Genomic DNA, 72,089 nt, shown 5'->3' on the forward strand with positions numbered 1-72,089 from the left:
TGTATCTATCTATCACACCAAGATCTGGTGAGTAAATGGTTGATTTGAAGTACTAGAATTATCTATCTATCTATCACACCTAGACATGGCGAGTAAATGGTTGATTTGAAGTACTGGAAGTATATATCTATCACACCTGGACTTGGTGAGTAAATGGTTGATTTGAAGTACTAGAAGTATCTATCTATCACACCAGGACTTGGCGAGTAAATGGTTGATTTGAAGTACTAGAAGTGTCTTTCTATCACACCTAGACTTGGCGAGTAAATGGTTGATTTGAAGTACTAGAAGTATCCATGTATCACACCAGGACTTGGCGAGTAAATGGTTGATTTGAAATAATAAATGTATCTATCTATCACACCAAGATCTGGCGAGTAAATGGTTGATTTGAAGTACTAGAAGTGTCTATCTATCACACCAGGACTTGGCGAGTAAATGATTGATTTGAAGTACTAGAAGTATCTATCTATCACACCAGGACTAGTACTAGAAGTATCTATCTATCACACCTGGACTTGGCGAGTAAATGGTTGATTTAAAGTACTAGAAGTATCCATCTATCACACCAGGACTTGGCGAGTAAATGATTGATTTGAAGTACTAGAAGTGTCTATCTATCACATCAGGACTTGGCGAGTAAATGGTAGATTTGAAGTACTAGAAGTGTCTATCTATCACATCAGGACTTGGCGAGTAAATAGTTGATTCGAAGTACTAGAAGTGTCTTTCTATCACAGCAGGACTTGGCGAGTATCTCATCAGGACTTGGCTAGTAAATGGTTGATTTGAAGTACTAGAAGTATCTATCTATCACACCTGGACTTGGCTAGTAAATGGTTGATTTGAAGTACTAGAAGTATCTATATATCACACCAGGACTTGGCTAGTAAATGGTTGATTTGAAGTACTAGAAGTATCCATCTATCACACCAGGACATGGCGAGTAAATGGTTGACAAGAGCTTGTATCTCCGTGTGTCGTGGTTTGACGTGGAAAAGATAATAAGTTGAACACAGTTTTGAGGCTGAACATCAGGATGCGATTTCAGACTAGCATTCGAGTAACCTCTTTAACAAAATTAAATCTGCAGTCACTATAAAGTCTTAGTTTAGACCACTTTGTTTTCGTTTCTAAGAAATTATTGTTTGTATTTGTTAAACCTTGCTACATCAGCTTTAGAAGCCACAATTTATGTCACGACATCAACGACGTCTCCGTCACTGACAATACGTATAGTGTAGCAGTCGTGTCGACACATTAATGCATCAACAACTAAACTGTCAACACGTACGCACTATTGATAGTTTCCTTAATTGTCAGCTATCTATTCATATTATACATGGTCGTATCTAAATAATATTATCCAAAACGTGACCACACGAAAAAAAAATTGTCACAAAATTTCTGCTTTATCTCATTAAAGTATATGATGTATAATCGATAGTATGGCGTCACATAGTGAGTTGTCCACAAACACATCGATGCAAACAAACAAACGACTCACACCGTTAGCGGCGACTGCAATTCCTGATAACATGTACTAATATAGTGATGGTAAATAATTCCAATGTAATCTGCAGCCTTTCCCCTCCAATTGCAGGCAATCATATGTAAAATTTCCCTTTGCATTGTGGGTTATCATATTTACAATTTAATTGCAGTGTGGGTAATCATAAGGTGAAAGGTTTGAGAAAATGTTTCGATACGACAAATGTAAATTTGAAGAGTAAAATATCAGTGCCCATATTCCAATCGTTATAAAATAATAAATTTCCCAAAACGTGATGTCACTATGATTTTTGAATTTAAATATTGCATTGTGGGTATTATTCAATTCAATATAAACTTTAGATAATAGTCGAACACATTTCTGAACACGTGCAATTAAAATAATAATGGCGACTGAACATCATTACTAAACGCAATACAATGTTTTACCAACAACAAACTTTAATTGTCTACATTTCTCTAGTAACCATACTATGGCTTTGGGGGAAATAATAACAAATATGTGATTTGGCCAATTTTACAATACAGAAATAAAGAAATGTATCATTCCGCATGAGTGAAGAGGCATATAGTTCGAATCTCGTGCATAGAAATAAAACAATACTTTTCAAGTTTGCATTCACCTGGGGACTATACACGCATGGTAACTACATTGAAATATCTGACAAAATGCAGAATGACACATCTCAGAAATAACGTCAGCTGTACATGGGTAATACCCAAAATTTAAAATCACTAAAAGGTCGTTTTCATGACATAGAACCTTGTCTGTTGTTCTGTATAATCTAATATATATGTTACATCAATTCAGAACACTCACTTATCAAGACCTGACACTCCAAAGAAATATACAGTTTCTGGGTTTGCTGCAAAGCCAGTAAATTTATTTTATCATTCGAGAAGAAATCGGGGATAAGTCGAAACGAAGAAACAGTTTGTTCCAGTTATGTATTGAGTCTGTGCGGCGTTAATACAATTCAAACAGAATCAAAGTCAATTTTCTTTTCCCACCAGGCTTTGTGAGAAACAGACAGAGGCGTAAGATAATCATGTGACAAAAGGTCATCGGGCATGTGTACTACTTGGTGTTTCAAAACGTTAATTCAAATATATCTAAATGCTTAATACATTGTTTTTTTACAGTCGGTGGAAGTAACAAAGACGAACGTAAATGTCGCAACGAGAAATTATAATATTTTCTGTCAGAACAGCTGCAAGTCATCGTACAAACAAAGATCGTCTACAAACTGGGAACAGACAAAGAAACATAGCGATCAAAATGGCAGAAGGAATGCGAAAGAATGAATGTGCTTCTGGGTATTCTGTTCACAGTTACTACCCACTGTTCCACCATGTGATTTTTTTATTTGCAACCTCCCATGAATTTCCAACCGCTCCATTTACTGCAACCTGCTGTATTGCCGCCTCGCTTACTGGTTTCCATTTGTCGTTCCTCGGCCACCTTAAATTTCTTCCATATCTCCTGGGCAAGTTCTGTGGCGAACTCTCTCACTTCTCCTTGAAACCAGCCCTGGAATTTGACGACCTCGTCCGACTGGGAAAGCAAGAAAAAAAAACGAAAATAAATACAACTTGATTGATAACATGTTAAAACCAAGCCCATCTGCAATTTTTGAAATTACCTACAATAAATTGTAAATATTTATGTTTTACAAGAAATACAATAAAATATTAAAATGTTTAAAAATGCCCTGTTTGGACAATGGTCTGAACACATAGGAAAATACGACGGTTTAGCATATAAACAGGTAAACATAAAGTGTCAATGCAAAAATAATGTAGAATGTATCGGGTTGGTTATCGTTGTGTCATGTAATACGAATGTAGAATGTATCGGGTTGGTTATCGTTGTGTCATGTCTTGCGAATGTAGAATGTATCGGGTTGGTTATCGCTTTGTCATGTCATACGAATGTAGAATGTGTCGGGTTGGTTATCGCTTTGTCATGTAATACGAATGTGGAATGTATCGGGTTGGTTATCGTTGTGTCATGTAATACGAATGTAGAATGTATCGGGTTGGTTATCGTTGTGTCGTGTAATACGAATGTAGAATGTATCGGGTTGGTTATCGTTGTGTCGTGTAACACGAATGTAGAATGTATCGGGTTGGTTATCGGTGTGTCATGTAATACGAATGTAGAATGTATCGGGTTGGTTATCGGTGTGTCATGTCTTACGAATGTAGAATGTATCGGGTTGGTTATCGATGTGTCATGTCTTACGAATGTAGAATGTATCGGGTTGGTTATCGGTGTGTCATGTCTTACGAATGTAGAATGTATCGGGTTGGTTATCGGTGTGTCATGTCTTACGAATGTAGAATGTATCGGGTTGGTTATCGTTGTGTCGTGTAACACGAATGTAGAATGTATCGGGTTGGTTATCTGTGTATCATGTAATACGAATGTAGAATGTACGAGTTGGTTATCTGTGTGTCATGCAATACGAATGTAGAATCGGTCGGGTTGGTTGTCGGGATGTGTAATACGAATGTAAAATGTATCGGGTTGGTTATCTGTGTGTCATGTAATACGAATGTAGAATGTATAGGGTTGATTATCTGTGTATCATGTAATACGAATGTAGAATGTACGAGTTGGTTATCTGTGTGTCATGCAATACAAATGTAGAATCGGTCGGGTTGGTTGTCGGGATGTGTAATACGAATGTAAAATGTATCGGGTTGGTTATCTGTGTGTCATGTAATACGAATGTAAAATGTATCGGGTTGGTTATCTGTGTGTCATATCTTACGAATGTAGAATGTATCGGGTTGGTTATCGGTGTGTCATGTCTTACGAATGTAGAATGTATCGGGTTGGTTATCGTTGTGTCGTGTAACACGAATGTAGAATGTATCGGGTTGGTTATCGGTGTATCATGTAACACGAATGTAGAATGTGTCGGGTTGGTTATCTGTGTATCATGTAATACGAATGTAGAATGTACGAGTTGGTTATCTGTGTGTCATGCAATACGAATGTAGAATCGGTCGGGTTGGTTGTCGGGATGTGTAATACGAATGTAAAATGTATCGGGTTGGTTATCGGTGTATCATGTAACACGAATGTAGAATGTGTCGGGTTGGTTATCTGTGTATCATGTAATACGAATGTAGAATGTACGAGTTGGTTATCTGTGTGTCATGCAATACGAATGTAGAATCGGTCGGGTTGGTTGTCGGGATGTGTAATACGAATGTAAAATGTATCGGGTTGGTTATCGGTGTATCATGTAACACGAATGTAAAATGTATCGGGTTGGTTATCTGTGTATCATGTAATACGAATGTAGAATGTACGAGTTGGTTATCTGTGTGTCATGCGATACGAATGTAGAATCGGTCGGATTGGTTGTCGGGATGTGTAATACGAATGTAAAATGTATCGGGTTGGTTATCTGTGTGTCATGTAATACGAATGTAGAATGTATTGGCATTGTTACTGTACGTCATGTGATGTTAATACGAACTTGTCACCTAATCTCGTCTAACTAATATCAGGCAAATAAGTCTCAAAATGAAATGAGGTATTTTATAGGACATTTTGAGCCCACGTAATGATGGCATATTAATAGAAGTTTATTTTGTTTTTTCTTCGGTGTACTAGATTCGTATGTGTACGTCTGTTGTTTTTAATCTATGCTGCTTCTTTGACGCGGCATATGATAGGTAATGATGGAGAATATAAACTACACATTAATTGTACTAGATTCAGGCACAATTTTAGAAAAAGTTTATATATTTTCAATTTATTTTCAGATCAAAATATGTTGTCGATTGCAGTTGAATCAATGAATATTAATATTTCAATACTTTTCTTGTATACACCTGTACGCGCAGAATATTGAGTATTCACAGTAAACGCGATTAGACAGCAAAATATTGCTGTGAAATCCAATATAACCATCATGCGTTGTTGAGTAGATTAGTTACCCAGGAAATGCCTCGTAGGTATTTTGATTATATAAGTGGCTTATGACATCAGGTTATGACATCACGTTCGCCTCTTTAACTCATCCTCTTTGGCGACACTAGGTAATACTCGCCTATTTGAATTGACATCCATAATTCCAAGGCGGATACTCGTCACGTATGACCAATCACAGGGCGGATGTTAGTCACGTGTTACCGATATGAAAGGGTCTTGGTGTCTCGCACACGTTTTCCTAATAATTCGAGAGGGTCAAATGGAACATCAACGTTACCATTTTTCAGTAGATCTCATTGACGAAGAAAATGGATGCATGCTGGGAGTGAACATACGAATTAGACGAGAAATAGATGAAACAAACATCACTCAACCATATCTGATTGGAAAATTGCAGGTTGGTTTGTGTGGGATTCGAACGCACGACCTTCAATATGCTACAGTTGTGCAGCGCGTAATTTCATGTAAATAAAAACGAGCTGTGCGTGTCGCATGAGACTCGAAATTAAAGCGGGAGAGTCGTCACCTGCGCACGCGCGGGAATTGAGCCCCAAGCGACGATAACAACACACACCAAAAACGCAAAGGCCCATGGGTAGACGCTTGTTTGTAAACAATGACACGCTATGGCCATCTGACGCAAGCGCAGGTGACGACTCCCTGCGTTAACAGGCAACAGGGACTATGGCCCTTCAAAAACTCTTTTGAAATAGCGAGTGTATTACCAACTGTACTAGCTACTTGCTACGCATATGTACACCGTGTTATGCATTGGCACGTTGTCATGGCAATATCATTCCTTTCATGTATGCATGATTTTAAATGTTAATGAAGAAAGTGTGCTAATATTAGAGTTGCCCGCAATTAGCTTAACTTGTTCGTCATTCCAACTTGAAATACCAAGTTTTTTTCAGCCGAATATAAGCAAATGAGGTATACGTTGCTTCAAGATACTGGTTACACTTGTTTAATCCCTCTGTTCAGAACAACAGAGGATGTGACTTCTGTTAAATTATTTGTCGGTGTATAGAATATAATTCAATCATAATTTTTCTTTGGAGGCCGGAATGCACACGTGTTAGTTTAAAGCAGTGTGTGGAAGATAATAGCATGTGGTCCCACCACGGGGGTCACACCACGGGCGTAAAAATCTACAGTACTGACATGCTGTATGTAGTCTTTGCAGATGCATTTCTACTCTACTGCAAATCGACTCGCGCATCACGAATCATACTTGGACTCGAACGAAAGAAAAGGTTGCACGGCGTATCCACGATGACATCCAGTCAACATCTATTCACGAGGTGTCACACAAAATGCAAAAGGTATGCATGCACTTAAAAACTACAAACGAGTTGTAATCAGTAAGGTGTACGCGCCGTTGTCATAGTAACTGTATAACTGTCGTTAAAAGTCACCTCCTACCATAGAAAACCTATAATTCAGTTAGATCTCCTTGCCGGCTTATCTCTGAAAACACCGTGTGGCATCTGAAAGACATTAATTTCCCACGTAAGAATGCTATTCCATTAGTTAGCATTCCCCGTGATTGATATCAATTTCGGTGACTGAGACTGGCAACCATTGGCCATTATATCTATAGCATGAATGTGTAATTGTCATGATCCATGCAGAATAATTGAAAAAAAAATGTCTCAATCACAAATCAAAATCAAATAACGATATCGGTTAAATAAATAAATAAATAAATAAATAAATAAATAAATAAATAAATAAATAAATAAATAAATAAATAAACAAACAAACAAACAAACAAATAAATGTCACGTGTTAACGAGAATACGGTTCAAGGAATACGTTGAATTAAATAGAAATTACGTCACTTCACCAAAGCCCCGGCGCGTGATGGGTCTGAAGCTGGTTTTATTATAGCTGAGCATTGGAAATTACCCGGATGGATTCGCTTACACGTGACAGCAAACATTAATTACTTAACGTTTGGAACTCGTAACGGTCATGACTAGATTATCTGTCAGAATATTGTTCAGCTTGATTACGTCACCATGAGAAAAATTGCACATGACATACCCTGCATACACGATAAATATTCATGACATTAATTTCGGCACGCCATCGGTCCTGCAAACAGTTTCGCTTTCTTCTCCAGGCTGGTATTAGTGAAATGGTAACTAGTCAAATTACCGATCAAATCAGGGACTTTATTATCCCGTTTACTTCAATTCTCGCATAAAACAGGAATAAATCGATTCCCCTACACCGCCTACAAAGTTCCAAACTTACGGTTTATTACTACCACCATTACTATATTTATGATTTATAATTATGTGAGTTTAAAACACGTCTGCATCGACATTTGGGGCGTTAAGTTATACTTAACTTGAGAAAGAACGGATACGCGATTTCAAATAATAAAATGTTGGCAAAAATAAATACTAAATATGAATTTTATATCAGAACTTGTACTTTTTTATTTTGAAATGATACGTGTTATTACTTTATTTTGAAATGCTGCTTGTGTCTGTAGTTGACCAATTTATTGCAACCGCGTCACAGAACTAATATACAAATAAATGGTATTATTACGAGGTTTAGTTTAGGAGACTATTAAATCAGTACATATCAATGTACTTCACTTTACATGCAGATAAGTATCATCAAACCATATGTTGGATTCCCTGATTTCAAAAGAAGATACGCATACTATCTTATCAGTAAATGAGATTGTAATACACGATTGCATAGTGTGCAGTAACAACAATAATTGCTAAGATAAGGCTACTGTCACATGTAATGATAACTGCTTTCAGGGGCACATCGTCATGTAAGCAGTCAATGAAATATACGTTTTCGCGTGGTATTATGGTCGATTATTTCAGCAATACAGGCTAGGTCGATTACGTCATCATCGCAGGTTACTTCGAAGTTGGCTTACATTCACATACACCAGCTCATGATGCAAGTTCCAAAAACAAACTGAACTTCGCGGTATATGAAATTTAACATTTGCACATGCATGTAGTGATGCAGGGAGTCATTATTGCTAGACACGAACGAGAATGAACATCGGAACAAATTTGACAACGTACTCGAACCAAAATGCCACGTTACAACACCTAAAGTGTTTCACGGGTTGTCGATTGGTCGTCGACAATATGTTCACGCCAACAAATGGACAAACTTGTAATACCCCGGGTACAAGAAACTACTGAGCTATCCGAACCATGGTAAATACAAGCCTCTGTCGCTAACTCGAAAGGAGTCTATATAATGAATGAAAATCTTCTGACCATATTCATATGCGCAATGAACACATCAAAACATTCTGTTCAAAATAGATTTATTATTGTTACAAATTTGGGGCTAGTATATATACACCTGAATGGAGACTAATTATGTTAAAATATACTATATAACAGGAAAATGATATCAGGCGAAGTATATATAGTTAGTAGACAGTGATAATATTGTTCTAAAATCTTAGCCATCTTTAAACTCCCCATAAACAAAAATAGACATTCTCCAAAAATCCAGCCGTTAATTCATGACTTTGTAATAGTATTTACTACTGTATTTTTGCATAGACTTGACGCGTGATTGGCGATGACATTCGGTACAGATGAAAGAACACGATATACCCAAATTTGTGTTCATCAGTCGATGTTCCGATGTGATGTTGTCGACGAGTAGCCACATTGCAATTCAAGTTGCTATGACTACATATGATAAACAACATGTAAACTTTATTCATCCTGAACGCATCATGAACTTGTATTTGAACTTATTTAGTAGCAGATACTGCGTCGACAAGGGCGATTACTTTTATCAGATATGACGCATTTTCGTGTATTCTTTAATTAGAATACATCAAATAACGGAAATCACGAGAGAACGCCGCAAAGAAATGTCGTCGTCTGTGTAATTTATACACTTAAGGTGTAATTTGACTGAGAGACTTGACAGCACGAGTAATTCCCAATCCAATATAATTATATTTGCATGTACTAGATAAAACGATTTCTCCATCAACCTAAAGACCTCGGCATAAGCTGATTTTTAAGAAAACAAAACGCACAACACAACGGAACACAACGCAAACCGTAACGCAACGCTTTAGTACACCGCTTTAAAAAAACATTATTTGTTTTTCCTGCATCTCAAACATGTCTGTATTAACCAACACATGGCAGAAAGGGTGTTCCATGTTCCAACTAACTTTTCTGTACCACCGACGCATCATAATATATATATGCAATTCTTGACAGTGCATGTATGCAAATATGTAAACATACTGTGAGTATGTGTGACATCAGCTAGTTGCATGTTTGATGTAAACATCTAGTCTAGAACACAAACAATTAAACAATCATGTAATATGCGATCGAACAAAGACCCATTCAGAAATGCGCGTGTTTTGTTTTCTAGAATTCGTTGAAATACACAAACTACAAGATATTTCACAAAGTAGGCGTGTGTTAGAATGCAAGAACACGAATATCTCAGTGAATGATTCCGTGACTGATTCATTGTCTATATAGATGGGCACAGCGGCAAGTAGACTCGGTTGAAATGTCTTAGTGAGAAACAAAAAGCACACTGAGAAGATTCCATATCAAAGAGCTATTTAATGGCATTGGAATGTTTTTATCAGTGTTCCACATTGTGAGAGACTCTGAAACTAATTTTAATCGAGACCATATCATATCGCATTGTATCATACAATATATCATATCATATCATTGACAGAGAGATTCTTAACTTAACAATTGTTCCGGCAACAATTCATTCATTGATAGTTTGTATTCGGCGATAATTATCTCAATTAACTTTACACCAAGCAATAATTATCTCAATTAACTTTACACCAAGCAATAATTAGTTTAATAATCCTTACATCTGGCAATAATTCTTTCAATGATCTTCACATTCGGGATTAATTATTCCCATGAGTTTTACACTCAAAAAAATAGTTATTTCAATGAACTTTACATCCTGCAAAAATGTACACAATGAGCTTTACATCCGGCAAACATTTAATCAATGAGCTTTACATCCGGTAATGATGTTTTCTAAGAGCTTTACATCCAAAAGAATATGTCAATGAGTTTAGGTTAATTTCTTTACGAATGAATATCGAAAGTATTCACAACGTCGGCCACTTGCAGTTTCGATTGATTGCAACCATGCCGTGACAGATAATTTAAGCAGTATTCATGGAGTCATAGATATGTCGTCAGTCGTTTTTGTAAAGGCCATTTAATGTGCGCAACCATGGGTGGGGTGCATTAGATCGATGAGCAACAACAGGATGTTCTACAACTCGTTAATTATATCGAATATCAACTTCCACGCAGCCATACTTTAACAAACCCAAAGAAAAATATGTTTTCTTACAAAGTGCGTGACTTCAACTATATCATACGTACATTACAATTGTGCTAGTGTTCTGAGAATAACCATACTGATTCACTGGTTCACTTCTACATTGCTTAAAATGCGACACGGTTATGCATTATACCATGAATGGATGTATGGTTTTAAGCATTAACAGATTAATGCAATTTCACCTAAGATGAGAACACCGCCTTTGAAGGAGAGAGAGTACGGGTGATTAGATATGGCATTCATCCATTACATTCATTCTATCATCCTAATCGGTTAATTACCCGTGATGCAAGACAAACTAGTTGTTCAGCTATTAGTGGAAAAGAATAATCATTTGACAGTTTTAATGACATAATGGTTTGCAAACAAATTACTGTATTCAAGGTTGATGAGTAATTCAGTATCATGTGGTATCTGTGTACAAGTACATCACGCAATATACTGAGTAGTCGTGCAATAAACACAAAAATCGTTTTCAAAAAATATCTATCTATCACACCACTGCATGACGGGTAAATATCTAGTTTGGGACACCGTGAAATTCTGAATTTATTTGTCTGTATGTCTGTAAGAAGCGGTAACTGTGCGCGTCATGAGCCTACAAGTTGATGTGAAAATGAGACAAAAAAGCACGCGCGCCAGAGACCCGCATATGAGTAGATGTGACGCGTAATTCAGCCGAATATTAATATGCACCAATAACGTTAAACGATTATGATCATTTTTACATTCCCTGCATACCATGCTTACTTTACTGATAAAACTAATAAAACAATTTTCAGGTCTATTTATTTATTGTTTTTTTAAGGATGCGAAACTCCTAACTATAATAACGTATTTTACACACGGAGTAATTTACTGTGTAATATACAGTCGTATGTTATCCCGACATTAATAAGTGTTATACATCTTGAGATGAGTGTTGCAAATGACATGGAGTTTCAATTTCATATTTTCTTTGATCGCTGCAAAGCCGATGATTATATACGTGGGCAATTGATGTATGATTTTAGCTTCAATCAACGAAGTGGTTGTATGTTGTTGCATTGCAGTTATCTGTCTAACGATATACGTGGTATATTTGAAAGACGAAAGAGATGAACGTAATTTAGCAAATGCCAAGAGTCAAAGAAATCTTGCCGCACCAATTCCATGGCGTTGTTTGTAATCAGTAGTATAGTTGCTTTACATACGGCAATTGAGTATCTACTTGCAATCGGTATTACGGGTCGAGCTTTGCCAGGATATAACAGATATCGACATAGTTGTGTCGTGCAGACGACCTCAATTGCTTAAATGTTTGTTTTCCTGTAAATAGTTATCCTAACACGAGAAAACCTAAAACTGATATTACCCAACTGTACATACTTAAGGCCAATCCAAGTCACGCAATTTGTAATGTTGATTGCCGAGTTGTTGTTGGGACCGATCCCTTGCAGTGGGTAAACACGTTTAAACCAATGTGTCATCAATTTGTAATGTTGATTGTCGAATAGTTCATGCGACCGGGCCCTTGCAGTGGGTAAACACGTTTAAACCAATGTGTCACCAATTTGTTATGTTGATTGCCGAGTTGTTTATGGGACCGGGCCTTTGCAGTGGGTAAACACGTTTAAACCAATGTGTCATCAATTTGTAATGTTGATTGCCGAGTAGTTTATGCGACCGGGCCCTTGCAGTGGGTAAACACGTTTAAGCCAATGTGTCACCAATTTGTTATGTTGATTGCCGAGTAGTTTATGGGACCGGGCCTTTGCAGTGGGTAAACACGTTTAAGCCAATGTGTCATCAATTTGTAATGTTGATTGCCGAGTTGTTTATGGGACCGGGCCTTTGCAGTGGGTAAACACGTTTAAACCAATGTGTCACCAATTTGTAATGTTGATTGCCGAGTTGTTTATGGGACCGATCCCTTGCAGTGGGTAAACACGTTTAAACCAAATCCATAAGCCACGTCAGAGTAATTGTAAATGACATCGGTACTAAATAGTTGAACAATTGAATGATAGTCTAACAAGGAATAAAAACACACATTTCTACTTGCTGTCTAATAAATACATGCACGTCACATTGAATCAAGTATGATAACACAGAAATATAGTACTGTGTTGATTTTTAATTTGCAAGTCTTATAATTTATATTTCAACTTGATATACGTGTCGCTCTTATTTAGTGTCAAATACATGTTCGTCAACACAAATTGAACTTGCATTTTAATGACTCTCTTTTAAATGAATGAATGAATGAATGAATGGATGAATGAATGAATAATGAATGAATGAATGAATGAATGAATGAATGAATGAATGAATGAATGAATGAATGAATGAATGAATGAATGCATGAATGAATGAATGAATGAATGAATGAATGAATGAATGAATGAATGAATAATGAATGAATGAATGAATGAATTCAATATTCAAGATTAGTGTTACCCAGAGATGGGAATGTAGACATAAAGTAAACCAAAATAATGAATAAAACACATCATTTTCGGAGCAATATTACACATAACGGGGAGCGGGAGAAAACCGCGTGACCTGCGAACATTGTGGTTGGTCCCAACGCAACGTCTGTTTTAATATGACCGTCTTTTGAACACGAATTAATTACTGTTAACGCATGGCTATACTCGCCCACGGTGGAATGAATTGTACATAGCATAATTACATTGTCAAGTTATGGCAATTGCATCCACCTTGTTCTATTGAGCTTACAGGTATATTCTTGTTGAAAATAATGATTGCCATAGCAAGGTGAGGAACGTCGAAGCGAGTGTGCGCTGAATGAACAATACGCTTAATGAGAATTTGCATATCTAGAAGCGTCCCACGCTCGGTAAGCCATCGGGGACGATCTGTTCATAATAAGTTGATTAGAACACAATAAACAACACCTGGGCTGTAGTTTGAATTATACATTATGCCGAATAAAAAATAATCCTCTCCGGAAAGTGAAATGTGTGACTGGAGAGGTGGGAAAAAAAAGAAAGAATCAAATTAAGGGTTTTATCAAAAAGATTTGCCGCTAACATGATTACACTGTGTGGAGTGCAGCTTCTATTTATTCTCATATAAGTAGGGAACGCTCCATTTTTCCAGTGCAAATTTCTTTTTGACGCGTATTCTCAAGTACGCCGATGACATGGAATTGAATTTCAATAAACAGTCATATTCTGAAGCATATGGGGATTCTAGTAACTGCTTGCAGACATACACATTGATTTGATATCCAGTGGGAACAAAGACACAATATTTCATGCCTTGGTGAGTATAACATGGCGGAATATCTCGAGATAAACGCCAAGTTATTGTTAATTATAGAAACATAGGCCATATCGCCGTGTGGGTAAGAAGTGTATTTTTTGTATTCGAATACACGTAGAAATAGTTGACAGACAGAATGAATGAATTAAAACACACTCCATCATGGTGAATATAATAAACGAGTATCCACAGCTCAATATCTCGGACGAAGAGCAATTTGCTTTAATGTCAATTTGTAGTAATTGTGTAAGGAATACGAATTCGGAAGACCGCATAATGACCTGCCTGCTAACAATGACACAGCATAATGACCTGCCAGCTAATAATGACACTGACACTACACGATGAGTTGCTAGCTAACAATCACACAGCATGATGAGCTATGAGCTAGCAATGACACTGCACGATGAGCTATCAGCTATCAATGACACTCACATTGCACGATGAGCTATCAGCTAGCAATGACACTGACACTGCACAATGAGCTATCAACTAGCAATTACATTCACCCTGCACAATGAGCTATCAGCTAGCAATGACACTCACATTGCACGATGAGCTATGAGCTAACAATGACACTCACATTGCACGATGAGCTATCAGCTAACAACGACACTCGCATTGCACGATGAGCTATCAGCTAGCAATGACACTCACATTGCACGATGAGGTATCAGCTAACAATGACACTCACATTGCACGATGAGCTATCAGCTAGCAATGACACTCGGCAATAAGCTATCAGCTAGCAATGACACTCACATTGCACGATGAGCTATCAGCTAGCAATGGCACTGCACGGTGAGCTATCAGCTAGCAATGACACTCCACAATGAGCTATCAGCTAGCAATGACACTCACATTGCACGATGAGCTATCAACTAGCAATGGCACTGCACGATGAGCTATCAGCTAGCAATGACAGTCATATTGTACGATGAGCTATCAGCTAGCAATGGCACTGCACGATGAGCTTACCAGCTAGCAAGGACACTCACAATGTACGATGAGCTACCAGCTAGAAATGGCACTCACACTCACATTGTACGATGAGCTGCTAGCTAACAACGACACTCACCTTGCACGACGTTCTTCAGAAAACTATGACACCCTCAATGCACGATAACACACGTGATACGCACAGATGTTGTACATCTCTGACGTTCAAATCGTCGTGTGCCAAATACTATCGCATTAGACATTGTCAACTGGCGAGCACCATTTTCAATATACTTAATTAGGAAATGACCGCTGAGTTCTCGTTGGGAGCGAGAAAGCCACGAGACTAGATTTTGCCCCGAATAGTAATTAATGCAATGGACGAGATGGAGACAGAGAATGAAACATTATTGGAAAGTCTATTCGCTTTACTCTCGAGATCGCGACTGCCATTTGTGAATAGGGTCTATTTATAGACACCTGTATCTCTACAAACATTCCCACAATTATTTTAGGTAAATTAAATCGCGATAAACATCTGGTGTAATGAACTTGTCTAATACGTCATTGCTTTGGGAATTCTGACCTCAAGCTCCAAAAAAGGGGGCCCAATGTCACAATTTAAACGTCGTGTTTAGTCTTCTAATCGCGACACGTGCATAAGATTAATGTCTTTATGTGAACGAATAAATCTAATAATCAGTGAAATATGTCATTACAATTATTATTTAGCGCACGTCGTAAAAGTGTCCCACGAAACGTGAGATGTTTATCTTCAGTAAATCACGATGATCTAATTAATTACGTCAAGTATAAATAAATATAAATACACAGACTGTGGAACGGCGTTAAATGGCTCTATCTAAAACATTGCGGTTATACATTTTTCAAAACTTTCCAAAAAAATATCGCGCATGACGTCATCGATTTATGTACGTCTCAAGGATGTGTGAGAGTTACTTAGGAAATGCAGTTACTAGAAAAAGAAAAAAAACGAAAAAAAAAAAAAAAAACGGTTTCCTTTTTCAAGCCGCAAGCTAAAAAGGTGGCTTGAAAAACAACATTTCGTTTCCAGTTATTTTGCGAGTTTTGCACATCCTTAATGTTTTCGTCGTTTAAAGTCAAGATCGCCTGACACTAGTTTTGTTCCCCCACCACACATTCCGCAATTTGTAGCTGCGTGTCACATTTATGATCCTACATTCGATTAGGACGTTATGATCCTCGTAACCAGAAAATGTGCTGTACTGGACACTAATTCAGGATATGTAACCAATACACTATCACTTGTAAACATTCAGAAGAGACAACAATGGCACCCAGAAAACCTTTCACCAATGACACCACTAACGCAAATTCATATTCAATAAATGTCGTGTATTAATATTGTCAAATACGCCAAATTTAAAATGTTATTTTAGCAGGTGAGATTTTGAATCTCACTATAATGGCAGAATTATGTATACGATAAAAATTAAACGAAAGCAGGATGTTAATTTGTGTGTGTTCATGTTTAACAAACACCTATTAAATGGCGAAATTTGTATTCTACACATGTTTTCAGGTTGTATTCATATCCGTCACAGCATTTGCCAGGTAATCAGTTCCATTACATATGTGCGGGTGAATTAAACCAACGCGATTATTAATTGAACATAACAGTTCAATTTTCTATATCCAATAATGCAATTACGGAGAATTCAATTCCTATTCGTTGTCATAAACGCCAGGCTAGTGACAGAGACAATTTCCTGACAATATAGTATGACGATGAACGGTTCATCTACGAGTTTTGAAGTAAATTGGAGAAAATTGCTTCCCGTTTGGATGTCAAGTACCCTATGTTGTTAATATTATCGAGCAAATATTGTTTGTGGTGGATCGGGACCTCGTCTCGTCAGCTTGTCCGCATATTAGATACTGCAGACTACATTCACGAATAAAAACATAATATCGAGCAAATATTGTTTGTGGTGGATCGGGACCTCGTCTCGTCAGCTTGTCCGCATATTAGATACTGCAGACTACATTCACGAATAAAAACTACTTTTACCAACACCTTAAAGGGTATTGGGCAAGTTTTATTCTTTGAAAGACATACATAGAGACTTGAATAACATATGGTGTTCATATCATATCATATTTGTCGTTATTTGGTAGCCGGATCTCGTGCCTGCCTTTGCCTGTGCACGACACTTTTGATTGACGACCGTCTGCAACTCAACTTCCGGTTCCTGTGTTTGACAAAAATTACATTTTGTGATTGAATTGTCTAAAGTGAACAAAATCAAATCGCGTTTGCCTAATCCAGATGTATCCAGTCTATCGGTTATTAATGACCGTGATGAATTATGGGTCGCTGGGAAACACATTACTTGACAGGAAGTGACGCATTTTATGGTATTTTTATACTCTTTTCGAAACACCTGACATCACTTCATATATGTGGTCCATATTACTTTCTCTTACTGGTTTTACTGTATTTGATAGTGTACTTGTTAAGTATTTATTTTGTCTTTGTGTATCGTTTTTTTGTTTGTCAGTCATTTGTTTTGAGTTCTTAGACTTGGACGAATTGTGTTCAACGACCTATGGTTGTGTATTTTATTTCCACTTAATACAGAAGTTCAAGACTACGGGTATGCAAAGATGACATATATGCTATCTGTCAGTCAACATTACGCCAAGAATTCATGAAGGGAAACAATATAACAAGAATGACAAATTGAGGTATGAAACTAGGCATAGTGGGCGAGTTTAACGTTATTAGTTACAACGATCTTTAAGAATATATAAGGTATGAATGACAATAACGGAATATGTATTCAATGACATATGTCTGGTCGTACCACGTACTGGGAATGTTGCGTTAATGATTATGCAAAATACTGTATATTTCATTATACTACAAATTACAATGGTGTGTTAATTGATAGTTTTTAAATTGATTAACGAATATTAGAACTTACATTCAAATTTGTGTTGCCATGTCAACAGCTGCTACGTCATCTCACCACTTAATTTAGAAAGGTTGGATGTTATTGCTCGAAGCAAATTGAAATAGGGTAGCGATCCCTTTTATAGAATAAACACTGTTATCGTATATCCATTCAAACTGTATTCTGGCAATACTCACTAGAAAAATTTAAACAATTTTCATTAAGTGCAACTGCCACAGTTTATTTTTCTAAAACACGTTAGTATAATAACTGATATATGAATACATGTAAGTTTAGCCGACTATGCCTGGATTGTATAGTAACTGATATATGAATACATGTAAGTTTAGCCGACTATGCCTGGATTTTGTTCATGCTAAGATTTCACTCACAATATAGGTGCACACTTTTTTTTAGCAACTCTTAATTCCGAGTTATGAATTTTCTACTCCGTGTCTTGTTATTTAGTTGAGTGACATGTGGGCGTTATTAACGCCTAACTCATCGACACGAACACTGCAACTCCAACTAAAACAACGAGTGTTTAAAGTTGAATGCCAGTTAAATAAAAATAATGTACGTGCCTGCTACAAGCATCTATAGTATGCCGTATTTTGTTGGTAGTATATTGTCTGCACACCAAATATTCTAAGAATCCCCGAAACCGTGGCACTGTCACATGCCATAAGTACTGCATCCTTTGTGTTTGCAGTGGCCGCCGTTACATAAGCACTCCAAATATGAAAGGGATTACTTTTTAGACCAGAGTCGCGGATCGCCAAGTGCCTGCCATATATAAAGCGTGAATATGAACTGCTGGAAGTACATTACAAATGGCATAATGGATGACGTGAAAGTCAGCAAAATGTGAATCTTTGAATGCACTGTGTCAAATGTATTTCATCAAAGCTCGGCATTTCGAAATATGCATTTCCTTTTACCTTGTTCCCGTGAGATATTACTTTTACCTTGTTCCCGTGAGATATTAGTTTTACCATGGTCTCGTGAGATATTGGTTTCGAAAGTCAAGGGGAATTATGCCGAAAACAGGCACACCCAAACTAACTTGGAATAAATTTAACATTTTCCTTGAAAACCCGTAAAGTTATAAGTCAAAACAGTTAATGGAAATCTGTCGTGAGAGTAATGTGGTAATGACAAAGCAACACAAGTTATTTTGTCAAAATAACATAAACGACCCTCCACGGTATGGACATGTACATAATGCAATCGGCGAAAAATGAAAAAAAAAATAGTACGTCACGGTGTTGATCCAAGATATTACTAACATTGTTTCGACATTAGTCTAATCACTAATGTGATATCAATGAAAAGAAATTGTGGTTTTGTTGTTGTTATGGTGACATATATTTCAATAACTAAAGAGTACAAGTTTCATAAAATATAATTAATGAAACACATCTGATATTACACGGAAGTTAAGAGCATTTTAAACTACACTCATGTCAACAATCTGAAAGTGCATTGCAGAATGTATAGATTTGTGTTTGCTCATCGAGTATAGATATTTTTGAATACTCTAAATGAGACACAGAATCGATTAATCGATGACAAGAGAGAATCGTGTTGCTATTTGTCATTTAAAAGGTTTTGGCTCAATAACATCCACGTGTTTTATTTATTCTGGGTGGATTTTCTGTCCTGCAGCTATTCACAGACGTGTACTTTGGAATACTTCGATTTTTATCTTGTGTTTGAAGTTGTAAACGAGTATAAAATTACTGTTTTTGTTCTTCGAATTACCCCCACCTTCCTTGGGTAAATTGATTAGAAAACAACTGTTTTATTCTGTTATCACAATCTTTCTTTTATTGATGGCCGCTTTGTTGGTGTAATGAGAGAAAAAATCCCATTGATAAATAAATGCCTTCTAGTTTACCTATTTTACCAAATATTTAGAATTACAAAAAAAAAATGTAAATTTAAACCGAGTAGGAGTGTTATCTAGAAATAGAAGCAATGAATCGAAGTGCTGCACTAATTCACATACAGACAATGATTCGAAGTGCTGCGCTAATTCATATGCAGACAATGATTCGAAGTGCTGCGCTAATTCCCATACAGGCATTGATTCGAAGTGCTGCACTAATTCACATACAGGCAATGATTCGAAGTGCTGCACTAATTCATATGCAGACAATGATTCGAAGTGCTGCGCTAATTCCCATACAGGCATTGATTCGAAGTGCTGCACTAATTCACATACAGGCAATGATTCGAAGTGCTGCGCTAGTTCACATACAGACAATGATTCGAAGTGCTGCACTAATTCACATGCAGGCAATGATTCGAAGTGCTGCACTAATTCACATACAGGCAATGATTCGAAGTACTGCACTAATTCACATGCAGGCAATGATTCGAAGTGCTGCACTAATTCACATGCAGGCAGTGATTCGAAGTGCTGCACTAATTCACATGCAGGCAATGATTCGAAGTGCTGCACTAATTCACATGCAGGCAATGATTCGAAGTGCTGCACTAATTCACATACAGGCAATGATTCGAAGTGCTGCACTAATTCACATGCAGGCAATGAATCGAAGTGCTGCACTAATTCACATGCAGGCAATGATTCGAAGTGCTGCACTAATTCACATACAGGCAATGATTCGAAGTACTGCGCTAATTCACATGCAGGCAATGATTCGAAGTACTGCACTAATTCACATGCAGACAATGATTCGAAGTACTGCACTAATTCACATGCAGGCAATGATTCGAAGTACTGCACTAATTCACATGCAGGCAATGATTCGAAGTACTGCACTAATTCATATGCAGACAATGATTCGAAGTACTGCACTAATTCACATGCAGGCAATGATTCGAATTGCTGCACTAATTCACATGCAGGCAATGATTCGAAGTGCTGCACTGATTCACATGCAGGCAATGATTCGAAGTGCTGCACTAATTCACATGCAGGCAATGATTCGAAGTACTGCACTAATTCACATGCAGGCAATGATTCGAAGTACTGCACTAATTCACATGCAGGCAATGATTCGAAGTGCTGCACTAATTCACATGCAGGCAACTATTCGAAGTGCTGCGCTAGTTCACATACAGACAATGATTCGAAGTGCTGCACTAATTCATATGCAGGCAATGATTTAAAGTACTGCACTAATTCACATGCAGGCAATGATTTGAAGTGCTGCACTAATTCACATGCAGACAATGATTCGAAGTGCTGCACTAATTCATATACAGGCAGTGACCGAAAGTGCTGCGACAAATCATGTACAGTCACCGAGACCCGAAGCGCCGGGCAATTCAGGTACAATGATCATGTTTGTTGTTCAGTTACGATAGTTTGTTCGTAGTTTGTTTTTGACGCACAGTTTCTATAGCACATGTATATCGCCTTAGCAACAAACGACTATAACTCGTCTATGGTTTCGCGGTGTTTCAAAGCAATATGAACCCCCAAGTCGTGATGCAATATATATTATGAGGACTATTTATCTACTAGATTAAATAAGATAAATGTAATGACGTACTAGGACTAAATATCACGTGAGACTGAACCAATAAATGGATAACTCCACATATTGGGATGTTGGATAGCGCTGCTGATAAATAATGCAACATACTAAAAGATGCTATCGAAGAAAACACTTGCTTTGTAAGCTATACCGGTATTCGACGCTGACGTATATATCAAACATAATTTGTTTTCACTCAAATTGAGCAGCCCCGTATTACGCAGCATATGTCAAACCACGTCAACGTTCAAGTGAGACACCGCCAAATAGGTCTTGTTTAATGTAAAGGGGTTACCGTTTGCTGTCAGCGAGCCGAGAATAAAACCTTGTACCTAATGCACCTATAAGTTTTAAAACATTCCATAGGTAAGTTAGAGTAGGAAAATGCTTTTCGTTCTCTTCTTGCTGTCCATTTTCTTGGTGTCGCTTAATTGTATCTGATAGCAGCGCGTGTCTGAAAAAACTATAGCATGCTGGTTAGATTTATTTTAAGGAACATTAATAGGCACAGTATAACGATGTGTTGTCAGTTTCTTATTAGGATGTGAGGGAACGTGGACTGTCATCCAAGCTCTAGACGCTATAATGATCCACGTCATGATTGACATACGTGTGTTTCATATACCAATTAAGAGAATTGTTATTGTAGAAAAAAGACCACCTCAATCTTTCCAGCTGCTAGCACGCATTTTGAGTTAACAAAATACATTGCTAGAAGCCTTTGAGCGAGGTAAAAATGAAACGAAGACGTTAATGATTTCTTGGATTTGCCTCTTTGCTATTTTTTTTCATTTTGTCACGAAGGACATAGAAAGTATCTCACCTGTGGAGGACACAGTGTTAAGACACTCAGTGTACTCAGTCTCAAAGATATATCGTATCAAGAGTGGAATAGGGATTTGTCGCAGATGGGTGCACGTGAAAAGCGTAGTATGTTACAAAGATAGTGCATGTGGTTTTGGTGAGTAATAATTATTGTACTGAATACATTTCCTGGTAAGATGAAATCAAATCATGCACACAATGGAGTGCATTGCATGGAATTACCATCATACCACAATTTAATGAATGATGTAATATTATATTCAGTGACGTCATCCTATCGCCGCATGAACTACCTCGACACATTTGTATGACGAATAACCATTTGTATATGATGCTATTTCTACTTTGTTGTAATGACACACTATATCAGATATATACAATTTATACTTCTCTCCAATATCTAATGTTGCTAGAGCAATTGTGCAGTCAGCACGGTGCCAGGTGGTACGCACCGACATCTCCAATATACTGTTAGATTACTTTTCGGGTAGTTAAGTGAGGAGATAATTCGCCAAATTATTGCTGATATATATATGATCTTTACACCAAAAACAAAATGTATCATCTAGTATACATTATATACATTATATACATTATATATGACTGGGGCCACCTTGAAAAACTGGCGCATGTACGTGAATCAAGGACCAATATTACCCGGATGTTGATTATTGACCATGAAACGACTCCGCGTGCAATATGTATGACGTCATGATGTTGGAGATCGATGATATGTTTTTTTGATACTGACACAACATATTTAATAACACCAAGTTATCCCATTGGACTGTCATTTTATTTATGCAACTGAATTGTTTCATATCAACGTCACTCACACCAACAATCATTTGAAATGAATTATTAGTGTCGTGGGATTGCAATATACATACATCGGTATTACGATTACTATCTGTCTATGTATTTAATATGTATCCGTGTCTTCCATTCAAATCTGTGTCGATGCCAATTGATATTTTTAAAACTATTTTTTCAATTTATTCTGGTTATATATTCATATGCTACAACTAAAGATTAATAATTTCAAAATGAGAAAAAAAGATATTTTGAACACAACAAATATGACGAAAATATAACTCTTCTTAATGACGTGCAATTGGAAATATATTGCAAACTTTAGGATTGACACTCGCGTACAGCTGCACAGTACAATGCATCACGTGACTACACATTCATATAAATATATATATATATATATATATATATATATATATATATATATATATATATATATATATATATATATATATATATATATATATATATATATATATATATATATAACTAGTGTTTTTGTGATTTTCGAATGTAAAAGTCTTGTACCTTTGTACCTATACGTCATAGACACACATGAACTTGTCATAAGTTGTTAGTATATTAACAGTGTTTTGCATAAACATGGTTATAAAACACATGCATGCACGTACGCACATATACCGTATTGTCTATGAAAACTCAGGATGTTCAGATTTCGCTCGACTGCTGACAATAGCGCATGGATACCGTGTTATGCAGGTCTTTTTTTCAATTATAGTATTAATTTAATGGATACTAGAAAATCGTCACTTCACATATGATGACATATCGACCCAGGGAATATACACAAATTTCAATTATATCCATTTAAAACCTTTGCCATATGAAGAAGTATTTACTGTACGTATATTAGGTTATCATTTGTGTTCTCTTTAAACAACAAAAGCAGCTATAAAGCTACAATAAATCACACATCTATGTGATTTATGTATAAAAACGCGGCTCAGTATTGCCTGTAATGCGGCAGTTTTTTTATGAAATCCACTAAACTGAAACGTCCTCTAGATATACACACAGCGTGGTATAGATTTCACTTTCATGATTACGCCATGATATCTAACATTAATTTGAAACTAGACTGATGGAGACACGAATGAAGGAGGATCTAGACAATGAAAGCACACACAAATTACACAATACAATACAATACCGATTTACATGAAATAGAACTAGTTAGGCGTCCGCTGAGTATATGCTCTGGGCTTATGAATGTGTAGTCCATATAATTTTGTGTCGTTTTTTGTGATTAATAATTGTGTTACTGTATAATGATACGGATCATATTACGTATCATATATCGTGTTCGTAATGATTCTGTAATTCATATTCAAACAAAAATCACGAACTAAAATATTTTTCTGCTGTACTCACCTGAGAAATTTGCCGATTACACAAAATACATATCTATGTCTGATTGGTTTTGCCGTAAAATTTCAGAAAACTGTTGTTTTTTGCCGAACTATGTTTACTGGAGTTCAAAACATAAACGTTATATTAAGCTCAAATCTAACAATTTACCCACATTTCCATGCATCCGCCTTTCATATTATATGATTTAATAATTCTATTTATTTATTTTTCACATATAGAAAACATAAATCTTATGGGATATATTTCCCCAGATGTAATCTACTGACAATTCAAACAATATAACTTGTATAACAATGACTTATTCAATGGATATTTCGGAGTCAGTTGCCAACAGAACTATCATCTAGGTGTAATAACCAAACCTGCCTAAATGTTATACTATTATGCCGAATTACGTTTTCTGCATATAAGACACGAGTTTATTTCATGATTGTGTATTTGTACCCATAAAAGAATATAAAATAAATTACCTTACATGAATGTGAATAATATTAACAAAAGTCGACAACACATCCAATGAGTTCACTTGTCAGGCTAACAGTTCAATCCAGAAATACATGAAGCAGAACGGTGAAGTTCGCTCAATACCCAATAATAATCATTATACTTGATTACGTCATACGAATTATTCCGAGATATGTATATAATTCTACCACACAAACCAGGAATGTTTCCTTAATATATCATTCGTTGTTGAGGACAATATGTAGTATAATATTCTAATATCATACCTCGCGATGCGATGTTCTTGTCACATTGCAGTGGAGTTCAATTGATTTTACGGAAAGCAGATTTAAGTATTGTTTTGAATGAATGAATGAATGAATGAATGAATTATTGCTAATGAATGAAGTTATCAGTTCAATTTTTACACGTGTTTCACTGTTGTAAAGTAAAGTAAAGGTCACTGTTACTATATAATATAATCGCCAAGATTCAATGACTTGGAATATTGAACTCTCTTTTGATTAGCCATTACCTTCGTACGTTGATTTGTTTCATGAAACAGAGGTAATCGAGGGCGGGTGATAGACTGAAAAAAAGATAAAAAGTAGCCATCTTATGTACCATTTTACTTATGAAGTGGCCAGAGAAGCTGGATATTAATGCATGGAACGATTGCTCATGAGACGAGTAGTCTGACAGGCCAGCTTTAATTGCTTCTGAAAACATCCATGTCATATAATACTACGATAAGTACGCTAGCAATGATGGATATCATGCTGCAATGTCCGTGATTATATCTGCAGCGTAAATTATCTTGAACGGAGCCCAGCAAGTAATTAGTGTCAGGGAAGAGAGGTGACCTTTATGGTTGGAAATAAGCAAGCGGATCGCCCTGTTCTACTCCGCTAAACATTAATTATTAACGCTCTATTGGGAGAATACAACCCAGAATTATGTCTGATCCATCGTTTTATTTTATTAATTTGGCTATAGGCATAGGCATATAAAGACATTCTCATCAACTGCATTCACTGATCAGGCCTATCCGCCGAATATTAATACCTCATGTTCGAGGGAGCATGACGGTTACTTGACATTTCGTTAGTGGGTGATGATGGGTGGCGGAGTGGAATGTGTGACGTTTTGCATGCCAGGTGGTGTTGTGGAATGGCGTATTCTATTTGAACAATTTCGCTTCTCCCCGGGATGTAACATGCTTTACACTGTGCAAAACAAATATAAATGCGTATATCCATATAATTATAGGAAATATGAATAAAAATGTCTTGACTTTGAATTGCCTACTTAAGAAATGCCAATTCTATATGACAATTTATCTTTTCATTTACACTATATTCTCACGAATATCCTTCCATAACCCGTTTGCTGGTTCCTCGTTCACAACTGCAGACACATACAGTAACTATTATCGGCAAAAATGTATGTTTCATGTTTCGAGCACAACTGGCTGTTTAAAGATAAGAATGCGAAAAGTAAAATGATAATATATAACAAAAACTGTACATTTCTTAGAAAACTATTCAAACGGCCAATGACGATTCAAATCAAGTAGTGTTTGAATGAGTGTATTTGCTGCGTAAATAATTAATAATCCCTCAGACGAAAAGTGGAATGATCGCAAATTAAAATTGTCTTTAAGGTCTATTTTTAAATGAACAAAACATTTTAATCTACATACACTCAGGATCGATTTATTGTATAGTTAATAGTAATTTAAACATATTTTCTGCCACCAAGGCTCGATTTTATAACAACGATCCAGTTTACGTTCTCAAAACGCGTAGCATCGCTTTATGATAGTGCTAAGCATGATTTAACATGAGTGACATGTCATATATATTTAACAACAGTACTGATCACAGTGTATGACGTAATGAAAACACTGTCTTTACATTACATTATCACCAAGGACGTATATCTTCAATATTTCACAGTGTTCATGACAAGGTATTGCGATGCTGATGTAGTTAGAGGCAATCTATCTCGTTCTTGTCAAAAACACTTGTTCTCTTCACCAGAAAGTCGCATGGATTAGACACCTTTGTAGCAGAATAGAGTTAAGGCCGAAACACCGATAACTGTGGTCATTAGAAGTAACAATAACCATACTTTTGTAGAGTTAATTGCTGTACATTTTGTTAATTGCCCGCGAGCCACAATGGGGAACTATACCGCGATTTTAATCACAGCTCCATGAGATCGATTCGACGAAGCTATATCTTGTAATCAAAGACAGTGCGTGCATACATTAGTACTCATATAACGGGCGAACAAGTGCTCCACTCCCTAATGTAAGTGGTAATTCACATTGCTGTAATTTAATATTACATTAATTTAACATGAAAAAACATGTATATTTCATAGTCAGATGAAGCATAGTCTTCTTATTGTTTACGATATGCTCTTAATTGTGAATTTAGTTTAAAGCAAACATGAATGTCGACTTTTGGAGAAAAATATGTTGATGTGTCAGATGTTTTTGATTTTGCAGTAAGCGCAAAATTAGCAAAAAGTTAAATGAAAAAATACAAAAAACAAACAAACAAACAAACAAACAAAAAACATTTTAATAAAAAGAATTTACGGAGTTCCCCACTGGGAGTGTAGCAATTATTTTGCGGTCTGCGTTTAATATGTCTAGATCGGTACAATCAATCAAGTGTTGCCTTAGAATCATTTCCCCACCGCTTTATTATTTGCTTATTATAATTTAGATATCACCGATGTATTTTAGGAACAACTGAAAATTATCCATTGATAAATAAATGGTACGGTTGTCACTCACATATCAAACCCAAATGATACATACCACCACATAGAGGTACTCGTACGCCTTAAGACAGAAAACACACGAGTTATCTAATTTCAGTATCACCAATTGTACATTTCAATGTATATTTTAAATATGCGTCCCGGTAGTTACCGCTCGCCATCTCGAACATGGAACATGGACAACACGGTATATACAATGCATCAAACCAATGATATATATAGTAAATTACAAATCTCTAATAAGTCAATATTCACTGTTGTCACTCACAGTCTATACTAAGTTATAACTGGCGTCTACTATACCAAGCATTGAAACAAATGGATAGTGATGCACTACGTTGCGGCAAACGTTATGAACATTAAAAAGAAAAAAAATAACCGTTATACTTCCCCCAACGATAAGTTCCAATGATTTTTTTGATTGCCGATTTGAGCTATGTGTTCAAAACTAAATATATTTATTAACAAAGTGGTATGGACAATCGTTTTAGGCACATCAGACCTTTTATTCGAGTTTAGAAAACGAATTAATGCGAGTTAAAACTTCACAAGCTTTCCGAAGATAGAAATGACGATTACGCCAGAGAAAATCATATGGTTCATATCGTTCGCATACAGTTATAAGTACTTGACACTTAAAGTGGGAGCAATTTCCGCTAAAAGGAACGGAAAAAAAGATGCAGCTGGTTTGAATTAAATGAGACTTCATCTCGGAAGACAGCAATTCAGTAAACAGCATTGACCACAAAGCGACAGCTTCATACTGTCACTTTTGTCAATACGACAAGAATATACTGCTCGAATGATAAGCTCCGCTAAATTGAATAGTTAATTACTTGAACTCTGTCAAATAATCCAGAACTAGCGTAAACGACTTGTATTTTAATGGAGGACAACATGAAATAACGCATAAAACGTTGATTTCATAATATTTCATAATTTATATAGCAAATGTGAAACAGAACACGCTTAACATTGAATTGTATGGTCGATAATTTACGTCATATACGCAGTATTAACCGTTAACGCCGTTCACTAAACTGGTGGGACAGTATTAGGGATTGCTATCTTGTGCAACCAAAGGATGAAATCAAGGAGGTACTACAACAGGTTGTGGTATTACAACCATGCATATAATAACATGTATTAGGAAGACATCACTAGTTGTATTCAATTGTCTTTAACTCACTAACATAGCTGTCAATGAATGAAACTTAAACTTAGTCCTACCTGTGTTATGTCATTGTCTATGGAATCTTCGGCATCGGGAAGAAGACTTTTACAGTGTGCCAAATATACGCAAACACTGAGTAAAACAAATAGACTCAGAACCCTGCTGTTCATTGTTGTATGACTTCTGTGGCTGATTCACTGTCTTTCTTAATTTGATTTGAATGACCGGTGATAGTTCTCTATAAGTGAAGTTGGTTGGTATGCCTCACACACAATCTTCAATGTTCGCCGTCGTATGCGGTTCTCGGAGCAAGCAGAGCAGATCGTTTTTTATATATCTCTCTCGCAACCACGCATGCATATTTAAATAATGATCATTCAACTTCCGCATCATGCCAATTACACATGCATAAAGGAGTGGCATCAATATGTCGCATGGCAACGGGGACGTCAGCCTAAAACAGATGTATATACTCCATGGCCATTGGCTGTTAGCTATTGTGAGAAATGTAATGCAATGTGGGTGAAATTGAAAACGTAAAACGGAACGTCCACGACAGGAATTTACGTGTAACTCGATACGCACATCATTTGCATGCTATCTTTCTATTCTGAGTCGAAGATTTATAATAGAAAAAAATCATCGTAAGATCCGTTTGTTGATATTTTATTTTACGTTTCAAATATCTATATTCAAAAAGATCTTTACACTTAGAGGAAAGTCTCTCTCTGAGTCCCCGATTTCATCGTATTTCAGTCGCAGGATATAAACTGATGTAATCTTGTAAATTCGATCGCACAATTTGTTTTTTTCGATATGGCTTCGAAAAGGGAAACCAAACATTTTCGCAATCATTCGTTTCGTTTATGTATGGTTTCACACTGTTTGCTTTGCATGGGATATTTCACTCCTACGCTTCTACTTTCCAGGTTTTCCCGTGATAAAATCATTATCGGCGGGCGGCGTTTTTAAGTGAATGTACATCTAAACATCTTATTTGCACTTTTTAATGGGCTCATTAACAAGTATCAATACCCCAAGATATCATCAACCCTCCAGTAACGGCAAAAACAATTGCCGCTACTAATATCAGAAAGGAATGCTACAGCCCGGAGGTTCGATTCTTGCAGGTGTGGGACGTGAAATTATCGGTTAACATCATCATCATCAACAACACAACCACCAAGTGCTTGTATGACTTCGTGCAACTGATCGCATATGCAATAACGATAATTCGTTCACTTCACCGTTTGCTTAAAGATTTATCTCACAGTGCGACAAAGATGCGTTGTGTACGATACGAGTTGTAGGTTATTCCCAGCCTATAATTTCACATATGAAAATATCTCAACCAAGAATTGAGATTGTCTATTAATTATAAATGAAAAAAAAAACATACTAGGGTTGTCGAAAACATTCAGAAAAATGAGGACTCATATTCAGTCGTCATTCTTTGGAGCAGAAGTACTGGTATTAAATTCAACTGAACGCTTTCAATTTCCATCAAAGCCTGGGGACATCTGTTGGAAGAAGTTCCGTTAGTCGAAAAGAATGTTTGCCATGTTTTTCATCTGTTCCGCCAGATTCCCATGAGAGACGTCTGCCCTTATAAGCGTGTCAATGCGAATAAGAAATTGACAGTGCAATCAAACCACCAACCAATTAAGCCAAAATGTCATTAAAGAGTGAAGTGCTTCTCACCGTGTCGCTGACGGACTTTCTTCAAATTGGACCTCCTCTTACGTGATTTTTTGAATCAATCACGATATATGTTCGCGGTTAAGCTAACGTGCATTAGACGTGCAACGAAGATCTACGTACTGTAAATGACAATTGTTGGTACCTTCAACGACTGACCGTAGTGTTAAGTATGGCGCTATGTGGATATATACGACTGGATAGCCTCTAGAGGCTTAGAAGATAAATTATACAATTATACTGAGAAAACCATGGTCTTCAATCCTTACATAATATAGGCCTCCGGAGAGTGAAAAAGAATATTTGCTGTTTGAATATTTGTATTGAGTGATGCTGATGTTATGGTCAACCAGATACAAGAGTGTACTTCTAGTTTTCGCGATTATAATATTAGAAAACAAAACAGACAAGCACATCGTGTACTAATATATCTCTATATAGTAAGTAATTAAATACACGATATGATATGGACTGCAATTGATTATCTAAGAGTAAATCATAAGCGAATAAAACTCAATAAATTAAATGAAGAGCTTTAAAAAGTTTGTATCGCAAATGGCTTAATTACTCGGTATTCCTACTGGCAGAAGTGGTATATGGCCCTGACAATACATAAGACATAGATTTTAAACAGGAACATGGCTAACAATGCTGACGTATTTTACCGCAATATAAATATATATATGATCAAATGCAGTCTGTAAAATACTATTCTATCAAACGTTTTTATCTCCATGATGCCACACTGTTCGTTTTTTCGACATTTACAGCCATTGCTGTCTCTTCTGCCGTTTTCGGTGTTTATGAGCTAATTTTATGTGTACGTGCGAAACAGTCTTCCGAACATAATAACGTGTGTTTGGAAGGCAGGGCAAACTGTACTCTGATTTATATTGCTGATCCAACTCAGAACCGCTCTCATGCGAGGCAAACACGACAACAGCTTTACTATCGCCACGCTGGTCGTTGTGCGCAAAGTGTCTGCTTCAGCAATGTGCATTGCCCTGTATTATACAGCACGTACTACAAGAAAGACTTGTACAGGCAAACACACACGGAAAGATTCTTTTGTCATTAGTTTGCATGTAGACAGGAAGTAGTCCCATTAAAGATGAAGTAGTGAATTAGAAAATGCATAATCACTATAGATATTTTAGGAATATGTAAATTGACGCTCATTTGTACATGGCTCTGGAAACAACAAAAGTATTTTTTATGCCATAGTGAGAATACTGAACAACAGTGATTCTTAATGAGAGAAATTGGAAGCAAATTAAAAAAATGACATTGTAACGTTTCTATCACTATGATACAAATGTTCTTCAAATAGCAATGATCCTTTAGAATACATGGGCATTCACATCACTAATGGGAATGACGAATACTAGAGGGTTATTGTGAAGCCTCAATTATCTTATACAGCTTTATATTAAGAAATCATTGAGGACTAGCAGGTGGTATGTGACCCGGTCACGTATAAAATACGATTAACTCTATATAGTAGTCAACAATTTGAACTAATCGAATGGTTTGGCGCGATACGATGCCTCCACATCTCAACGAATATGAAGGAAATAGAAGACTGAAATATGATTTTCTAAGGATCAGTATTTCTAAATTACAAAAAAGAATGTAAATGTTACTATGATTATGTAGTGTTATGTGATTTCTTATACCGTTAATTTAAACATACGATGACATAAAACCCTAATAATATTATATTGCTCGACAATACAAGTTAGAAAACTATGTCCATGGTATAGCCTAAGACGACTGCGTCATGTCGTTAGATTTTTGATTTACAATATAAGAGCGTGAGAATTGTTTCAATATATGATAGGGTTCGAGTAGAACAAACACATCACCATGTTTTGCGACGCAACTGTAATTTAAGCTGACAGTGATATATACAGTTACCTATCATTGATTTTAGTGTATAGAATCACTCAACAGCATCACACGAACAATTACACATTGGGCGTATCCATTTAAACACATCGCATGACATATACCAGGTGGAAGCAGGAGAAGAATTAAAAATGTTAGGGAGTTATTACGCCCTGAACCATAACTGTCTATTTCAGGATTAATCGTTTCAAGATATTCGATAGACACATATATCAACTATATGTAGAATATGGTCTTGGTAATTACATAATCATTAATATCGTGCACATTAAGTTCATATAGGAAATGCGGCACGAAAAAAGATTGAAGGAATCTGACGTGCCTACTGACACCCCACATGATAACAACGATTAAATAATTTAGCATTTTTTCTCTTTTACAAGTAACGTTTTCTTTACATTACACTAAGTGTATTGTCATATCTACTTAACGAGTTTGTTCGAAATGATGTTGAAATTCAATACAACTTCTATGCGGTAATAGCCATGGTGCACGTGTATATTACGTTCGATCTCGATTGGTTCAGTGATGCTTGTAAACACTAGAAGACAAATTTATAAAAATTTAGTGTACAAATTATTTTATTAATTGTTACACGAATAAATACAAACAGACAAAAATGTTCGTAACAATGACTGTTGGCATAGCGATAAACACAACGTTAAACTTATTACACACCATCATACGACATTAAAAAAACACATTAAAGCTATACACACCATTCCTGATTGACGCTTAACCTCATCAACAACTTCAGATCAATAAAACTAAGGACTCTCTTAGTAAATCTATGTCTGATAAAACAGGTGTTTATAATGTCAACAATACATTTTGTAACGATCGTGTTATTTGCTTTTTGATATAGTGTTGGTCATATCTCCGTCGTTCTAGCTAAATGTTAGTGATTGGCGAAGTTCAAGTTAGCAATCTGTTTCTCCTTCACACCATACACGGAACCCACATAAACGTATGGTGTACAATAAAATGTGGCTATTTTTATTTTTAATTTCGTTTGACCCACGCCTAGTGCCTAATTTCCTGTGCCACAATTCATGCTGTTATGTCAAATACATTTGTTTCGTTTACGAGTACATACTCAGTCACAGTGGGAGAGAATCGTGGATTACACCTAAGGACACTATTCATCAGTCACGGAACTAAGAATTATATCCAGCGCAATGTAATAAAACATCTTTCCTAGCAGGGGACGCCTTCTTTTCCAGTATCATTAGCCTTTGTCATTTTATCTACATAGTGACCTTGTGGTGCGTTCTCGACATAGCAAAAGTACAGTTCTTCATTGGGGCAGTCATTCACTACATCATTACGACGAAGACCGAACGTCGCATGACATTGTCGCAATTGTGAGGCAAATCACATAGGAGAACATTTAAAATAATGGCCGCTCTCGGTATGAAGCCAATTGCGCACGCAAAAAACTCTTCATTTCGGGTGATTGGGTACCTGCCATTCAGAGAATTGAGTTGATTGTCTTGTTGCTTCCACTCAAAACGCCAAAGGGCTTACAGTTGTGTAAAAACCAAAAGATTGTACATTGTGTAGCAATCTATAACGAAAGACGCCAAGCGCATTTAGAATTATTCCCATGAATGTTGTTACTAGACATATAATTTTTTATTCACACGCATTATAATGGTTAAGGAAAATCCTTGAAATCGGACATTCTATTTCACTTGTATTAAAGGAGATATGTTTTGATTTTGCAAAATGTACAACCATCTTAAAAAAAATTGCTCTTTTCAATCATACCATGCAAAAGGCACCATGTGTAAAGTACACAATTTGAAAATTAGTTTCAGAATTGTAGAAAGAATAAAATATACAATTGAGTGAGGTAGATTACATTTAAGCTTATATATAAATCAACTCAATTAAAGTCATGTCCTTGCGCAGAAAACACAAATGAACCTAACTAACATATGTAGTTGGTTCACAACCACAGTAATAAGAGTAAACAAATATTGACAGTAAAGATTGTGTGAATAAACATACATGATATTATGCATATATGTCTTAATGTCCGTATAATAAAACGTATACATTACAGTTTTTGCAAAATAAAACATTTTAGTGTTTGGCTTAGTAACCGAGTTTAATATAAAACTTAAGCATTGTAATGACATATGTTTGTCATGCATGCAAAAACTGAAGTCACTGGTATGAAAAAAATACAAAAATGAATTAATGACAATATTTCATATATCAAAACATATACAAATTTGGAGAGCAATTGTAAAATTATTGATCATCTGTGATACTGAATAAATTCACGTCACTTTGTACTGTGATACATATACGGAAGATGTAAATTACAACATTCAAACATGTTACAATTTATACTGTAATGGATCAAAATATCCATCTGTTTTAGCCATGGTATCTTTATGGGAATGACCTTCCAATGTACCCCCTCTGATCCAAAATTGATCCTAAATGTGCCCTTCTTGTAAACACCTATAGTTATCCAGAGGAGCTTATACAAATTAGGGGACTGGAGGATTAAGGTTAGAGTTAGGATTAGGGGTGGGAGTATATTGGAAAGTCTTTTCCCCTTTCCGAGTAGTTATCACTAACACTTTCCTAGCAATGCTTAACAATCATTGTCTATCAATTATACAAATAAAGCACAGCTGTTGAAATAACTGATATATAAGTCATCGCGGACATGAAAAACCCATATGGAATTGGTAATCAAAATAGCATGCACTATTATTAATGCATTTCATCGAACCGTTGTACATTTTACAGATGTAATTCAATAACAGACATACGCACACGTTATAGTTGAAAATACAATTCAATAACAGACACACATATGACAAACAGTTCATGCATCATTAGTTAGGTTAGAGCTGAATAACAATAATAATTTATAGATGTGCCAAACGTTCTTGAAATTCAGCTTCTACGTAGGGTTAACGCCAATAGCGGACGAATGGGTTGTACAATCGAACGCTACAGTGATTTTGCATTGAGCCCCAAGTACCTTGTCAAAGAAACGGAATGAGTTTTTTGTACGCGTAACTTTTAAAAAACCTTTTTGATTTCTATTTGTGAATAAAACTATGTACCTAAATATAATTTGTTTAAATGTGTATTCATACTTCTATTAGTTTAATCGAGCAGAACACGAAGAATGTGGCTTCAATATTCAATAAATAACAGGAAACAGTGAATCTATAACATGTATCGACGGATTGTTTTCCAACCTTCATCTACTCATTTAAGACATTAACAACATCCTTGTCACGAGATCGTTGTTCCGAGGCTAGTAATAATATATTTGCGGTATTGTACGGGGTAATTTTATCCTACCATACTATGCAAATTCAAAATAAGGAATAAATACGCGCGTAAACGTCCTCTAGCAATAAAAACAAACATGACTGACACCGGGTTTGACTGGTTACTAGTATGTTCAAATTTATTTTTAGTTCGGCATTCCAATTATATTTTCTTGGAAGGAAAAGATGTAAGGTTATCATGAGGATACCTCAAATCAAGCACATAGACAGTACGCCTTTGCATCAAGCTCCGCTGCACGTCGATCGATACACCCGCTGTACTGTCCTCGTACATACTTTGAGGTGTCCTCTTACAATACTAAATAAATAAATAAATAAATAAATAAATAAATAAATAAATAAATAAATCAATCAATCAATCAATCAATCAATCAATCAATCAATCAATCAATCAATCAATTAATCAATCAATCAATCAATCAATACGTGGAATCCATCCAAGGTAATAAAAATCCATGATAGCAAAACATGATTTGCATTACATTAACATTTTTTCAACGTACATGCCATTTAAAAGTTAGTTGTATCAATCATAATATTAAGATGTTGCCCCAGCGTGAGGAATAGATTTTAATAAATATATATCGCAATCAGTTTAATTGTAAAACAAAATTGAGCCATATATCTTATGCTACATACATAACATAACATAAATATCACATACAGAAATAACATGTTTATTCTTAACTTGTGTTATATATCATAAGAGTTCAAAATGCTTTTCTTTGCTGAATTGCCTTTTTCCGGCGATCTCATCAGACAATTCTAATTTATAACACATCCGCATTACATTACGTCATGTCGGTAATTTGATTGAACCTATCACGCAATTTAAGATTTTGACGTCATCATTTGATGATTTGACAAGCTATTTTTGTAATGTGTTCTAAATATGGTAAATCACAATGATTTCACTGTACATCGATCGATGGACTCAGACATTCACCAACAGTTTGTAATTCTAGCCTGGAATTGAAAGGGGACACTGTAAGCGGACATCAGACTTGTCTAAACAAATTGCGATTCTAATATCACATCACAAATACAGTAAACCACACACAATGAATGTTACACTCTAAATACAGTACACCACACACACAATGAATGTTACACTCTAAATACAGTACACCACACACACAATGAATGTTACACTCCAAATACAGTACACCACACACAATGAATGTTACACTCCGAATACAGTACACTACACACAATGAATGTTACACTCCAAATACAGTACACCACACACACAATGAATGTTACACTCCAAATACAGTACGACACACACAATGAATGTTACACTCCAAATACAGTACACCACACACAATGAATGTTACACTCTAAATACAGTACACCACACACACAATGAATGTTACACTTCAAATACAGTACACCACACACAATGAATGTTACACTCCGAATACAGTACACTACACACAATGAATGTTACACTCCAAATACAGTACAACACACAATGCATGTTACACTCCCAATACAGTACACCATACACAATGAGTGTTACACTCCAAATACAGTACACCACACACACAATGAATGTTACACTCCAAATACAGTACAACACACACAATGAATGTTACACTCCAAATACAGTACACCACACACAATGAATGGTACACTCCAAATACAGTACACCACACACAATGAATGTTACACTCCAAATACAGTACACTACACACAATGAATGTTGCACTCCAAATACAGTACACCACACAAGTGAATTTTACACTCCACTTACAGTACACCACACACAATGAATGTTACACTCCAAATACAGTACACCACACACACAATGAATGTTACACTCCAAATACAGTACACCACACACAATGAATGTTACACTCCAAATACAGTACAACACACACAATGAATGTTTCACTCCAAATACAGTACACCACACAAGTGAATTTTACACTCCACATACAGTACACCACACACAATGAATGTTACACTCCAAATACAGTACACCACACACACAATGAATGTTACACTCCAAATACAGTACACCACACACAATGAATGTTACACTCCGAATACAGTACACTACACACAATGAATGTTACACTCCAAATACAGTACACCACACACACAATGAATGTTACACTCCAAATACAGTACGACACACATAATGAATGTTACACTCCAAATACAGTACACTACACACAATGAATGTTACACTCTAAATACAGTACACCACACACACAATGAATGTTACACTTCAAATACAGTACAACACACACAATGAATGTTACACTCCGAATATAGTACACTACACACAATGAATGTTACACTCCAAATACAGTACAACACACAATGCATGTTACACTCCCAATACAGTACACCACACACAATGAGTGTTACACGCCAAATACAGTACACCACACACACAATGAATGTTACACTCCAAATACAGTACAACACACACAATGAATGTTACACTCCAAATACAGTACACCACACACAATGAATGGTACACTCCAAATACAGTACACCACACACAATGAATGTTACACTCCAAATACAGTACACTACACACAATGAATGTTGCACTCCAAATACAGTACAACACACACAATGAATGTTTCACTCCAAATACAGTACACCACACAAGTGAATTTTACACTCCACATACAGTACACCACACACAATGAATGTTACACTCCAAATACAGTACAACACACACAATGAATGGTACACTCCAAATACAGTACACCACACACAATGAATGTTACACTCCAAATACAGTACAACACACACAATGAATGTTACACTCCAAATACAGTACAACACACACAATGAATGTTTCACTTCAAATACAGTACACCACACACAATGAATGTTACACACCAAATACAGTACACCACACACAATGAATGTTACACTCCAAATACAGTACAACACACACAATGAATGTTGCACTCCAAATACAGTACAACACACACAATGAATGTTACACTCCAGATACAGTACACAACACACAAAATGAATGTTACACTCCAAATACAGTACAACACACACAATGAATGTTACACTCCAAATACAGTACACCACACACAATGAATGTTACACTCCAAATACAGTACACCACACACAATGAATGTTACACTCCAAATACAGTACAACACACACAATGAATGGTACACTCCAAATACAGTACACCACACACAATGAATGTTACACTCCAAATACAGTACACTACACACAATGAATGTTGCACTCCAAATACAGTACACCACACAAGTGAATTTTACACTCCACATACAGTACACCACACACAATGAATGTTACACTCCAAATACAGTACACCACACACACAATGAATGTTACACTCCAAATACAGTACGACACACATAATGAATGTTACACTCCAAATACAGTACACTACACACAATGAATGTTACACTCTAAATACAGTACACCACACACACAATGAATGTTACACTTCAAATACAGTACAACACACACAATGAATGTTACACTCCGAATATAGTACACCACACAAGTGAATTTTACACTCCACATACAGTACACCACACACAATGAATGTTGCACTCCAAATACAGTACAACACACACAATGAATGTTTCACTCCAAATACAGTACACCACACAAGTGAATTTTACACTCCACATACAGTACACCACACACAATGAATGTTACACTCCAAATACAGTACACCACACACACAATGAATGTTACACTCCAAATACAGTACACCACACACAATGAATGTTACACTCCGAATACAGTACACTACACACAATGAATGTTACACTCCAAATACAGTACACCACACACACAATGAATGTTACACTCCAAATACAGTACGACACACATAATGAATGTTACACTCCAAATACAGTACACTACACACAATGAATGTTACACTCTAAATACAGTACACCACACACACAATGAATGTTACACTTCAAATACAGTACAACACACACAATGAATGTTACACTCCGAATATAGTACACTACACACAATGAATGTTACACTCCAAATACAGTACAACACACAATGCATGTTACACTCCCAATACAGTACACCACACACAATGAGTGTTACACGCCAAATACAGTACACCACACACACAATGAATGTTACACTCCAAATACAGTACAACACACACAATGAATGTTACACTCCAAATACAGTACACCACACACAATGAATGGTACACTCCAAATACAGTACACCACACACAATGAATGTTACACTCCAAATACAGTACACTACACACAATGAATGTTGCACTCCAAATACAGTACAACACACACAATGAATGTTTCACTCCAAATACAGTACACCACACAAGTGAATTTTACACTCCACATACAGTACACCACACACAATGAATGTTACACTCCAAATACAGTACAACACACACAATGAATGGTACACTCCAAATACAGTACACCACACACAATGAATGTTACACTCCAAATACAGTACAACACACACAATGAATGTTACACTCCAAATACAGTACAACACACACAATGAATGTTTCACTTCAAATACAGTACACCACACACAATGAATGTTACACACCAAATACAGTACACCACACACAATGAATGTTACACTCCAAATACAGTACAACACACACAATGAATGTTGCACTCCAAATACAGTACAACACACACAATGAATGTTACACTCCAGATACAGTACACAACACACAAAATGAATGTTACACTCCAAATACAGTACAACACACACAATGAATGTTACACTCCAAATACAGTACACCACACACAATGAATGTTACACTCCAAATACAGTACACCACACACAATGAATGTTACACTCCAAATACAGTACAACACACACAATGAATGGTACACTCCAAATACAGTACACCACACACAATGAATGTTACACTCCAAATACAGTACACTACACACAATGAATGTTGCACTCCAAATACAGTACACCACACAAGTGAATTTTACACTCCACATACAGTACACCACACACAATGAATGTTACACTCCAAATACAGTACACCACACACACAATGAATGTTACACTCCAAATACAGTACGACACACATAATGAATGTTACACTCCAAATACAGTACACTACACACAATGAATGTTACACTCTAAATACAGTACACCACACACACAATGAATGTTACACTTCAAATACAGTACAACACACACAATGAATGTTACACTCCGAATATAGTACACTACACACAATGAATGTTACACTCCAAATACAGTACAACACACAATGCATGTTACACTCCCAATACAGTACACCACACACAATGAGTGTTACACGCCAAATACAGTACACCACACACACAATGAATGTTACACTCCAAATACAGTACAACACACACAATGAATGTTACACTCCAAATACAGTACACCACACACAATGAATGGTACACTCCAAATACAGTACACCACACACAATGAATGTTACACTCCAAATACAGTACACTACACACAATGAATGTTGCACTCCAAATACAGTACAACACACACAATGAATGTTTCACTCCAAATACAGTACACCACACAAGTGAATTTTACACTCCACATACAGTACACCACACACAATGAATGTTACACTCCAAATACAGTACAACACACACAATGAATGTTACACTCCAAATACAGTACACCACACACAATGAATGTTACACTCCAAATACAGTACAACACACACAATGAATGTTACACTCCAAATACAGTACAACACACACAATGAATGTTTCACTTCAAATACAGTACACCACACACAATGAATGTTACACTCCGAATATAGTACACTACACACAATGAATGTTACACTCCAAATACAGTACAACACACAATGCATGTTACACTCCCAATACAGTACACCACACACAATGAGTGTTACACGCCAAATACAGTACACCACACACACAATGAATGTTACACTCCAAATACAGTACAACACACACAATGAATGTTACACTCCAAATACAGTACACCACACACAATGAATGGTACACTCCAAATACAGTACACCACACACAATGAATGTTACACTCCAAATACAGTACACTACACACAATGAATGTTGCACTCCAAATACAGTACAACACACACAATGAATGTTTCACTCCAAATACAGTACACCACACAAGTGAATTTTACACTCCACATACAGTACACCACACACAATGAATGTTACACTCCAAATACAGTACAACACACACAATGAATGGTACACTCCAAATACAGTACACCACACACAATGAATGTTACACTCCAAATACAGTACAACACACACAATGAATGTTACACTCCAAATACAGTACAACACACACAATGAATGTTTCACTTCAAATACAGTACACCACACACAATGAATGTTACACACCAAATGCAGTACACCACACACAATGAATGTTACACTCCAAATACAGTACAACACACACAATGAATGTTGCACTCCAAATACAGTACAACACACACAATGAATGTTACACTCCAGATACAGTACACAACACACAAAATGAATGTTACACTCCAAATACAGTACAACACACACAATGAATGTTACACTCCAAATACAGTACACCACACACAATGAATGTTACACTCCAAATACAGTACACCACACACAATGAATGTTACACTCCAAATACAGTACAACACACACAATGAATGGTACACTCCAAATACAGTACACCACACACAATGAATGTTACACTCCAAATACAGTACACTACACACAATGAATGTTGCACTCCAAATACAGTACACCACACAAGTGAATTTTACACTCCACATACAGTACACCACACACAATGAATGTTACACTCCAAATACAGTACACCACACACACAATGAATGTTACACTCCAAATACAGTACGACACACATAATGAATGTTACACTCCAAATACAGTACACTACACACAATGAATGTTACACTCTAAATACAGTACACCACACACACAATGAATGTTACACTTCAAATACAGTACAACACACACAATGAATGTTACACTCCGAATATAGTACACCACACAAGTGAATTTTACACTCCACATACAGTACACCACACACAATGAATGTTGCACTCCAAATACAGTACAACACACACAATGAATGTTTCACTCCAAATACAGTACACCACACAAGTGAATTTTACACTCCACATACAGTACACCACACACAATGAATGTTACACTCCAAATACAGTACACCACACACACAATGAATGTTACACTCCAAATACAGTACACCACACACAATGAATGTTACACTCCGAATACAGTACACTACACACAATGAATGTTACACTCCAAATACAGTACACCACACACACAATGAATGTTACACTCCAAATACAGTACGACACACATAATGAATGTTACACTCCAAATACAGTACACTACACACAATGAATGTTACACTCTAAATACAGTACACCACACACACAATGAATGTTACACTTCAAATACAGTACAACACACACAATGAATGTTACACTCCGAATATAGTACACTACACACAATGAATGTTACACTCCAAATACAGTACAACACACAATGCATGTTACACTCCCAATACAGTACACCACACACAATGAGTGTTACACGCCAAATACAGTACACCACACACACAATGAATGTTACACTCCAAATACAGTACAACACACACAATGAATGTTACACTCCAAATACAGTACACCACACACAATGAATGGTACACTCCAAATACAGTACACCACACACAATGAATGTTACACTCCAAATACAGTACACTACACACAATGAATGTTGCACTCCAAATACAGTACAACACACACAATGAATGTTTCACTCCAAATACAGTACACCACACAAGTGAATTTTACACTCCACATACAGTACACCACACACAATGAATGTTACACTCCAAATACAGTACAACACACACAATGAATGGTACACTCCAAATACAGTACACCACACACAATGAATGTTACACTCCAAATACAGTACAACACACACAATGAATGTTACACTCCAAATACAGTACAACACACACAATGAATGTTTCACTTCAAATACAGTACACCACACACAATGAATGTTACACACCAAATACAGTACACCACACACAATGAATGTTACACTCCAAATACAGTACAACACACACAATGAATGTTGCACTCCAAATACAGTACAACACACACAATGAATGTTACACTCCAGATACAGTACACAACACACAAAATGAATGTTACACTCCAAATACAGTACAACACACACAATGAATGTTACACTCCAAATACAGTACACCACACACAATGAATGTTACACTCCAAATACAGTACACCACACACAATGAATGTTACACTCCAAATACAGTACAACACACACAATGAATGGTACACTCCAAATACAGTACACCACACACAATGAATGTTACACTCCAAATACAGTACACTACACACAATGAATGTTGCACTCCAAATACAGTACACCACACAAGTGAATTTTACACTCCACATACAGTACACCACACACAATGAATGTTACACTCCAAATACAGTACACCACACACACAATGAATGTTACACTCCAAATACAGTACGACACACATAATGAATGTTACACTCCAAATACAGTACACTACACACAATGAATGTTACACTCTAAATACAGTACACCACACACACAATGAATGTTACACTTCAAATACAGTACAACACACACAATGAATGTTACACTCCGAATATAGTACACTACACACAATGAATGTTACACTCCAAATACAGTACAACACACAATGCATGTTACACTCCCAATACAGTACACCACACACAATGAGTGTTACACGCCAAATACAGTACACCACACACACAATGAATGTTACACTCCAAATACAGTACAACACACACAATGAATGTTACACTCCAAATACAGTACACCACACACAATGAATGGTACACTCCAAATACAGTACACCACACACAATGAATGTTACACTCCAAATACAGTACACTACACACAATGAATGTTGCACTCCAAATACAGTACAACACACACAATGAATGTTTCACTCCAAATACAGTACACCACACAAGTGAATTTTACACTCCACATACAGTACACCACACACAATGAATGTTACACTCCAAATACAGTACAACACACACAATGAATGGTACACTCCAAATACAGTACACCACACACAATGAATGTTACACTCCAAATACAGTACAACACACACAATGAATGTTACACTCCAAATACAGTACAACACACACAATGAATGTTTCACTTCAAATACAGTACACCACACACAATGAATGTTACACACCAAATACAGTACACCACACACAATGAATGTTACACTCCAAATACAGTACAACACACACAATGAATGTTGCACTCCAAATACAGTACAACACACACAATGAATGTTACACTCCAGATACAGTACACAACACACAAAATGAATGTTACACTCCAAATACAGTACAACACACACAATGAATGTTACACTCCAAATACAGTACACCACACACAATGAATGTTACACTCCAAATACAGTACACCACACACAATGAATGTTACACTCCAAATACAGTACAACACACACAATGAATGGTACACTCCAAATACAGTACACCACATACAATGAATGTTACACTCCAAATACAGTACACTACACACAATGAATGTTGCACTCCAAATACAGTACACCACACAAGTGAATTTTACACTCCACATACAGTACACCACACACAATGAATGTTACACTCCAAATACAGTACACCACACACAATGAATGTTACACTCCAAATACAGTACAATACACACAATGAATGTTTCACTCCAAATACAGTACACCACACAAGTGAATTTTACACTCCACATACAGTACACCACACACAATGAATGTTACACTCCAAATACAGTACAACACACACAATGAATGTTACACTCCAAATACAGTACACCACACACAATGAATGGTACACTCCAAATACAGTACACCACACACAATGAATGTTACACTCCAAATACAGTACACTACACACAATGAATGTTGCACTCCAAATAAAGTACAACACACACAATGAATGTTTCACTCCAAATACAGTACACCACACAAGTGAATTGTACACTCCACATACAGTACACCACACACAATGAATGTTACACTCCAAATACAGTACAACACACACAATGAATGGTACACTCCAAATACAGTACACCACACACAATGAATGTTACACTCCAAATACAGTACAACACACACAATGAATGTTACACTCCAAATACAGTACAACACACACAATGAATGTTGCACTCCAAATACAGTACACCACACAAGTGAATTTTACACTCCACATACAGTACACCACACACAATGAATGTTACACTCCAAATACAGTACACCACACACACAATGAATGTTACACTCCAAATACAGTACACCACACACAATGAATGTTACACTCCAAATACAGTACAACACACACAATGAATGTTTCACTCCAAATACAGTACACCACACAAGTGAATTTTACACTCCACATACAGTACACCACACACAATGAATGTTACACTCCAAATACAGTACAACACACACAATGAATGTTACACTCCAAATACAGTACACCACACACAATGAATGGTACACACCAAATACAGTACACCACACACAATGAATGTTACACTCCAAATACAGTACACTACACACAATGAATGTTGCACTCCAAATACAGTACAACACACACAATGAATGTTTCACTCCAAATACAGTACACCACACAAGTGAATTTTACACTCCACATACAGTACACCACACACAATGAATGTTACACTCCAAATACAGTACAACACCCACAATGAATGGTACTCTCCAAATACAGTACACCACACACAATGAATGTTACACTCCAAATACAGTACAACACACACAATGAATGTTACACTCCAAATACAGTACATCACACAAGTGAATTTTACACTCCAAATACAGTACACTACACACAATGAATGTTACACTCCAAATACAGTACACCACAGACAATGAATGTTACACTCCAAATAGAGTACAACACACACAATGTATGTTACACTCCGAATACAGTACACATCACACAATGGATATAACACTCCAAACACAATACAACACACAATGAATGTTACATTCCAAAGACAGTACACTACACACAATGAATGTTACACTCCAAATACAGTACAACACACACAATGAATGTTACACTCCAAATACAGCACACCACACACACAATGAATGTTACACTCCAAACACAGTACCACAAACACAATGAATGTTACACTCCAAATACAGTACAACACACAAAATGAATGTTACACTCCAAATACAGTACACCACACACACAATGAATGTTACACTCCAAATACAGTACACCACCCACAATGAATGTTACACTCCAAATACAGTACACCACACACACAATGAATGTTACACTCCAAAGACAGTACACTAAACACAATGAATGGTACACTCCAAATACAGTACACCACACACAATGAATGTTACACTCCAAATACAGTACACTACACACAATGAATGTTGCACTCCAAATACAGTACAACACACACAATGAATGTTTCACTCCAAATACAGTACACCACACAAGTGAATTTTACACTCCACATACAGTACACCACACACAATGAATGTTACACTCCAAATACAGTACAACACACAATGAATGGTACACTCCAAATACAGTACACCACACACAATGAATGTTACACTCCAAATACAGTACAACACACACAATGAATGTTACACTCCAAATACAGTACAACACACACAATGAATGTTTCACTTCAAATACAGTACACCACACACAATGAATGTTACACACCAAATACAGTACACCACACACAATGAATGTTACACTCCAAATACAGTACAACACACACAATGAATGTTGCACTCCAAATACAGTACAACATACACAATGAATGTTACACTCCAAATACAGTACAACACACACAATGAATGTTACACTCCAGATACAGTACACAACACACAAAATGAATGTTACACTCCAAATACAGTACAACACACACAATGAATGTTACACTCCAAATACAGTACACCACACACAATGAATGTTACACTCCAAATACAGTACACCACACACAATGAATGTTACACTCCAAATACAGTACAACACACACAATGAATGGTACACTCCAAATACAGTACACCACACACAATGAATGTTACACTCCAAATACAGTACACTACACACAATGAATGTTGCACTCAAAATACAGTACACCACACACAATGAATGTTACACTCCAAATACAGTACACTACACACAATGAATGTTGCACTCCAAATAAAGTACAACACACACAATGAATGTTTCACTCCAAATACAGTACACCACACAAGTGAATTGTACACTCCACATACAGTACACCACACACAATGAATGTTACACTCCAAATACAGTACAACACACACAATGAATGGTACACTCCAAATACAGTACACCACACACAATGAATGTTACACTCCAAATACAGTACAACACACACAATGAATGTTACACTCCAAATACAGTACAACACACACAATGTATGTTGCACTCCAAATACAGTACACCACACAAGTGAATTTTACACTCCACATACAGTACACCACACACAATGAATGTTACACTCCAAATACAGTACACCACACACACAATGAATGTTACACTCCAAATACAGTACACCACACACAATGAATGTTACACTCCAAATACAGTACAACACACACAATGAATGTTTCACTCCAAATACAGTACACCACACAAGTGAATTTTACACTCCACATACAGTACACCAGACACAATGAATGTTACACTCCAAATACAGTACAACACACACAATGAATGTTACACTCCAAATACAGTACACCACACACAATGAATGTTACACACCAAATACAGTACACCACACACAATGAATGTTACACTCCAAATACAGTACAACACACACAATGAATGTTGCACTCCAAATACAGTACAACATACACAATGAATGTTACACTCCAAATACAGTACAACACACACAATGAATGTTACACTCCAGATACAGTACACAACACACAAAATGAATGTTACACTCCAAATACAGTACAACACACACAATGAATGTTACACTCCAAATACAGTACACCACACACAATGAATGTTACACTCCAAATACAGTACACCACACACACAATGAATGTTACACTCCAAATACAGTACACCACACACAATGAATGTTACACTCCAAATACAGTACAACACACACAATGAATGTTTCACTCCAAATACAGTACACCACACAAGTGAATTTTACACTCCACATACAGTACAACACACACAATGAATGTTACACTCCAAATACAGTACAACACACACAATGAATGTTTCACTTCAAATACAGTACACCACACACAATGAATGTTACACACCAAATACAGTACACCACACACAATGAATGTTACACTCCAAATACAGTACAACACACACAATGAATGTTGCACTCCAAATACAGTACAACATACACAATGAATGTTACACTCCAAATACAGTACAACACACACAATGAATGTTACACTCCAGATACAGTACACAACACACAAAATGAATGTTACACTCCAAATACAGTACAACACACACAATGAATGTTACACTCCAAATACAGTACACCACACACAATGAATGTTACACTCCAAATACAGTACACCACACACAATGAATGTTACACTCCAAATACAGTACAACACACACAATGAATGGTACACTCCAAATACAGTACACCACACACAATGAATGTTACACTCCAAATACAGTACACTACACACAATGAATGTTGCACTCCAAATACAGTACACCACACACAATGAATGTTACACTCCAAATACAGTACACTACACACAATGAATGTTGCACTCCAAATAAAGTACAACACACACAATGAATGTTTCACTCCAAATACAGTACACCACACAAGTGAATTGTACACTCCACATACAGTACACCACACACAATGAATGTTACACTCCAAATACAGTACAACACACACAATGAATGGTACACTCCAAATACAGTACACCACACACAAAGAATGTTACACTCCAAATACAGTACAACACACACAATGAATGTTACACTCCAAATACAGTACAACACACACAATGAATGTTGCACTCCAAATACAGTACACCACACAAGTGAATTTTACACTCCACATACAGTACACCACACACAATGAATGTTACACTCCAAATACAGTACACCACACACACAATGAATGTTACACTCCAAAAACAGTACACCACACACAATGAATGTTACACTCCAAATACAGTACAACACACACAATGAATGTTTCACTCCAAATACAGTACACCACACAAGTGAATTTTACACTCCACATACAGTACACCACACACAATGAATGTTACACTCCAAATACAGTACAACACACACAATGAATGTTACACTCCAAATACAGTACACCACACACAATGAATGGTACACTCCAAATACAGTACACCACACACAATGAATGTTACACTCCAAATACAGTACACTACACACAATGAATGTTGCACTCCAAATACAGTACAACACACACAATGAATGTTTCACTCCAAATACAGTACACCACACAAGTGAATTTTACACTCCACATACAGTACACCACACACAATGAATGTTACACTCCAAATACAGTACAACACCCACAATGAATGGTACTCTCCAAATACAGTACACCACACACAATGAATGTTACACTCCAAATACAGTACAACACACACAATGAATGTTACACTCCAAATACAGTACATCACACAAGTGAATTTTACACTCCAAATACAGTACACTACACACAATGAATGTTACACTCCAAATACAGCACACCACACACACAATGAATGTTACACTCCAAATACAGCACACCACACACACAATGAATGTTACACTCCAAACACAGTACCACAAACACAATGAATGTTACACTCCAAATACAGTACAACACACAAAATGAATGTTACACTCCAAATACAGTACACCACACACACAATGAATGTTACACTCCAAATACAGTACACCACCCACAATGAATGTTACACTCCAAATACAGTACACCACACACACAATGAATGTTACACTCCAAAGACAGTACACTAAACACAATGAATGTTACACTCCAAATACAGTACAACACACACAATGAATGTTACACTCCAAATACAGTACACCACACACACAATGAATGTTACACTTCAAATACAGTACAACACACACAATGAATGTTACACTCCGAATATAGTACACTACACACAATGAATGTTACACTCCAAATACAGTACAACACACAATGCATGTTACACTCCCAATACAGTACACCACACACAATGAGTGTTACACTCCAAATACAGTACACCACACACACAATGAATGTTACACTCCAAATACAGTACAACACACACAATGAATGTTACACTCCAAATACAGTACACCACACACAATGAATGGTACACTCCAAATACAGTACACCACACACAATGAATGTTACACTCCAAATACAGTACACTACACACAATGAATGTTGCACTCCAAATACAGTACAACACACACAATGAATGTTTCACTCCAAATACAGTACACCACACAAGTGAATTTTACACTCCACATACAGTACACCACACACAATGAATGTTACACTCCAAATACAGTACAACACACACAATGAATGGTACACTCCAAATACAGTACACCACACACAATGAATGTTACACTCCAAATACAGTACAACACACACAATGAATGTTACACTCCAAATACAGTACAACACACACAATGAATGTTTCACTTCAAATACAGTACACCACACACAATGAATGTTACACACCAAATACAGTACACCACACACAATGAATGTTACACTCCAAATACAGTACAACACACACAATGAATGTTGCACTCCAAATACAGTACACTACACACAATGAATGTTGCACTCCAAATAAAGTACAACACACACAATGAATGTTTCACTCCAAATACAGTACACCACACAAGTGAATTGTACACTCCACATACAGTACACCACACACAATGAATGTTACACTCCAAATACAGTACAACACACACAATGAATGGTACACTCCAAATACAGTACACCACACACAATGAATGTTACACTCCAAATACAGTACAACACACACAATGAATGTTACACTCCAAATACAGTACACCACACACAATGAATGTTACACACCAAATACAGTACACCACACACAATGAATGTTACACTCCAAATACAGTACAACACACACAATGAATGTTGCACTCCAAATACAGTACAACATACACAATGAATGTTACACTCCAAATACAGTACAACACACACAATGAATGTTACACTCCAGATACAGTACACAACACACAAAATGAATGTTACACTCCAAATACAGTACAACACACACAATGAATGTTACACTCCAAATACAGTACACCACACACAATGAATGTTACACTCCAAATACAGTACACCACACACACAATGAATGTTACACTCCAAATACAGTACACCACACACAATGAATGTTACACTCCAAATACAGTACAACACACACAATGAATGTTTCACTCCAAATACAGTACACCACACAAGTGAATTTTACACTCCACATACAGTACAACACACACAATGAATGTTACACTCCAAATACAGTACAACACACACAATGAATGTTTCACTTCAAATACAGTACACCACACACAATGAATGTTACACACCAAATACAGTACACCACACACAATGAATGTTACACTCCAAATACAGTACAACACACACAATGAATGTTGCACTCCAAATACAGTACAACATACACAATGAATGTTACACTCCAAATACAGTACAACACACACAATGAATGTTACACTCCAGATACAGTACACAACACACAAAATGAATGTTACACTCCAAATACAGTACAACACACACAATGAATGTTACACTCCAAATACAGTACACCACACACAATGAATGTTACACTCCAAATACAGTACACCACACACAATGAATGTTACACTCCAAATACAGTACAACACACACAATGAATGGTACACTCCAAATACAGTACACCACACACAATGAATGTTACACTCCAAATACAGTACACTACACACAATGAATGTTGCACTCCAAATACAGTACACCACACACAATGAATGTTACACTCCAAATACAGTACACTACACACAATGAATGTTGCACTCCAAATAAAGTACAACACACACAATGAATGTTTCACTCCAAATACAGTACACCACACAAGTGAATTGTACACTCCACATACAGTACACCACACACAATGAATGTTACACTCCAAATACAGTACAACACACACAATGAATGGTACACTCCAAATACAGTACACCACACACAATGAATGTTACACTCCAAATACAGTACAACACACACAATGAATGTTACACTCCAAATACAGTACAACACACACAATGAATGTTGCACTCCAAATACAGTACACCACACAAGTGAATTTTACACTCCACATACAGTACACCACACACAATGAATGTTACACTCCAAATACAGTACACCACACACACAATGAATGTTACACTCCAAAAACAGTACACCACACACAATGAATGTTACACTCCAAATACAGTACAACACACACAATGAATGTTTCACTCCAAATACAGTACACCACACAAGTGAATTTTACACTCCACATACAGTACACCACACACAATGAATGTTACACTCCAAATACAGTACAACACACACAATGAATGTTACACTCCAAATACAGTACACCACACACAATGAATGGTACACTCCAAATACAGTACACCACACACAATGAATGTTACACTCCAAATACAGTACACTACACACAATGAATGTTGCACTCCAAATACAGTACAACACACACAATGAATGTTTCACTCCAAATACAGTACACCAGACAAGTGAATTTTACACTCCACATACAGTACACCACACACAATGAATGTTACACTCCAAATACAGTACAACACCCACAATGAATGGTACTCTCCAAATACAGTACACCACACACAATGAATGTTACACTCCAAATACAACACAACACACACAATGAATGTTACACTCCAAATACAGTACATCACACAAGTGAATTTTACACTCCAAATACAGTACACTACACACAATGAATGTTACACTCCAAATACAGTACAACACACACAATGAATGTTACACTCCAAATACAGCACACCACACACACAATGAATGTTACACTCCAAACACAGTACCACAAACACAATGAATGTTACACTCCAAATACAGTACAACACACAAAATGAATGTTACACTCCAAATACAGTACACCACACACACAATGAATGTTACACTCCAAATACAGTACACCACCCACAATGAATGTTACACTCCAAATACAGTACACCACACACACAATGAATGTTACACTCCAAAGACAGTACACTAAACACAATGAATGTTACACTCCAAATACAGTACAACACACACAATGAATGTTACACTCCAAATACAGTACACCACACACACAATGAATGTTACACTTCAAATACAGTACAACACACACAATGAATGTTACACTCCGAATATAGTACACTACACACAATGAATGTTACACTCCAAATACAGTACAACACACAATGCATGTTACACTCCCAATACAGTACACCACACACAATGAGTGTTACACTCCAAATACAGTACACCACACACACAATGAATGTTACACTCCAAATACAGTACAACACACACAATGAATGTTACACTCCAAATACAGTACACCACACACAATGAATGGTACACTCCAAATACAGTACACCACACACAATGAATGTTACACTCCAAATACAGTACACTACACACAATGAATGTTGCACTCCAAATACAGTACAACACACACAATGAATGTTTCACTCCAAATACAGTACACCACACAAGTGAATTTTACACTCCACATACAGTACACCACACACAATGAATGTTACACTCCAAATACAGTACAACACACACAATGAATGGTACACTCCAAATACAGTACACCACACACAATGAATGTTACACTCCAAATACAGTACAACACACACAATGAATGTTACACTCCAAATACAGTACAACACACACAATGAATGTTTCACTTCAAATACAGTACACCACACACAATGAATGTTACACACCAAATACAGTACACCACACACAATGAATGTTACACTCCAAATACAGTACAACACACACAATGAATGTTGCACTCCAAATACAGTACACTACACACAATGAATGTTGCACTCCAAATAAAGTACAACACACACAATGAATGTTTCACTCCAAATACAGTACACCACACAAGTGAATTGTACACTCCACATACAGTACACCACACACAATGAATGTTACACTCCAAATACAGTACAACACACACAATGAATGGTACACTCCAAATACAGTACACCACACACAATGAATGTTACACTCCAAATACAGTACAACACACACAATGAATGTTACACTCCAAATACAGTACAACACACACAATGAATGTTGCACTCCAAATACAGTACACCACACAAGTGAATTTTACACTCCACATACAGTACACCACACACAATGAATGTTACACTCCAAATACAGTACACCACACACACAATGAATGTTACACTCCAAATACAGTACACCACACACAATGAATGTTACACTCCAAATACAGTACAACACACACAATGAATGTTTCACTCCAAATACAGTACACCACACAAGTGAATTTTACACTCCACATACAGTACACCACACACAATGAATGTTACACTCCAAATACAGTACAACACACACAATGAATGTTACACTCCAAATACAGTACACCACACACAATGAATGGTACACTCCAAATACAGTACACCACACACAATGAATGTTACACTCCAAATACAGTACACTACACACAATGAATGTTGCACTCCAAATACAGTACAACACACACAATGAATGTTTCACTCCAAATACAGTACACCACACAAGTGAATTTTACACTCCACATACAGTACACCACACACAATGAATGTTACACTCCAAATACAGTACAACACACACAATGAATGGTACACTCCAAATACAGTACACGACACACAATGAATGTTACACTCCAAATACAGTACAACACACACAATGAATGTTACACTCCAAATACAGTACATCACACAAGTGAATTTTACACTCCAAATACAGTACACTACACACAATGAATGTTACACTCCAAATACAGTACACCACATACAATGAATGTTACACTCCAAATAGAGTACAACACACACAATGAATGTTACACTCCGAATACAGTACACATCACACAATGGATATAACACTCCAAACACAATACAACACACAATGAATGTTACATTCCAAAGACAGTACACTACACACAATGAATGTTACACTCCAAATACAGTACAACACACACAATGAATGTTACACTCCAAATACAGCACACCACACACACAATGAATGTTACACTCCAAACACAGTACCACAAACACAATGAATGTTACACTCCAAATACAGTACAACACACAAAATGAATGTTACACTCCAAATACAGTACACCACACACACAATGAATGTTACACTCCAAATACAGTACACCACCCACAATGAATGTTACACTCCAAATACAGTACACCACACACACAATGAATGTTACACTCCAAAGACAGTACACTAAACACAATGAATGTTACACTCCAAATACAGTACAACACACACAATGAATGTTACACTCCAAATACAGTACACCACACACACAATGAATGTTACACTTCAAATACAGTACAACACACACAATGAATGTTACACTCCGAATATAGTACACTACACACAATGAATGTTACACTCCAAATACAGTACAACACACAATGCATGTTACACTCCCAATACAGTACACCACACACAATGAGTGTTACACTCCAAATACAGTACACCACACACACAATGAATGTTACACTCCAAATACAGTACAACACACACAATGAATGTTACACTCCAAATACAGTACACCACACACAATGAATGGTACACTCCAAATACAGTACACCACACACAATGAATGTTACACTCCAAATACAGTACACTACACACAATGAATGTTGCACTCCAAATACAGTACAACACACACAATGAATGTTTCACTCCAAATACAGTACACCACACAAGTGAATTTTACACTCCACATACAGTACACCACACACAATGAATGTTACACTCCAAATACAGTACAACACACACAATGAATGGTACACTCCAAATACAGTACACCACACACAATGAATGTTACACTCCAAATACAGTACAACACACACAATGAATGTTACACTCCAAATACAGTACAACACACACAATGAATGTTTCACTTCAAATACAGTACACCACACACAATGAATGTTACACACCAAATACAGTACACCACACACAATGAATGTTACACTCCAAATACAGTACAACACACACAATGAATGTTGCACTCCAAATACAGTACAACATACACAATGAATGTTACACTCCAAATACAGTACAACACACACAATGAATGTTACACTCCAGATACAGTACACAACACACAAAATGAATGTTACACTCCAAATACAGTACAACACACACAATGAATGTTACACTCCAAATACAGTACACCACACACAATGAATGTTACACTCCAAATACAGTACACCACACACAATGAATGTTACACTCCAAATACAGTACAACACACACAATGAATGGTACACTCCAAATACAGTACACCACACACAATGAATGTTACACTCCAAATACAGTACACCACACACAATGAATGTTACACTCCAAATACAGTACAACACACACAATGAATGTTTCACTCCAAATACAGTACACCACACAAGTGAATTTTACACTCCACATACAGTACACCACACACAATGAATGTTACACTCCAAATACAGTACAACACACACAATGAATGTTACACTCCAAATACAGTACACCACACACAATGAATGGTACACTCCAAATACAGTACACCACACACAATGAATGTTACACTCCAAATACAGTACACTACACACAATGAATGTTGCACTCCAAATAAAGTACAACACACACAATGAATGTTTCACTCCAAATACAGTACAACACACAAGTGAATTGTACTCTCCACATACAGTACACCACACACAATGAATGTTACACTCCAAATACAGTACAACACACACAATGAATGGTACACTCCAAATACAGTACACCACACACAATGAATGTTACACTCCAAATACAGTACAACACACACAATGAATGTTACACTCCAAATACAGTACAACACACACAATGAATGTTGCACTCCAAATACAGTACACCACACAAGTGAATTTTACACTCCACATACAGTACACCACACACAATGAATGTTACACTCCAAATACAGTACACCACACACACAATGAATGTTACACTCCAAATACAGTACACCACACACAATGAATGTTACACTCCAAATACAATACAACACACACAATGAATGTTTCACTCCAAATACAGTACACCACACAAGTGAATTTTACACTCCACATACAGTACACCACACACAATGAATGTTACACTCCAAATACAGTACAACACACACAATGAATGTTACACTCCAAATACAGTACACCACACACAATGAATGGTACTCTCCAAATACAGTACACCACACACAATGAATGTTACACTCCAAATACAGTACACTACACACAATGAATGTTGCACTCCAAATACAGTACAACACACATAATGAATGTTTCACTCCAAATACAGTACACCACACAAGTGAATTTTACACTCCACATACAGTACACCACACACAATGAATGTTACACTCCAAATACAGTACAACACACACAATGAATGGTACACTCCAAATACAGTACACCACACACAATGAATGTTACACTCCAAATACAGTACAACACACACAATGAATGTTACACTCCAAATACAGTACATCACACAAGTGGATTTTACACTCCAAATACAGTACACTACACACAATGAATGTTACACTCCAAATACAGTACACCACAGACAATGAATGTTACACTCCAAATAGAGTACAACACACACAATGAATGTTACACTCCGAATACAGTACACATCACACAATGGATATAACACTCCAAACACAATACAACACACAATGAATGTTACATTCCAAAGACAGTACACTACACACAATGAATGTTACACTCCAAATACAGTACAACACACACAATGAATGTTACACTCCAAATACAGTACACCACACACACAATGAATGTTACACTCCAAACACAGTACCACAAACACAATGAATGTTACACTCCAAATACAGTACAACACACAAAATGAATGTTACACTCCAAATACAGTACACCACACACACAATGAATGTTACACTCCAAATACAGTACACCACCCACAATGAATGTTACACTCCAAATACAGTACACCACACACACAAGGAATGTTACACTCCAAAGACAGTACACTAAACACAATGAATGTTACACTCCAAATACAGTACAACACACACAATGAATGTTACACTCCAAATACAGTACACTACACACAATGAATGTTACACTCAAAATACAGTACACCACACACAATGAATGTTACACTCCAAATACAGCACGCCTCACACAATGAATGTTACACTCCAAATACAGTACACCACACACAATGAGTGTTACATTCCAAATACAGTACAACACACACAATGAATGTTACACTCCAAATACACTACACCACCCACAATGAATGTTAAACTCCAAATCATACACCACACACACAATGAATGTTACACTACAAATACAGTACCACACACACAATGAATGTTACTCTCCAAATGCAGTACTACACACACAATGAATGTTACACTCCAAACACAGTACACCACACACAATGAATGTTACACTCCAAACACAGTACACCACAGACAATGAATGTTACACTCCAAATACAGTACAACACACACAATGAATGTTACACTCCAAATACATTACACCACACACACAATGAATGTTACACTCCAAATACAGTACAACACACACAATGAATGTTACACTCCAAATACAGTACACCACACACACAATGAATGTTACACTCCAAATACAGTACACCACCCACAATGAATGTTACACTCCAAATACAGTACACCACACACACAATGAATGTTACACTCCAAAGACAGTACACTAAACACAATGAATGTTACACTCCAAATACAGTACAACACACACATTGAATGTTACACTCCAAATACAGTACACTACACGCAATGAATGTTACACTCCAAATACAGTACACCACACACAATGAATGTTACACTCCAAATACAGCACACCTCACACAATGAATGTTACACTCCAAATACAGTACACCACACACAATGAGTGTTACACTCCAAATACAGTACACCACACACAATGAGTGTTACACTCCAAATACATTACACCACACACAATGAATGTTAAACTCCAAATCATACACCACACCCACAATGAATGTTACACTACAAATACAGTACCACACACACAATGAATGATACTCTCCAAATGCAGTACAACACACACAATGAATGTTACACTCCAAACACAGTACACCACACACAATGAATGTTACACTCCAAATACAGTACACCACAGACAATGAATATTACACTCCAAATACAGTACAACACACACAATGAATGTTACACTCCGAATACAGTACACTACACACAATGGATGTTACACTCCAAACACAATACAACACACAATGAATGTTACACTCCAAATACAGTACAACACACACAATGAATGTTACACTCAAAATACAGTACACCACACACACAATGAATGTTGCACTCCAAATACAGTACCACACACACAATGAATGTTACACACCAAATACAGTACCACACGCACAATGAATGTTACACTCCAAATACAGTACACCACACACACAATGAATGTTACTCTCCAAATACAGTACACTACACACAATGAATGTTACACTCCAAATACAGTACACCACACACACAATGAATGTTACACTCCAAATACAGTACCACACACACAATGAATGTTACACTCCAAATACAGTACCACACACACAATGAATGTTACACTCCAAATACAGTACAACACACACAAATAATGCTACACTCCAAATACAGTACACTACACACAATGAATGTTACACTTCAAATACAGTACACCACACACACAATGAATGTTACACTCCAAATACCGTACCACAAACAAAATGAATGTTACATTCCAAATACAGTATCACACACACAATGAATGTTACACTCCAAATACAGTACACCACACACACAATGAATGTTACACTCCAAATACAGTACCACACACACAATGAATGTTACACTCCAAATACAGTACAACACACACAATGAATGTTATACTCCAAATACAGTACATCACACACACAATGAATGTTACACTCCAAATACAGTACACTACACACAATAAATGTTACACTCCAAATACAGTACACCACACACAATGAATGTTACACTCCAAATACAGCACACCACACACAATGAATGTTACACTCCAAATACAGCACACCACATACAATGAATGTTACACACCAAATACAGTACAATACACACAATGAATGTTACACTCCAAATACAGTACAACACACACAATGAATGTTACACTCCGAATACAGTACACTACACACAATGGATATTACACTCCAAACACAATGCAACACACAATGAATGTTACACTCCAAATACAGTACACCACACACAATGAATGTTACACTCCAAATACAATACATCACACACAATGAATGTTACACTCCGAATACCTTAAACCACACACAATGAATGTTACACTCCAAATACAGTACACTACACACAATGAATTTTACACTCCAAATTCAGTACAACACACACAATGAATGTAACACTCCAAATACAGTACACTACACACAATGAATGTTACACTCCAAATACAGTACACCACACACAATGAATGTTACACTCCAAATACAGTACACCACACACAATGAATGTTACACGCCAAATACAGTACCACACACACAATGAATGTTATACTCCAAATACAGTACACCACACACACAAGGAATGTTACACTCCAAATACAGTACACCACACACACAATGAATGTTACACTCCAAATACAGTACAACACACACAATGAATGTTACACTCCAAATACAGTACACCACCCACAATGAATGTTACACTCCAAATACAGTACACCACACACACAATGAATGTTACACTCCAAATACAGCACCACACACACAATGAATGTTACACTCCAAATACAGTACAACACACACAATGAATGTTACACTCCAAATACAGTACACCACACACAATGAATGCTACACTCCAAATACAGTACACCACACACACAATGAATGTTACACTCCAAAGACAGTAAACTAAATACAATGAATGTTACACTCCAAATACAGTACAACACACACAATGAATGTTACACTCCAAATACAGTACACTACACACAATGAATGTTACACTCCAAATACAGTACACTACACACAATGAATGTTACACTCCAAATACACTACACCACCCACAATGAATGTTAAACTCCAAATCATACACCACACACACAATGAATGTTACACTACAAATACAGTACCACACACACAATGAATGTTACTCTCCAAATGCAGTACAACACACACAATGAATGTTACACTCCAAACACAGTACACCACACACAATGAATGTTACACTCCAAACACAGTACACCACAGACAATGAATGTTACACTCCAAATACAGTACAACACACACAATGAATGTTACACTCCAAATACATTACACCACACACACAATGAATGTTACACTCCAAACACAGTACCACAAACACAATGAATGTTACACTCCAAATACAGTACAACACACACAATGAATGTTACACTCCAAATACAGTACACCACACACACAATGAATGTTACACTCCAAATACAGTACACCACACACAATGAATGTTACACTCCAAATACAGCACGCCTCACACAATGAATGTTACACTCCAAATACAGTACACCACACACAATGAGTGTTACACTCCAAATACAGTACAACACACACAATGAATGTTACACTCCAAGTACACTACACCACCCACAATGAATGTTAAACTCCAAATCATACACCACACACACAATGAATGTTACACTACAAATACAGTACCACACACACAATGAATGTTACTCTCCAAATGCAGTACAACACACACAATGAATGTTACACTCCAAACACAGTACACCACACACAATGAATGTTACACTCCAAATACAGTACACCACAGACAATGAATGTTACACTCCAAATACAGTACAACACACACAATGAATGTTACACTCCGACTACAGTACACTACACACAATGGATGTTACACTCCAAACACAATACAACACACAATGAATGTTACACTCCAAAGACAGTACACTACACCCAATGAATGTTACACTCCAAATACAGTACAACACACACAATGAATGTTACACTCCAAATACAGTACACTACACACAATAAATGTTACACTCCAAATACAGTACACCACACACAAGGAATGTTACACTCCAAATACAGCACACCACACACAATGAATGTTACACTCCAAATACAGTACACCACACACAATGAATGTTACAATTCAAATGCAGTACAACACACACAATGAATGTTAAACTCCAAATACAGTACACCACACACACAATGAATGTTACACTCCAAATACAGTACAACACACACAATGAATGTCACACTCCAAATACAGTACACCACCCACAATGAATGTTACACTCCAAATACAGTACACCACACACACAATGAATATTACACTCCATAGACAGTACACTAAACACAATGAATGTTACACTCCAAATACAGTACAACACGCACAATGAATGTTACACTCCAAATACAGTACACTACACACAATGACTGTTACACTCCAAATACAGTACCACACACACAATGAATGTTACACTCCAAATACAGTACCACACACACAATGAATGTTACACTCCAAATACAGTACACCACACACACAATGAATGTTACACTCCAAATACAGTACACCACGCACAATGAATGTTACTCTACAAATACAGTACACCACACACACAATGAATGTTACACTCCAAATACAGTACAACACACACAAATAATGTTACACTCCAAATACAGTACACTACACACAATGAATGTTACACTCCAAATACAGTACACCACACACACAATGAATGTTACACTCCAAATACCGTACCACAAACACAATGTATGTTACACTCCAAATACAGTATCACACACACAATGAATGTTACACTCCAAATACAGTACACCACACACACAATGAATGTTACACTCCAAATACAGTACCACACACACAATGAATGTTACACTCCAAATACAGTACAACACACACAATGAATGTTATACTCCAAATACAGTACATCACACACACAATGAATGTTACACTCCAAATACAGTACACTACACACAATAAATGTTACACTCCAAATACAGTACACCACACACAATGAATGTTACACTCCAAATACAACACACCACACACAATGTATGTTACACTCCAAATACAGCACACCACACACAATGAATGTTACACACCAAATACAGTACAATACACACAATGAATGTTACACTCCAAATACAGTACAACACACACAATGAATGTTACACTCCGAATACAGTACACTACACACAATGGATATTACACTCAAACACAATGCAACACACAATGAATGTTACACTCCAAATACAGTACACCACACACAATGAATGTTACACTCCAAATACAATACATCACACACAATAAATGTTTCACTCCAAATACAGTGCAACACACACAATGAATGTTACACTCCAAATACAGTACACTACACACAATGAATGTTACACTCCAAACACAGTACACCACACACAATGAATGTTACACTCCAAATACAGTACACCATAGACAATGAATGTTACACTCCAAATACAGTACAACACACACAATGAATGTTACACTACGAATACAGTACACTACACACAATGAATGTTACACGCCAAATACAGTACAACACACACAATGAATGTTACACTCCAAATAAAGTACAACACACACAATGAATGTTACACTCCGAATACCTTAAACCACACACAATGAATGTTACACTCCAAATAGAGTACACTACACACAATGAATGTTACACTCCAAATTCAGTGCAACACACACAATGAATGTAACACTCCAAATACAGTACACTACACACAATGAATGTTACACTCCAAATACAGTACACCACACACAATGAATGTTACACTCCAAATACAGTACACCACACACAATGAATGTTACACGCCAAATACAGTACCACACACACAAGGAATATTACACTCCAAATACAGTACACCACACACACAATGAATGTTAAACTCCAAACACAGTACCACACACATAATGAATGTTACACTCCAAATACAGTACACCACACACAATGAATTTTTCACTCCAAATACAGTACACCACACACAATGAATGTTACACTCCAAATACAGCACACCACACACAATGAATGTTACACTCCATATACAGTACAGCACACACAATGAATGTTAAACTCCAAATACAATACATCACACACAATGAATGTTACACTCCAAATACAGTACAACACACACAATGAATGTTACACTCCAAATACAGTACACTACACACAATGAATGTTACACTCCAAATACAGTACACTACACACAATGAATGTTACACTCCAAATACAGTACACCACATACAATGAATGTTACACTCCAAATACAGTACAACACACACAATGAATGTTACACAACGAATACAGTACACTACACACAATATATATTACACTCCAAACACAATACAACACACACTGAATGTTACACTTCAAATACAGTACACTACACACAATGAATGTTACACGCCAAATACAGTACAACACACACAATGAATGTTACACTCCAAATAAAGTACAACACACACAATGAATGTTACACTCCGAATAACTTAAACCACATACAATGAATGTTACACTCCAAATACAGTACACTACACACAATGAATATTACACTCCAAATACAGTACAACACACACAATGAATGTAACACTCCAAATACAGTACACTACACACAATGAATGTTACACTCCAAATACAGTACACCACACACAATGAATGTTACACTCCAAATACAGTACACCACACACAATGAATGTTACACTCCAAACACAGTACCACACACACAATGAATGTTATACTCCAAATACAGTACACCACACACACAATGAATGTTACACTCCAAATACAGCACCACACACACAATGAATGTTACACTCCAAATACAGTACAACACACACAATGCATGTTACACTCCAAATACAGTACACTACACACAATGAATGTTACAATCTCCAAATACAGTACACCACACACAATGAATGTTACACTACAAATACAGTAGACTAAACACAATGAATGTTACACTGCAACTACAGTACAACACACACAATGAATGTTACGCTCCAAATACAGTACACAACACACAATAAATGTTACACTCAAAATAAAGTACACCACACACAATGAATGTTACATTCCAAATACAGTACACCACACACACAATGAATGTTACACTTCAAATACAGTACACTACACACAATGAATGTTACACTCCAAATACAGTACAAAACACACAATGAATGTTACATAACGAATACAGTACACTACACACAATATATATTACACTCCAAACACAATACAACACACACTGAATGTTACACTTCAAATACAATACACTACACACAATGAATGTTACACGCCAAATACAGTACAACACACACAATGAATGTTACACTCCAAATAAAGTACAACACACACAATGAATGTTACACTCCGAATAACTTAAACCACATACAATGAATGTTACACTCCAAATACAGTACACTACACACAATGAATATTACACTCCAAATACAGTACAACACACACAATGAATGTAACACTCCAAATACAGTACACTACACACAATGAATGTTACACTCCAAATACAGTACACCCCACACAATGAATGTTACACTCCAAATACAGTACAGCACACACAATGAATGTTAAACTCCAAATACAATACATCACACACAATGAATGTTACACTCCAAATACAGTACAACACACACAATGAATGTTACACTCCAAATACAGTACACTACACACAATGAATGTTACACTCCAAATACAGTACACTACACACAATGAATGTTACACTCCAAATACAGTACACCACATACAATGAATGTTACACTCCAAATACAGTACAACACACACAATGAATGTTACACAACGAATACAGTACACTACACACAATATATATTACACTCCAAACACAATACAACACACACTGAATGTTACACTTCAAATACAGTACACTACACACAATGAATGTTACACGCCAAATACAGTACAACACACACAATGAATGTTACACTCCAAATAAAGTACAACACACACAATGAATGTTACACTCCGAATAACTTAAACCACATACAATGAATGTTACACTCCAAGTACAGTACACTACACACAATGAATATTACACTCCAAATACAGTACAACACACACAATGAATGTAACACTCCAAATACAGTACACTACACACAATGAATGTTACACTCCAAATACAGTACACCACACACAATGAATGTTACACTCCAAATACAGTACACCACACACAATGAATGTTACACTCCAAATACAGTACCACACACACAATGAATGTTATACTCCAAATACAGTACACCACACACACAATGAATGTTACACTCCAAATACAGCACCACACACACAATGAATGTTACACTCCAAATACAGTACAACACACACAATGCATGTTACACTCCAAATACAGTACACTACACACAATGAATGTTACAATCTCCAAATACAGTACACCACACACAATGAATGTTACACTCCAAATACAGTAGACTAAACACAATGAATGTTACACTGCAACTACAGTACAACACACACAATGAATGTTACGCTCCAAATACAGTACACAACACACAATAAATGTTACACTCAAAATAAAGTACACCACACACAATGAATGTTACATTCCAAATACAGTACACCACACACACAATGAATGTTACACTTCAAATACAGTACACTACACACAATGAATGTTACACTCCAAATACAGTACAAAACACACAATGAATGTTACACAACGAATACAGTACACTACACACAATATATATTACACTCCAAACACAATACAACACACACTGAATGTTACACTTCAAATACAATACACTACACACAATGAATGTTACACGCCAAATACAGTACAACACACACAATGAATGTTACACTCCAAATAAAGTACAACACACACAATGAATGTTACACTCCGAATAACTTAAACCACATACAATGAATGTTACACTCCAAATACAGTACACTACACACAATGAATATTACACTCCAAATACAGTACAACACACACAATGAATGTAACACTCCAAATACAGTACACTACACACAATGAATGTTACACTCCAAATACAGTACACCCCACACAATGAATGTTACACTCCAAATACAGTACACCACACACAATGAATGTTACACTCCAAATACAGTACCACACACACAATGAATGTTACACTCCAAATACAGTACACCACACACACAATGAATGTTACACTCCAAATACAGCACCACACACACAATGAATGTTACACTCCAAATACAGTACAACACACACAATGCATGTTACACTCCAAATACAGTACACTACACACAATGAATGTTACAATCTCCAAATACAGTACACCACACACAATGAATGTTACACTCCAAATACAGTACACAACACACAATAAATGTTACACTCAAAATAAAGTACACCACACACAATGAATGTTACATTCCAAATACAGTACACCACACACACAATGAATGTTACACTTCAAATACAGTACACTACACACAATGAATGTTACACTCCAAATACAGTACACCACACACACAATGAATGTAACACTCCAAATACAGTACACTACACACAATGAATGTTACACTACAAATACAGTACAACACACACAATGAATGTTACACTCCAAATACAGTACACCACCCTCAATGAATGTTACATTCCAAATACAGTACACCACACACACAATGAATGTTACACTCCAAATACAGTACACCACACACACAATGAATGTTACACTCCAAATACAGTACACCACACACACAATGAATGTTACACTCCAAATACAGTGCAACACACACAATGAATGTTACATTCCAAATACAGTGCAACACGCACAATGAATGTTACATTCCAAATACAGTACACCACACACAATGAATGTTACACTCCTAATACAGTACACCACTCACACAATGAATGTTACACTCCAAATACAGTACACCACACACACAATGAATGTTACACTCCAAATACAGTGCAGCACACACATTGAATGTTACATTCCAAATACAGTACACCACACACAATGAATGTTACACTCCAAATACAGTACAACACACACAATGAATGTTACACTCCAAATACATTGCAACACACACAATGAATGTTACATTCCAAATACAGTACACCACACACAATGAATGTTACACTCCTAATACAGTACACCACACACACAATGAATGTTACACTCCAAATACAGTACACCACACACACAGTGAATGTTACACTCCAAATACAGTACACTACACACAATGAATGTTACACTCCTAATACAGTACACCACACACACAATGAATGTTACACCCCAAATACAGTACACCGCACACAATGAATGTTACACTCCAAATACAATACACTACACACAATGAATGTTACACTCCAAATACAGTACACCACAGACAATGAATGTTACAATGAAATACAGTACACCACACACAATGAATGTTACACTCCAAATACAGTACACTACACACAATGAATCTTACAATGAAATACAGTACATGACACACAATGAATGTTACAATGAAATACAGTACATCACACACAATGAATGTTACACTCCAAACACAGTACACCACACACAATGAATGTTACACTCCAAATACAGTACACCATAGACAATGAATGTTACACTCCAAATACAGTACAACACACACAATGAATGTTACACTACGAATACAGTACACTACACACAATGAATGTTACACGCCAAATACAGTACAACACACACAATGAATGTTACACTCCAAATACAGTACAACACACACAATGAATGTTACACTCCAAATACAGTACACTACACACAATGAATGTTACACTCCAAATACAGTACACTACACACAATGAATGTTACACTCCAAATACAGTACACCACATACAATGAATGTTACACTCCAAATACAGTACAACACACACAATGAATGTTACACAACGAATACAGTACACTACACACAATATATATTACACTCCAAACACAATACAACACACACTGAATGTTACACTTCAAATACAGTACACTACACACAATGAATGTTACACGCCAAATACAGTACAACACACACAATGAATGTTACACTCCAAATAAAGTACAACACACACAATGAATGTTACACTCCGAATAACTTAAACCACATACAATGAATGTTACACTCCAAGTACAGTACACTACACACAATGAATATTACACTCCAAATACAGTACAACACACACAATGAATGTAACACTCCAAATACAGTACACTACACACAATGAATGTTACACTCCAAATACAGTACACCACACACAATGAATGTTACACTCCAAATACAGTACACCACACACAATGAATGTTACACTCCAAATACAGTACCACACACACAATGAATGTTATACTCCAAATACAGTACACCACACACACAATGAATGTTACACTCCAAATACAGCACCACACACACAATGAATGTTACACTCCAAATACAGTACAACACACACAATGCATGTTACACTCCAAATACAGTACACTACACACAATGAATGTTACAATCTCCAAATACAGTACACCACACACAATGAATGTTACACTCCAAATACAGTAGACTAAACACAATGAATGTTACACTGCAACTACAGTACAACACACACAATGAATGTTACGCTCCAAATACAGTACACAACACACAATAAATGTTACACTCAAAATAAAGTACACCACACACAATGAATGTTACATTCCAAATACAGTACACCACACACACAATGAATGTTACACTTCAAATACAGTACACTACACACAATGAATGTTACACTCCAAATACAGTACAAAACACACAATGAATGTTACACAACGAATACAGTACACTACACACAATATATATTACACTCCAAACACAATACAACACACACTGAATGTTACACTTCAAATACAATACACTACACACAATGAATGTTACACGCCAAATACAGTACAACACACACAATGAATGTTACACTCCAAATAAAGTACAACACACACAATGAATGTTACACTCCGAATAACTTAAACCACATACAATGAATGTTACACTCCAAATACAGTACACTACACACAATGAATATTACACTCCAAATACAGTACAACACACACAATGAATGTAACACTCCAAATACAGTACACTACACACAATGAATGTTACACTCCAAATACAGTACACCCCACACAATGAATGTTACACTCCAAATACAGTACACCACACACAATGAATGTTACACTCCAAATACAGTACCACACACACAATGAATGTTACACTCCAAATACAGTACACCACACACACAATGAATGTTACACTCCAAATACAGCACCACACACACAATGAATGTTACACTCCAAATACAGTACAACACACACAATGCATGTTACACTCCAAATACAGTACACTACACACAATGAATGTTACAATCTCCAAATACAGTACACCACACACAATGAATGTTACACTCCAAATACAGTACACAACACACAATAAATGTTACACTCAAAATAAAGTACACCACACACAATGAATGTTACATTCCAAATACAGTACACCACACAC

The 72,089-nt window shown here is 36.4% G+C and overlaps 1 protein-coding gene across 1 annotated transcript; it reads right to left on the bottom strand.

Moving 5' to 3' along the window:
• Nucleotides 1–2,366: 2,366 nt before the first annotated feature.
• LOC146734330 (uncharacterized) lies at nucleotides 2,367–29,261 on the bottom strand. Its single transcript, XM_085490740.1, has 2 exons — nucleotides 28,989–29,261; nucleotides 2,367–3,067 (listed from the first exon to the last, which is right to left on the bottom strand). The coding sequence occupies exons 1-2, from the start codon at nucleotides 29,100–29,102 to the stop codon at nucleotides 2,876–2,878; spliced, it is 306 nt and encodes a 101-aa protein (XP_085346866.1). The 5' UTR covers nucleotides 29,103–29,261; the 3' UTR covers nucleotides 2,367–2,875.
• Between the last annotated feature and the right edge of the window lie 42,828 nt (nucleotides 29,262–72,089).

The sequence above is a fragment of the Saccoglossus kowalevskii genome, chromosome 15 (genome assembly GCF_978046115.1).
Source record: "Saccoglossus kowalevskii chromosome 15, keSacKowa6.1, whole genome shotgun sequence".
In the NCBI taxonomy this organism is placed as follows: domain Eukaryota; kingdom Metazoa; phylum Hemichordata; class Enteropneusta; family Harrimaniidae; genus Saccoglossus; species Saccoglossus kowalevskii.

Bases quoted from the DNA above. Each gene is read 5' to 3' on its own strand.
- LOC146734330 (XM_085490740.1), bottom strand. From the start codon at position 29,102: ATGAACAGCAGGGTTCTGAGTCTATTTGTTTTACTCAGTGTTTGCGTA. The intron at 3,068-28,988 runs GTAGGACTAAGT...TTGCTTTCCCAG, and splicing joins TAGACAATGACATAACACAG to TCGGACGAGGTCGTCAAATT.